The sequence below is a fragment of the Amaranthus tricolor genome, chromosome 4, assembly GCF_026212465.1.
Source record: "Amaranthus tricolor cultivar Red isolate AtriRed21 chromosome 4, ASM2621246v1, whole genome shotgun sequence".
In the NCBI taxonomy this organism is placed as follows: Eukaryota; Viridiplantae; Streptophyta; class Magnoliopsida; order Caryophyllales; family Amaranthaceae; genus Amaranthus; species Amaranthus tricolor.
The window spans coordinates 30,261,343-30,322,290 of record NC_080050.1 but is presented as its reverse complement, the minus strand read 5'-3'; the positions used below and the strand labels follow the sequence as shown (position 1 = coordinate 30,322,290).

The 60,948-nt window shown below is 30.2% G+C and overlaps 5 protein-coding genes across 6 annotated transcripts; 2 read left to right on the top strand and 3 right to left on the bottom strand.

Moving 5' to 3' along the window:
• Window positions 1–10,498: 10,498 nt before the first annotated feature.
• LOC130810166 (wall-associated receptor kinase-like 6) lies at window positions 10,499–21,839 on the bottom strand. 2 transcript variants are annotated; one of them, XM_057676125.1, is made up of 6 exons: window positions 21,730–21,839; window positions 21,583–21,628; window positions 20,660–20,822; window positions 12,848–13,520; window positions 12,067–12,102; window positions 10,499–11,959 (listed from the first exon to the last, which is right to left on the bottom strand). In XM_057676125.1, exons 3-6 carry the CDS (start codon window positions 20,816–20,818, stop codon window positions 10,722–10,724), a joined length of 2,106 nt encoding a protein of 701 aa, XP_057532108.1. In that variant the 5' UTR covers window positions 20,819–20,822; window positions 21,583–21,628; window positions 21,730–21,839; the 3' UTR covers window positions 10,499–10,721. The 2 variants fall into 2 exon arrangements, with proteins under 2 accessions (XP_057532108.1, XP_057532109.1); XM_057676126.1 differs by having other exon boundaries at window positions 12,848–13,031.
• Window positions 21,840–24,314: 2,475 nt separating this feature from the next.
• LOC130810167 (carotenoid cleavage dioxygenase 7, chloroplastic) lies at window positions 24,315–31,412 on the bottom strand. The gene is made up of 7 exons (XM_057676127.1): window positions 30,551–31,412; window positions 30,067–30,195; window positions 29,227–29,358; window positions 28,167–28,445; window positions 27,762–27,847; window positions 25,627–25,947; window positions 24,315–24,686 (listed from the first exon to the last, which is right to left on the bottom strand). Exons 1-7 carry the CDS (start codon window positions 31,350–31,352, stop codon window positions 24,525–24,527), a joined length of 1,911 nt encoding a protein of 636 aa, XP_057532110.1. The 5' UTR covers window positions 31,353–31,412; the 3' UTR covers window positions 24,315–24,524.
• Window positions 31,413–31,440: 28 nt separating this feature from the next.
• On the top strand, window positions 31,441–32,181 carry LOC130810944 (uncharacterized). The gene is made up of 2 exons (XM_057677063.1): window positions 31,441–31,511; window positions 31,797–32,181. Exons 1-2 carry the CDS (start codon window positions 31,441–31,443, stop codon window positions 32,179–32,181), a joined length of 456 nt encoding a protein of 151 aa, XP_057533046.1.
• Window positions 32,182–34,680: 2,499 nt separating this feature from the next.
• LOC130810165 (CDP-diacylglycerol--serine O-phosphatidyltransferase 1) lies at window positions 34,681–43,967 on the bottom strand. Its single transcript, XM_057676124.1, has 13 exons — window positions 43,753–43,967; window positions 41,510–41,728; window positions 41,171–41,236; window positions 41,023–41,082; window positions 39,602–39,692; window positions 38,974–39,028; window positions 37,078–37,157; window positions 36,844–36,960; window positions 36,651–36,735; window positions 36,003–36,094; window positions 35,502–35,755; window positions 35,156–35,244; window positions 34,681–35,068 (listed from the first exon to the last, which is right to left on the bottom strand). Exons 2-13 carry the CDS (start codon window positions 41,674–41,676, stop codon window positions 34,941–34,943), a joined length of 1,284 nt encoding a protein of 427 aa, XP_057532107.1. The 5' UTR covers window positions 41,677–41,728; window positions 43,753–43,967; the 3' UTR covers window positions 34,681–34,940.
• Window positions 43,968–55,516: 11,549 nt separating this feature from the next.
• Window positions 55,517–57,560, top strand: LOC130810164 (berberine bridge enzyme-like 21). Its single transcript, XM_057676123.1, has one exon. The coding sequence runs from the start codon at window positions 55,774–55,776 to the stop codon at window positions 57,370–57,372; it is 1,599 nt and encodes a 532-aa protein (XP_057532106.1). The 5' UTR covers window positions 55,517–55,773; the 3' UTR covers window positions 57,373–57,560.
• The last annotated feature ends 3,388 nt before the right edge of the window (window positions 57,561–60,948 follow it).

Genomic DNA, 60,948 nt, shown 5'->3' with positions numbered 1-60,948 from the left:
AAAACTTAATACACCCATTTATAACATTCCTAGGATTCCATCCCATAAGTCACCACATGAATGCGCCCATTAAATGCGAACTCAAGTCAGACCATTCATAACATAGATAAAAATCTTAAACACGATAAACCTTCTAGTCCCATTGTTACTTCTTTCATGGTTGGCCTCTCTTGTCTTATTGGGTTCAAACATAATTTAGCAATATTTGAAAATTTGATGATTGCCATCCTTAAACTTTCTAATCCCATTGTTAGTGTCTGTTGGAACACCCTTGTTCTTCAAGTTTTTCATTAAAGTATTTTTTTTCTCTTTTTTATTTTGAATCGCCATAGACTCCAACAACACCTAAAAGCGATCCTTCAAAAACTAAATTAATAGTTACAAATAATCATGAACATATTATTATATTTAAATTAATTAGAGTTTCATCATTGAATGTTTGTCTCTTCATGAGTAGTTTTTAGGGTTAAAAATACATTGTTTGATCCGAATTGAATTGGGATCCATGAATTATTATCTGTTATTGTGCAATACATGATTCCCTTGTAACCCTAACATCCATTTTTCTCTTCTTAAATTTAGTTTAGTAAAATGCAAATCAAAAGATCTTTAACTATCAATGATGATAAATAAAGATCTGAAAATATTTTTGAAATATAATAAATAGGAGACATTAAAGCATAGGCAAATGCTAAACCTCTTAAAATTGTTTTAATCCTTTTTTATTTAATTTATTAAGTGAGTCACTTCTTAAAACTTGCAATCGTAGTAGATAAATAGCTTACCTAAACTTGCGACAAAACCAAAGTTAGAGACATTGTCTCTCATCGTTGTATCTAAAAAAAATTAAATTAGTAAAATAAAGTAATAATATAAAGAGAGAATAAAACTCTATTAATTACTCTCTCTCCTTACTTCATGTTTATGAAGTTCACAAGAAATATTTAGGGGAATTAAAAAAAATAAAATCTTTTTTGATAGTATTATTTTATTAATAATAAATTTGACAGAGGAAAAGTGGGGATCATATACAATCATACGATACTATAAAAGAACTGCAAAATTGCACATGATGAATTTATAGAGTTTTGCCAAATGAAATATTTTTAGAGGTTAAAGTGTAATATTGTGATGTTCAAAAGATTTTATTACATTAATTATGATTTTATGTATTAAAGGTAAGTTTTCAAAAGATTTTAATTCATCAAATCATACAATCATTCATTCATACAATAATATAAAAGAACTAAAAAAATCATACAATATACTATAAAAGAAATGAAAAATTCTGAATGGCGATTATATAGAGTTTTGCTAAATGAAGCACATTTACAAGTTAAAGTGTGATCGTTGATATTCAAAAGAATTTATTACATTAATTATGATTTTAAGTATCAAAGGTAAATTTTCAAAAGATTTTATTAGATCAAATCAAATAATCATACAATAATATAAAAGATAATTTTATTAGATCAAAGCATGAAAAAATTGCAAATGATAATTTTATAGAACTTTGCCAAATGAAATATTTACAATTTAAAATGTTATTGTGGGACATTCAAAAAGATTTTATTACTTATGATTTTTTTAAGTATCATACAATACTATAAAAGAATTAGAAAATTTTAAATGACAATTTTATTGAGCTTTGCCAAATAGAGCTTTTTTATAGATTATATATTCCTATACACTAATTCTTTATTAAGACCGTCTCACCATTAGATGGCCTTAATTGGGTCAGCCCAAACTCATTAAAAAAAACTGCTCCATATCTCGTCTCTGGTGAGACGGTCTCATACAAGACTTGTTGCTAGTCTACCCATATGAAATGTGAATCGCGGTTCATTTATTTACTAATTAAATAATAATGAAAATTTCATATAAAACCTACTCCCTCCGTTCTCTAATGTTCTTTACATTTGAAATATTCCACATTAAGAACTGAGAAACTTAATTAATGTTTATTTAGATGATAAAACCTACAATTTTCATGCACACAAAGTTTTCAGAAGTGGTCAATATTTTAATACAATGTTTTTCGTTATATTATAATGATGTTAATTACAAAACAACTAATCACAAGTATAAAATTTTAGGCATTTATCGATTTCAATTTTTTTTTTCTATTTTGTAGTGCTAATCACAATTTTTGGGTTTTTGATTTAAATTTTAAGTGTAAAATTACATATTTAGATTTGTTGATTTTGAAAAATTTTTTTAATCAAAAATTAAAAACAAAACCATTGAATCAATTTGGATTAATTAAAAATAGTAGAGAGGGAAAAAAAGATTGGTATATATCTTGTGAAAACGGCTACCTTAAGGATAAGAAATTGATTGTTCTATATCCTAAAAGAAGAGGAGAATAATTAGGTTTTTCATTGGGTCTAATATGTGATGGGCTAAGTTTTGCAGAAAGTTTTGATAATGTTCGGTCCATTTCTATTTAAGAAACTATGGAACAAGTTTAGTCTTACCGATTAAATTTTTGGAAAAAACAACTAAGTCCATTTAACCCATGCTAAATAATGGTAAATGTAAACCATAAAAATGAAAGAAATTGTTTATTGAAAATAAGAAAAATTCTCAAATGTGACGGTGAGACTATCTTTATTCAAATGGTTCAATGTGCATATAGAGTCTTCAATACATTATTTATAATCTTAAAGTGATCACTTACAATCTTAAAATGACCAATTATATCCTTAAAGTGAAGTCTTAAAGTACTTACTTATAACCTTAAAGAGATCATTTTCAATCTTAAAATAACTAATTAAATAACTAAATTGATTATATGAGTCTGTATCACGGTGAGACGTTTTCAAACAAGTAAATATACTTGATGCAACGATGCGGTCTTATTAATTTTCTTTGTAGTATGATAAATTTCCATTGTTGTAATTTACTTTGGTTTTAATACTTTGTCGAAAATTATTAAGAGGGTATTGGTTATTCCAATTTCTAATTATTTTGTCGCTCATATTTATTTGTTAACTTTTATAAAATTAAAGTTTTTAATATTAATATAGCTTTTTTTAATGATTATATTTCATATTTAATATTAAAAAAAATACTTAACATAAAAATAATTATTATAATCCGTACATGGCACGGGAAAGTATCTACTACTTTACTAAGGTTATAATTTAAAATAATTAAGTCACGTTATTATTTCCTCAATAATTGAAAGGTCATCATACCTTTTGACACAATAATATATATTTTCTATCTTTTTGACTACATCTTATTTGAACAAGATTACTTTTCAGTAACACCAAAACTTGGTCGAGACTGTCTCAAATTGAGACTAAGAGTGAGCCAGTCCAATTTGCGCGTGTAATAACATTATAAATTTTTCTTTGTTTTTTTCATTTTCTGAGCATTTATTAATTTTGACCTTAAAGGTATCAATTTTGACATTAAAAGTATCAATTTCAACGTAAAGTAATACTTAAACATACCAATTAAAGTAAAAAAAATTTCAATTTGAACCCATAAATGATCAATTTTAACGTTAAACTGATCAATTCTACCTAAGTAGAAATGAGTATTGAGGAATTCCATTGATTTGGCCAATCTCAAGTCACTTGCATCGCTTGACTCTGCCTTTCCTGTCACGCTTCACTTTGATTTTAATGATAAACCAGGTTTGTTTTTATACTATACTTCATACTTCATACTTCATAGTCATACTAATACTAGTAAAAGTACCAATAGAAATTAGAATTTTAGTATTTGGTCTATTTTATAGTCTAAATGATTTGGTTTGATTTTTTTCAAAATCAATTATGATTTCCGGTCTAGTCTCAATGGTTTTATTTTTCAAGCCAAACTAGACCACAAATCGAACTATATATAACTGAAAGCTATAGTTTATTACTTAAAAATTATATATCATTACCTTGATATTTTGAGATGTAGTTATTTTTATAGTATTATATATATTTGAATGATGTTGATATAGTAAACTAATTAATTACGAATTATTATATTTGGTAATTATAGTTATCCGATCTGAATTATCTACTTTTCAAAAATCAAATAGATCATTCGATTTTTTAAATCCAATTGCAGATATTCCGATCGAATAATTCAAATCAGATTCTTTTGACACCCGTAGTTATAATACTACTTAGTAACATGAATTTCTATGAATTGGCAAGGAAAATATGAATTTGCGTTATTGATTTTGCTTCTCGTAGTGGTCCCCGGTAAGCAAGATAAAAAAATAAATGCAAATATTATTTTTTTACGTAATAAAATAAAAGCAAATTTCCTGTGAGACGGCGGCATACGTGTGGTCAGTGCGAATACTTATAGGTCCAATACATAATTTTGAAGTTCCCATTTTAAAGCTTGAATTGGACAATTTGGATCTTGAAATAGGCATTTTAAGTCTTGAATTTGACAAACTTTGAACCATGAAATAGACATTCTAAGTCTTGAAATGGATATTTTATAGTTGGAGTAGATAAGTAAAATATAACATTAAGGGTTAAAGTAGGGGTTTTAAGAGTTAAAATTGTCATTTTTAAGTGATGAAATGAGTGTTTTAAGAGTTGAAGTCGATAGCTAAAAAATTAAATTAAGCATTTGAAAAAGGAAAATTGAGGCTTGTAATGGGGGTTTTTTAAGTATTAGATTCGACTTTTTAAGTCTTGAAATGGTGTTTTAAGGCTTAAATTCGACATGTATAAAATTTTTTTGGTTGCACGAATGAGGCGACTGCATACAAGTTTTTGTTATAAATTAAATGCAAATATTGAATGGTGGTAAAAGTATCCATTAATCTATCATTTTCACAATTATTAGTAGATATATTCAAAAACAGATGCGACAATTCGATATTTACCCTATTTTATATACGAATTCGACTTTAACTCGACAATAAAACAATAAACATTATCTAAAAATCAATGCGTACATAATATCTAATTTTAAACTTAAAAGACATATTCAAAATCAAACTTAATAATTTAAATGAAAACCACAAATCACTTGTGCTGGTGTCTGTGTTCCTTCACAAAGTGCACCAGCGATTTGGCGGTTTATTGGATGGTGGGTTCATAAAGGAAATAAAAATACAAATTGTTATGAGACCGTCTCTTCGACTGCATAGACGGACCTATCTTAGACCGAGGAATTTCACATGTAACCTCATCCTCCCAAAAAAAATCATAAAAGCATTAGTAATGCGGCTTCGACCCCAGTACCTCCATGTTCCAAGTATACACATCTCTTGCAATTGAGCTACACCTCAACTGATTGAAACTAATTTTATGTTTTTAAAATTATTTTTTAATATTTTGCTTTTAATACTTACTTTAAATAACATATTACTACTCTCTCCATTCTTTAATATTCTTCTCATTTGAAATATTTCACCTTAACATGAGAGAAATTTGATTAATGTTTTTGACACACATTATGAAGATAAAATATATCCATGTGAGATCTCGTCAGATTCGTCTTAATGTATACTTTTTATTATGCATGTTTTATAATTTTTTCTTATGTGTATTTAGAGATATTGAGTTTTAACATTTTCTTTAAAAACTGTGCAAAAAGTAAATGAGACAAACAAAAAGAAACAGATGGAGTATTATCTAATAAAAGAAGTATTTAATTCTCCAAAGAAACCCACATTCTACTATTCCATTAACATTTTGTTTACACTTATGTAACCTATTTAAGGATTTTTTTTAGTTAATGTCTTTTTCTTTTATCTCTAAATATTTAAAATTGTTGTAAAGTAATGGTATATTTCTTGAAAGATTGAATTTCATAAAATAAAAATTGTTGAATTATTTTTCAAATTAAATTGGTGGAAATAATTAAAAAATTTTTGAAAAATTAAATTAGACTTCATACTATAGTTTTATGGTTTTAATTAGTTTTTGTTATAGGATTGGTTTATATTCATAATAGTTGAAGTATATTTTAAATGGAGCCAAAGATCTAATTTTTTGATTTCGGATCATAATGTTCTATAGTAAAATAACTCATTATTTCAAGTGTACTTTTTATTTGCGTAAAGTTGCACATGATGTTTGCTACCAACAACCAATCGGAAACAATCTCTTTATAAGTTTTATCACTATTACAGGTAAGATTGCGTAAATCTAGCACTGCAAACCCTACCTTAAGTGAGAGTCACTTAATGACATTGGAGCAATGGAACATTGTACTCTTATACCAATTTATGAACCAAAGAGTCATTCAAATTCTCACTCCATGTGAAAATGATACGCGATCTATTGTTATTTAGAATTTACTTTAAACATAATAAAAAATTTATTTAACGAAGTTGTGCAACCCTATCCCTCAAATTTTATGTACGCCACATCGAGAGATGCACCTTATTCATGGGTTAATATCCCATCTAAGCATGCTTGGACTGAAAAAAAATATTTTAGAGGGAAAATAAAGTCAAACTAATGAAATAAAAGCAAATAGAGATGCATTTGAAATAGTTGAGATAGTTATGAAGAACGTAAAATGAGCATGAAATAAAAATAATTAAGGAAAAAGAAGATGATTTCCCTTACTATGGAGGTAATATTTTCCCCTACCCACTCCTATAGTAAATATTTATCCCAAAAAGTTAAGAGCTCCCTTCCTTTTTCATTACTTTGCAACCATTCTCCCACCTCTACAATAATCAAATTTCTCATTTAACAACTTTGTTTTTTTATTTTGACTTTTTTTATCCTCTTAAACATTTACACTTGATCTAAGCATACTCTTACTATGAGCACATGAACTTATTGCTTGAGTTGGTTAATAGGCCTGAATATGGATTTTTGTTAGCTTCTTGGTTGGATTTGGCTTTTCGGTTATTTATTTTTATAATAGGTTAAAACTCTTTTTGTAAATGAGTTTTAAGTCTAATGAAAAATTACCTTCTAGAAAACAAAAGTATGTTCAAAAATATTTTTATTGACTATTGGTTTATTAATCTACTTTTTTTTTATCAATCATCTCCAATAACATTTTATTTATATAAAGTTAGCTAAACTGCCAACAAAAAGAACAAATGCTACCAACAACACAAATAAGTCAACAACTTAGTTGTCAAAGATTAACTTACAAAAACTTAAATTTATGGTTAAAGCTCTACGTTAAGTTATCGCGCCTCATCATATGAAAGTCATTTGGACTAGAAATGCGGATGCAATTCATATCCCTCTCATACATTATGCTAAATATTTCACATGAATTTGAAGGGTGGATGAGATTCGTACCGATGATCTTCAATTATGTTGGCTTCTGAAACCATAGGACTTTGGCAGAAGGGCTCCAATGACTAAAAAGTGTGCACATTATCTTTAATTATCGATGTGGGACTAATCATCCCAACACCCCTCACATCTGAACCCAATCAAGTTCGCTAAGGGAGTAATCAATTAGGGTCGGTGCATCATTCTTTTCGAACCTACAATTCAGTTTTTAATCGAACTTTCAATTTGTATATTATGTCAAAGAATCAACTTTTTAATTATGGTTGAAACCCATGATATATTACATACTCTATTATGAGCCATTATCTAAAACCAATTGGCAAACATTCCAATAAGATGGAGTATTTTTTTAATGTTAATTTCAAACCTATAATTTTGTCATACAGAAGTATAAAGTATACTTTTTAATAAATGTTTATTATTCACACAAATACTTTTTTTTTGAGCATTTATATCGTGATGCAACACTCAATTTTGTCATACAGAAGTTAAAATGGACTCTAGTTTTTGTAGAGACAAAGAACATTGAATTTTGCATCTACCTGTTTCTATCACAGACCGAACACAATTGATTAGGAATAAACAAGTTTTTCTAAGTAAATCACAGTTATTTGTTAATTTGATAAAACTTCTTTATGTGTCATGATTTGATAGGGGCGAGATTTTGAAATTTTGTTTTATTTTTTATATTTATTTATTTATTTTTTATCTTTTTACGATGATTTACGAATAACCATTATTAACTAGGATCTTCTAAGAATAAACATGTTTAGTACCAGGTTATTTTGAGAATAGGTTTGGTGGCTGAGAGCTTTATCTTTACAAACTATTTCTTCTGGCAGTATGACCATTTTAATGAAAAATTCCGCACAAGTAACAGACAATAGAGGGGCCTGGAGGAATTTTTCCGAGGTCGATTTCAACACTCAAGTCAATGTGAATATAAGATGAGTATCAGGAACTTAACTAAGATTTGTTTGTGGCATGAAGACTTAACAACGACACTTATTCTTATCCTCTTAGTTTTGGTTGTTTGGATGCCTTCAATGGTAATGGATGGTAATAAAATAAGGTAGTGAAATTACCAAAAAGGGTCATTTTCATTACCATCAAACAACATGGTATTAGGCGGTAATGGTAATGAAGTATTACTGTGGTAATAAAATAAGGTAATGTTGTTTCGAGCTGAAAAAAAAAATAATGAAGAAAAAAAAGGTAATGTATGTAATTATCCAAAAAAATATTATTATTAAAAAAATAATCATTAAATAGAATAATTTAGATACAATAATGCTTTTAGATACAAATATACAATAATGAAACTAAGAGTCATTACCATTTTTTATTACTAACAACCAAATGCAATCAATGGAATATTATCTTCCATTACCATTCTTTAGTCATGCACACCAAACAAAAGAATCTTCATTACCAATTCTCATATCCATTCCTTCATTACTATTGTCATTACAACATTTCATTCCCATTACTTCATTACTATCAACCAAACGGGCCGTTATAGTAATAAATGCAAGAGAAAATAACTTCACAATTGGAAAATTGTTTCATTGGATAATATGCATCTCTCTAAGAGAACCCATTCGATTTCATTCGTTACCCTAATGCTATTAATCCTAGTTGGGGTTTAAAACTCTCTAAGAGCATCTTTACAATTTACATATTTTTCTTTACTTATATAATATTTTTAATTTTTAGTTTTAATATCCTTAATTTATATTTTTTAATATTTATATTATTAATATTCTTTAATATTCTTAATTTTAATTTATATTTTTTGAATATTCTTATTTTTGAATATTTTAATATTTTAATATTTTAATATTTTAATATTTTAATATTTTTCAATATTAAAAATATTAAAAATAAGAATATTAAAAAATATAAATTAAAATTAAGAATATAAAGAATATCATTAATATAAATATTAAAAAATAAAAATTAAGGATATTAAAATTAAAAATTAAAAATAGTATATAAGTAAAGAAAAATAAAAATATTCTTCAATGATACTAATATTATTCTTAATTTTACCATAAAAATCAAAGTTTGATATAAATAGTCTTTTGGAAACTTTCATTTAGGAAATTTATTTCCATATTAAATGACATTAATAGTAATTTAATTACAAATAACTTACAGCTAGTCTCTTAAGAGACCGGTCTACTTACTGTATTCTTAATGCCTACTTATGCTTACTTATCGTATTCTTAATGCGTACTTTCAATATCATAAGTGTTTACTTACATCATTTTAAATACCTATTTACAATATTTTAAAAAATATATAATGAGCTGACCTAATTAGAGATGGTCTCTCAAAGAGACCGTCTCTCACAAGAATTTGTAAATAAGTTAAGTTGGCTTAATGGTTAGTGCATGCTTTGACTTTACATGAGACTAAGGTTTGAATCCTTGTGCAACCAAATTATTGAATTATTTTTTTTTTCAGCGTTTTTACTAGAAACTTATTTTTCCAAACAGTTTGAGGCGAAACTCATTTTCCCAAATATTAGCTTAGTTAAAAAAAAGTTTAATAATGTCCACAAATTTTATATTGCTATGTGATCTACGACCACAACTATCTTAGGGATTTTAAACCAAATAGTGTAGTCATAATCGTCACTCAGTATCACTCATAAGTCAAGATTCCAGAAGAAAGAAAGATGGTTCATTAAAATACTCTCCAAAATAGATGGGCCTAGAAAGAAGAAACATTAAGAGGAAATACTCCCCAAAAATGCGTGCATGATCATCATGATGTATGAAGCAACCGCATCTCAACTTGATTTGAGCAACTTACAAATTACAATAGTCTTGATGTAGGTTCAAAAACCTTCTAGTCCATACCAACTATTTTCATGGTTGGCCTTTCTTGTCTAATTGGATTCAAACATAATTTAGCAAGATTAGAAAATTTGATGATATCTTCTTTGTTTCCACCCTCTAAAATAATAAGATCATCAATTTTGAACAAAATAGACTCATTCATTTATAAAACAAAATACTCTACAAAACTTCTAACTTCTTCATCTTCATTCTTCTATTGTGCGAATCGATTTTTAACTTGTCAAAATTACTCTAAAACTATAAACATTGTTCTTTTCAATATATTGGCTAGAATAGAAGTATAACCAAATGTTCCTTCAACTCAAGTCAACAAATGAGATTGATTTATATCAACCATTCGACAAATTCAAAAATATGATAGTTTAACTTCGAATTTATCATCCAAAAATATGTTGTTGGATTGTATATCCATATAGTATATAGGTAAAGGAAATTCTTAATGTAAGTAATCAATTACAGTAGGGGTTAAACCTCAAACCTTCTGCTCAACATGCAGATGCTCTATCTATTAAGCCACAAACGCTTTTGGTAATGACTAGATATATTTATGACATAGAATTACAATACATTAATTATTAATACTCCATTATTACCCTTCAAGTATCCTGCATGATCAATTTGTATGAAGCAAACGCATCTCAACTTCCTTGGAACAAGAAGTGATATTGAGATCAATGTTATCAAAAGTGATTGCCCTAAAAGAAGCATTGTCAATTTCTGAAAATGTACTACTTGAACTTTTAATTCTCCAATCACTAATTTGATCATTTAGTCTTGTTGTAGCTTCTGAAATTTTGTTCATAGATAAAGATCTTAAACACCATAAACCTTCTAATCCCATTGTTACTTCTTTCATGGTTGGCCTCTCTTGTCTTATTGGGTTCAAACATGATTTAGCAATATTTGAAAAATTGATGATATCCTCTGGCTTCCCACCCTCCAAAACTATGGGATCCACAATGTTGAACAAAGTAGACTCATTCATTGATGAAATAAAATACTCTACCAAGCTTCTATCTTCTTCTTCTTCATTGTCTAATGGTCGAATAGGTTTTTGTCCGGTCAAAAGCTCTATCAAAATTACTCCAAAACTATATACATCGCTCTTCTCTGTATATTGACTTGAATAGAAATATTCAGGATCTAAATAACCAAATGTGCCCTGAACACAAGTCGACAGATGAGAATGATCTATGCCAACCACTCGAGATATTCCAAAATCAGAAAGTTTAGCTCTGAATTTATCATCCAAAAGTATGTTGCTAGATTTTATGTCTCTGTGGTAGATAGGTGTTGGAAATCCTACATGAAGATAATCAATCGCAGTTGCAGTTTCATAAGCGATTCTCAAACGGATTTCCCATGTGAATATGAAGTTAACAGTAATAGAATTATGGATAAGCTCTGATAGAGTACCATTGGATATATACTCATAAACAACAAAAGGAATGTTACCTTCCAAGCAACATCCCAAAATCTTGACCACATGTCTATGTTTAATTTGGGAAAGAAGAATTATCTCATTTATGAATGGCTTCCATTGATTTTGATCGAGAGATTTTGATCTTTTAACAGCGATAACTTTACCATCTTTTAGCATTCCTTTGTAAATCGTACCTTGTCCTCCTAGCCCAAGAACACGATTCTTATTGAAGTTGTCTGTGTATCTCTTTAGTTCTGATAACGTGAAGATTTTGATTTTTTCAGTTGATTCTCTGTTTGAAAATCCTTGTTCATCTAGTTTTTCAATGAAATATTTTTTCCGAAGTTTATGCTCTTCTCTTCTCCTTTTTGTTTTCAATCGCCACAAACCCCAACAACATCCACAAGTTGCAAGTGATGCGCCAACAACTATACATAAAAGGATTTCAATAATGAAAATATGGTCATATATGTATATTCATCATATTGAGTTTGGGATCGACCATTTCGATCACCATAGTACATAATAACCTTACCTGACGAAATTGCGACCACAATGCCGTACTTCTCAACTATATAAAAAATAAATGTGATATTACAATAGAGAAGAATAAAAGCTCTATATAAAAGTTTTGTCTAAAACTATATATATATATATATATGTCTTTACTTTTTATCTTTCATAATTTTACATTTATCATTTTTAATGTATGTTTATATTTTTGCTATTTTAGTTTTAACAATTTTATTTTTTGGAGATGGTTTTAAAATTTTTCATAATTTAATTAGTTTTTATATTGTAAATAATTTGCTAGTATATCACTATTTGCGCCCCCTAATTTAAAATCTTAGCTTTGCCTATGACTATAAATGTATATTACGCCAGTTCAATATAGAAAAGGTCTCACCCTAAGACCATTTCAAACGATAATTTGTGTGGAAAACATTAATTTTTCGTAAAGTGTGAGTAATTTAACTGGTAGCTATGTATAAATGAAAATGGGAGAAAAAGCTCTAATAATATATTGATAGGGATGCTTATTGTCAAGGTACCAACTCAACCAAAAGCTTAAGCTGGTGGTGGAGGTCTAAGATACATTTTATATACTAACATGCCCCCTCACACAAGAGCCCATTGGACTAGAAGTGTGGATGCGCATAGGCGCTGAATATTGCACTTTGAATGAGGGATGGTAAGATTCGAATCTGTGACTTTTTGTCACGTTGGCTTCTAATACCATGTCAAGAAACCAACTCAACCAAAAACTTAAGATGATGATTGAGACCCCAAAATACGTTATATAATCTAACTCTTACCTAATGATTGATCAAATGGATCGCCCCAAACAAGAACAACGGGTACAGGAATGGTTCCTGATGCTGTTAATGGTGTTCCAGCTTCCAAATATTTCTTGCTAATCAAGAAGGCTGACCTGCAACTTCCATTTGTACCTTTGTTGTTCACTTTTATACCAAACTCCCCGGGCAAATGGAAATTTGTCTGACAACAAAGATAGCCGTAGCATATGCTATTATTAGTAACTTCTTTAAAAGGTGGATTAGGCTTACAAACCGAGGTACATCCTGTTATGATTTCACGCTTAATATCATACATCAAACCATATCCATTCCCACATCCAACTGATACAAATACATTTGTGTAGTCACCATATTCTTCGTTGCTGTCAGCAAAATAGAAGATAGCTTTGGTTAAGTTGTGGCTTATCGGGATCCACATCTCTTTGCTACTATTTTTGCTTTCGCAGATACTTATTGGTGGAATTTTCACAATCAGTACACCTCCCAATGAACTCTTTGGTTTGAGCTCCACGATCTCCAGATTGAATTCCTTCAGATATGCTTTGTTTGGGGAAGACGAAGAATCACATTCCACGTTGAAGTTGGAATCCAAATAGCAGTATGAATTAGGCCCCATTCCAAATGGGTATGGGATGTTTGTATTTCCACATGTGCGTTTGCAATCTGTTTGCTTTTGCACAGATAGTTTCCAAGAACAACATATCATCATTGTTAACATAAAGAATGTGTATAAGTTTGCAATTTTCATTTTGCATACTCTTCTCATTCAAGAAATTTAAGGGAAAGGGCTATAACTTACCATTTGCTTACTTTAGAATATGAGAATGTCTCAAAATGAGACAATTCATATAATTAGTCAATTTCTCTAGCTGATCACCTTAAAATTCTAATTAATAATTTTACGTTATAAGTCAATCATTTACATAACACTATGAAATGTAATAACTTTAAAATTGCAAATAATTACTATTAAACATTTTAAGACAGTGATTCAACCTAATAAAAAGATCACCTTATCGTTAGAGCTTCTAAAACGTGTGATAAGAGTAATCCCCTTTAGTGGACAAGCAATGCCTAATTGCCTACCCAATTCGTAGAAGTAAAAAGACTTGGTCCATTATTATTTCTATTGACCCGGTCTTGGTTGATCCAAATTATTTCTGCGTAATTATTACATTTTTTTAGTCTTAATTTAAAAGTTAAAATATGATTAAGTAAAAATTTATTTAAATCCTCTTAATGTCATTTTATTGGCAAAAGCAAGATTAAAAGCTCTAAAAAATGGTAAACTCGTACTCTCTACTTGTTTCAATAGTGATTGTGTGTATGTTATGGAAACAGTGTAAGCAAGACGAAGATACAAATTGCATACATAAGTGTGGGAATGTATACATTCCATACCCATTTGGAATCGGGTCTTCCAAGTGTTACTTTAACTCCTTCTTTGAAGTTAAGTGCAAATCAAATATAGCAATTCTAAAGAAATTGAATCTGAAGATTGTGGAGGTGAAGATGGATAGCAGTATAATAATAGTAAAAATCCCATCAATAACAGCATGTAATGGTACAGAGATTAAATGGAGAAGTCCTAACTTGAAGGGGTCTCCGTTTCGGTATTCTGTAAATAAAATAATGTCGATTGGATGTGATGGTTACGCCCTTTTGTATGATAGTGATGATAACATCATAAAAGGATGCACCTCAACTTGTGCTCCTGACGGTCTGCCATTGGAACCCAGGAAACAACTGTGTTATGGCTTCGATAAGTGTTGCCAATTAGATATCCCAGATTCATATGACTACAACAAAGGAATTAGTATTGGCGTTGTAAGCATTGATAGTGGATCAAAGAATTGCAGGTCCGTAGTCTTCACCGATTCACAATCATTTGTGTCGCCTACCACTGCCTTTGATGTGACGCTTCTGGAGTACATCTCATTATTCCAGTTACACGGTCAAAGGTTTGAATTATTGTATACTCTTCAAACTAAGGACAAAGAAAAAGATAGGAAAATTTCATTTCATAATTCTGAATTTTCGACTTTTTCATGTAATAGACAAATGTTTTTATAATCCACATGGTGATCTTGACTTTCTAACTTTTACAAGTGGTGGTCAATAGGCAAGTTATTTGTTAATTTTACGTTATTTTTACCCAATGTAATTAATTTTTTGTAAGAAACAAAGTTCGTGATCAATTAACCATATATTTCGCAAGTCGAAATAAGTACTTAATTTAACCAAAAACTTAATATTTTATCTATCATATGAAAAAGTTAGAAATTCAAGGTCACTATGCGGTTTTAAAACATTTGTGAAAAAGTCAAAAACTCGAGGTCACCACTAGGGATGGACATGGGTCGTATCTGGGCAGGATTCAGCTAAACCCAGATTCAGACTCTAATTTTTTTATTGGACCAGACCCAAACCCAGATCCATTGGGTTTGAAAATTTTGGACCCAAACCCAAACCCTTTCCAACATTCAAGTTCTTATAATGAAATATTTATCAAGTCTTTTAATTTTAAAGTATGGATACAACGACCATAGTTCTAATTAAATGAACCGACAAAGTTCAAAATCACGTAATGTTAAGAAATATAATAAAAATTCAAATCAAACAATTAAATACATGATAGCTAATATAAAAGCATTTTTTTTTAAAAAAAATGTAATGGGTCAATGAGTCGGATCTGGGTATCAAATGTGTAAACCCAAGCGCAAACCCTAAGGTCATGAACCTAGATCCGACCCAAATTCATAGGGCCCAAAAATAAGTGGATCCAGACCCTTAAATTAGGGTCGGGTCAGGTATATACCCTTAGGATCCAAGACCCATGCCATCCCTAGACACCACAAGCAAAATATTATATATATATATATATATATATATATATATATATATATATATATATATATATATATATATATATATATATATATATATATATGTGTGTGTGTGTGTGTGTGGAAGTTCAAGTGTAAATTGTGCTTTTATATATATATATATATATATATATATTTTGCACAATCAGATTTGGTTTTGCAAAAAATTCAATCCGATATCCAACTTAAAAATCGAATATTCGATCTTAGCTAAACTTTTTCAAATATAAGTATGTTATTGGTTTCTTAAACCAGATTGGATAATTTGAATCGTTTGAAATACCATGGTGACAACTGCCCTCATTCATTAGAGTAATCTAGTACAGATTTCAAGGGAGGTGCTGAGCATGATCGACAATACGGGACCTCAACAATTTGGAGGCCTCAATAGTGAACAAAGTTGTTATAAAAATATCATAAAGTTGGACACGGCTCCAACGAATTCGTCAATTTTATTCCGCCTCCAACAGATGTTAACTGAGCTTTTTTAACTTCTTGAATTTTCTAATTACTATTTAGTACACTCTACGGTTTAGTCTATGGAATGTGAAGTAACACGAATTTCTTTTTGAATTGACAGATTTGGGAGATGTTGGGTTAGCAAGTCTGTTTCTCATTGTAGTGTCGGGTAAGTTATATGCTTGCATCTTTACTATGATAAATGCAAAATCATATACTCCAATAATTAGAATGATTGAATGATGATAAAAGTAGTCATTTAACATGCTAAGACCTACTTCTCCCTATGAATACTCTTGTTCTAGGCTTTAGTTAAGATGCCCCAAAGTCTCATTTGTAAAGGCCTTATCTCTTGCTTAATTTCTCCCTAAATTAGCTTCTCCATTCTTACATTAATCCTCCACTTGTAATTCCTATTAAATTTATATTTCTTCTATAAACACATAATATTAATCCTAGATTAGAATGGTAGATGTAGCTCTTTGATTAGTAACCACCTTAAATCTTGTGTTGTTTATTTCTTTATTATTGTCCTTCACATTAACTTCCATTATTTGTTTCCTACATTAAGATACAATATAAACACCCTACATAACTATATATTGTGATCCTTGAGTGAAGGTAATGAAAATTTGATGATTATGAAGTTTTATTTCTGAAAATTACAGTTCTATATCTTGTTCTTATTACAGGGAATGTATGTTTAATATATATACATGAGAATAACTGACAAATGATAACTGCTCAACAGAGGATAACTGCCTAATAGTGATAACTGCCTAATAGTGTGATGAAACTGCAACTGCATAACTGCTTTCCAATAGGTAACGCCTTTCAGAGAGATTAGATAATTTTCAATGTCCGTTTTCATAGTTACTTTCCTTACATAACTCTTCGTTTCTTTTTCCTTTCCTTCCTATTTTTCTCTTTAAAATTATTATCCAAACATTGGCCGAGTTCCATGTTAGAAAGTAAAACCCATCATGCACCACTGAAGATTAAAAATTTGAACCAACCAGAATATGACTGAAACAATTGTGCATAACAAAGAATGAAGTGTTGCGTCCACTTCAAAGACAGAGTTAGATACGGACTTTGGCGTTGATGATCGTCCTTATTTCTTTCATCACGAGTTCGTCACTAGTATGGACGACATTTGGCGACGCACCACGTCATCTCACCTGATTGAATAATTGATCTCTTTGTGATTCCTATAGATATGAATTACGAGCAGTGGGATTTATGAAGCACTAATATGATTTGATTCTCAAGGTATTTTGTGACAAGATAAATACCATAAACAAATAAATCAAGAAAAGTGGTCTTGATTGATATATTGATTTTCTTGTGAGTATTACAATATTATCTTATTATTATCTATAGACAATATGTCAAGTAATCTTTATTATTGTCATCTTTAATTATTTGGTGTATCTTTTATATTATTATTCACATGTATCTTCTACAATATTGGTATTTTAAATAGGATGTAAATTCTATTCAATTAATCATCAATCATTTTTAAACTTTTCTAAACTTTCTATATGGTATCAAGAGCTTTGATTTTTTTTTTTCATGCTTCTCGTAATGGCGAGTAATAATTTTAGCACTCCCAACATTACATTTCTTCTCAAACACTCCAAAATGATTTTTCAAACCTTTACCTTACCCATCGATGATGATAGTGTAATCTCACTTCTAAACTAATCATCATTCTTTTTGGCTTCAGCTAACCTCTATGGCAATATCATCAAAAAAACCCTTGTCAACATTGACAAATGATGGTGTCCAAACAATTTTTTTCTTTATCTAAATTGATTATTCGATAACTCAATCTCTCTTCTTGATGGAGGTAGTATAAATTATACTTCAAAACCAACCACTCCAAAATCGCACTTATTACTTTGTTTTTTATAACCACACGAGATCGATAAACTTATTTCTCATTATAAACCTTTTTTAATATTCCGAATCAAATCTTCAAAGACTACAATGTAGCTAATTAACCTTCAACATCACCATCGTTTATAGCACCTTATCGCTAGTCGACCAACTGTTGCACCCTCTATAAGAGTTCATTTCATGAAAAACTTTCACCTCCAACTACACCCATGCTTGTCGTTGATACTTATGATTCTCCATGATTGGACTTTTCCGTCCATCTTGAAGAGGGAATGATAAAGATAAATAAGATCAACAAAAAATCAAGATATGTCTTGGTTGATATAATAAGTGTCTTGTGAATATTACGATATTATCTTATAATTATTTAAAGATAATATGTCATGTAATTTTAATAATTGTCAGTCTTCAATTATTTTGTGTAACTTTTATATTATTATTCTCATTTATCTTTTAGAATAATTTGGTATGATAAATAGGATGCATTTTCTATTCAATTAATCATCAATCATTTTAACTTTTTCTAAACTCTATATTTTGGAATGGAATTTAACATTTATAAAATTTGATAATTGCAGGAGTGTTAACATCTTGTTTGGCATGCTGCTTTATTGGACAATGCTGGTGGTGGAAAACTAGAAAAGGAAGGAGGGAAATCAGGCTTAGAAAGAAATACTTCAATGGAAGATTACAAGAACATAAGTTTAACCAAAAAGAAGCTGACAAAACAAAGCTATTTACAGAAAAAGAAGTAAAAAAATCAACTGAAAATTTCAATGAAGATCGTATAATTGGTAAAGGAGGCCAAGGTACAGTCTACAAAGGAATGTTAAGTGATGGGAAACTTATTGCAGTTAAAAAGTCAATCTTATTGAGTGAAACCCAATGGAAAGAGCTCATCAATGAGGTACTTATCCTCTCAAATGTCAACCATAGAAATGTAGTCAAATTGTTGGGATGTTGCTTAGAGACACAATCTCTACTTTTAGTCTATGAGTTTATTCCCAATGGAACTTTATCAGAACTCATTCATAATCCTAATGAAGAGTTCCAACTAACATGGGATACTCGCTTAAGAATAGCATCTGAAGTTGCTGGGGCCATTGCTTATCTACATTCTTCTTGTTCATCTCCTATCTACCATAGAGACATAAAGACAAGTAACATACTTTTGGATCACGAGTATAGAGCAAAAGTTTGTGATTTTGGGATTTCGAGATCAACTAGTACAGACCAGACTCACATAACAACTTTTGTTCGAGGAACGTTTGGTTATCTCGATCCTGAGTACTTTCGATCAAGTCAATTTACTGAAAAGAGCGATGTTTATAGTTTTGGAGTTGTTCTGGTTGAAATGATTACTGGACGGAAGCCAATTATCGTCACTTCTGAATATGCAACTAGTTTAGTGACAGAATTTATGTCATTGACAGATGATTCTGCAACATTCGAGATGTTGGATCCTGTTATTTTAAGAGGGAGTGATAATATTATTGACGATATAATGGTGGTTGTAAATCTTGCTAAATGTTGTTTAAATCCTATTGGAGTGGAAAGGCCAACAATGATGCAAGTCGCCATCAAATTAGCTTGTTTGAATCAAAAGGAAGTTGCTAAAATTGGCTTCATCAAATGAGATATCAAGTACAAGTTAACAAGCCTAAATTAGTATTTATGCTTAGTTAGTACTTTGAGTCTCAGTTAATTTGTGAAATTTACGTTTTTTCTCTATTATTTCTAACTTTTGGTGTTACTATTTATGCTTGTCATCACTAGATGATTTAGATGGTATTTAGTTGTGGATTTTCATTTATTAAAATAATATCACAAATTTTCAAATGAGATGAACCGACTCAATTTACACTTATTGTCTTAAAGTGATCCTTATAATCGTTAAGTGATCACTTGTAGCTTTTTAGTGATCACTTTTTATAGTTTTAGAATTATCATTTATAACTCTTAAGTGATTATTTACAATCTTAAAGTGATTAATTAAAGAAATAGACTAATTATATGGACATGATTTTCAGGGTCAAGGTCATGTGCCATGTGTTGTTTGGGAGTTATGTAGAGCATTGGGACTGAACCTAAGACATGCGGCAATCACGTCAAGAACTGAAGAAGCATTGCTCAAACTATTGCTCGAACGAGCACCTAAAGAGCTCAAACTATCAACCTCAAAAACACAGATTGCTCGAAGGAAAATACACTTGCTCGAACGAGCAGCCTTATAAGCATCTAAGCTCTATCATTTAACACAAATCAATACCAAACACTAGCCTTTCAGGATCATATAACCGATTGGTAAACATTGTGAAACATTGGTGTTATTGTTTGTTTTTAATGCATTTTGCCTTGTTCATTAGTTGAACCTTGAACCATAATATTCAACTTGATCCTCCTTGCCTCGTCGCTTCCACTACTCTCCACCAATTATAACATTTGGCAATTAATTTTTCAATACATAAAGTAATGTATCACTAAATAAGGATTTTATAATAAAAAAGACGAGTATTTAGAAAGTGAACAAAGTACTGATTGAAAGAGGTGAAAAAGGACTTACAAAGTTCAAACTGCTACTTGAGATGAATGACAATAAGAGGAGGCTTAATATGTTATCCAGAAGTTGAACAAGGCCGATATGTGACAATATAGAGGTAAAGAACCTCCATCCTTGATGATGATGTGCAACCACTGAGCAAGTTATAGCGCCCAACTTCATTAACCTTTATGCACAAATTTTAGGTTATTAATTACAAACCAACAAAATAAATAATAGAACTACTTGGATTCTAAAATGGAAAGAAGGGAAAGATTCTCTGTATGCTATCAGTTAACATGAAAATACAAGCTTTTACGATTGAGTATCTTCAAACTTGGTGAATACCATTTAGCATTTACAATATTGTTCAAATAAAATGCTATACATCATACTATCTATTTGGGTAACTTGGTAGCTAATACATTGCCAACCACATAAAAAATAACTCTTAACTACTCAATACTTGTACATGCAACTAAGTTTTATATAAGACCATTATAGAGATGTCCAATTATGACCGGATAATCAAATTCAAGTATGAATCGCAAGATTCAAAAATACCGCATATAAAAATCAAATAATCAAATCAGATTGATAAGATATTCTTGTATTCACAAGACCTTAAATTGGCCCGACTCAGAACATCAAACCCCAAAACTTGCAAAAACTCAAATGTACACCCCCAGAATAGGATTGGAATACTGAAATCAAGAAAGGCTTTGGAATCTTTAGACACATAATGTCATAGATTATAATACATTCCACCGAAATTAAAATTTGGTATAAACAAATAAACACTTCCTAAAAATTAACTCAAAAAATTTGATTCTATGATCAAATATTTAATGCTTTTCATATATACAATAAAATTGACAGAAAATTCATTTTATGATCAATAAGGAAAGGCATAAATTGATTTGTTTTTAGGGGAGTGATGATCATACCGAGAAAGATCTGGACACAGTGATCATATGCTTCAACGCCGCAATACTAAAGACAAATTAAGAGAAAATAAGTTAAAAGTATAAAATAGTGAAGATTACAAAATGAGTATCAAATAAGGGAAGATAAAAAAAAAATTGAAAGCTCACCAATGGAAGCAATTGCAAAATGGCGGTTGTTCTTGGTATCGGAGAATTTCACTTTAATAGAAAATTTTAATTTTTTTATTTGTTTGAACATGTCACATGTTTTTGTTCGTAAAAATACATCATATTATAAGAGATTGTATCTTTTGATATTATTTGAAACCTAAAAACTATAAATCTTTAACCACATAAAAATAACAAACAGTATATAAACTAAATAAAAAAATTTGAAAAGAAATAGTAGTTTTCTAAGATGGAAATTATTTTTAAAAAATTATTTAATTGCATTATTTTTATTTATAATTAATTACAATATATTTAATAATAACTTAAAATAAAAAAACAAAAAATAAATAAAAAAAAATAACTAAAGAGATACTTCCTCCGTTCCATAATATTTGCTACATTTTCTATTTTTGGCAATTTTATATTACTTGCTACATTTCCTTTTTAGTAATAAAACAATCATTTAAAGTTCTACCTACTCCTATTTTTATCCTACTCTATACTCTATACTCTATACTCTATACTCTATAATAAAAAACTATATTATACTCTATTAAGTAACCTAACAACCTATTTTTTCTTTTTCTTTTTCAATTAACAATAATAAAATACTATACTCTATAAAGTAAACAATCAGCTACAGTGTAAATCAATCACTTTTCTTAATATCCATGTCCATGCAAATGTAGCGACTAAAATGAAACGGAGAAAGTACTAGCTAGTCGGTTTCGGTCCATCCCTCAACTCTCATAGATCTAATGGCATGCCGCATGCGTTACCATTTGCCACTGAGCCACAATTATTAATATTTTACTTTGCTAACTAAACATTTATCATCAACATCACTTGAAGGCCCCTATTTTCGACAATTATGCTTGGGGCTCCGTGTAATGGCCCAGATTGCACAACTTGATAGTCGGGCCTGAATGGGATCTTGTTTGATTCATCTTAATATAAAAATTATTTATATTAACTTTTCATAATTTTTAATTATGCACAATTAGAGATTTTAATAATTGAATAAGTGCATTGGATAGAATGTATAAAGTAAATGGAACATTAATAGTGAATTAGAGAGCGTATTTTTGTTATCAGTTTATGTTTTAATTATTCTTTTTTTATATTACATATTTAAATTATTTTTTTATTTTATTCATGTTTATATGACTTTCCTATATAAAGTATAATAATACTCTTGTGTTTCCATGAATTTACAAGAGCAGCTAAAAGAGAATTTGCCACAAAAATTGAAAAAAGGTGGAGAATTTTATATTACTTGGATGATTACAGGGAAACAGCAAGTGTTGTATGGGACTTCTCATCGTAAGACGAGTCCATATAAACAGTCTATTAGTAAAAACATAAAAACAGATTACAATGAAATCTGAATGCACCCTTATACATAAAACAGTTTTCTTTTTAAATAGTTTTGACCTACCCAATTAAGATCGTTTAACGGTGAGTTAGCCTTAATAAAGAATTAGTGAACGAGAAAATAGTTATGTGGATTAGGATAAAAAAGAGCTGGTGACATTTCTATAAATTATTACAAAGTAAGACAAACATAAATAGAGATTATAGCAAATTTATAGGAACAAGAGACTACACTTTTTATTTTCTTTTCTTCCTTATCTTGGTTTAAACTAGTTGTAAAACCCATCGAGAGCATAACAAACTATTGTTTCTAGAATCTTTTTTTAGGATTTGTTGGAAGTTAACAAGACTTTATTGCACATTGGTTTAGCTAGTTCTAATTCCTTAGTCTATTTATTTGTTTGTGACAAGTTGAGAAGACAGTCTTTTAAAATCTGGTTTAAACCTTAATTGATTCTTATTTTCTACTAATTTATTCTAAGATTGAGTTATGCATTGAAATTTTTGTTGTAGGCATGGGAAAGGTTTTACTTCTGTCTGTATTTGAACTAACGGCCAAGTAAATGGCGTAATTGGCGTAAATGGAGTAACTTTGGTGGGAATAACTTCTTGACAAATTCAATGTTTATGTTTGTCCTACTTCAATCATCTTATTTTTTTTTTTTACAATTAAAAGCAGCATAAATTAGTGAATCTAATTTATTCATTATCGCTATTTGTGACAATTTATTTTCGTGTTGCCAGTTTGTCATCCGTATTTTATTTTTTGAAGACCATTTAATTTTTCATCATAGTGTCATTGCTACCATCTAAACCATCACAACCCCAAGATTTTTTATGGTGAGACATCTCACAAATTTTGAACTAAGAGGAATAGTTTTAGTAAATAAATATTTCACCCGTTCCTTTTTGTTTGTCCATTTTACTTTTTGCACGCATTTTAAAGCAAATTTTAAACCTCGATATCTTTTAAAGCGCAGTATAAAAAATTGTAAAAACTATATATTAAAATTCTTTGCATCAAGACAAATTTAACAAAATCCCACATGAATATATTTTGTCTATAATATATGCTTCAAAAATCAAATTTAAATTTCTATCTTCTAAAGTGAAAAAATTTAAAGTAAACAAACAAAAAGGAACGGAAAGAATAAATGATTTCCATACATAACACTTTTGTTCAATGAAAATAGGATTGACCCTTAAGCTAGATATAAATTGATCCAACGTAATTGCTTATTAGTTACATAAATATATATGTACTTCCATAATTTATTATTATATTGCTTATATTTTACAATTTAGCTATTTTTATTGCAAATTTTTATACATATATTAAAAAAAAATAGATACATATAGATCATATACTTGAATGAATTATGATTATAAAATGTACTTCATATTATCTAAATATGATATTAAGTCCAAATTTGATCTTGTTTGGAAGTCCAAGTGCCATGAAAACCTAAAGGGAAAGTAGAGGATTTTGGGACTTCAAATCTTGCAACAACTGCTCTTACTTCACCAACACGTTTTGCATCCAAGATCACCAAATTGCACTTTCGACGTGAAGCAACGTACTGCAAATCAGCAATCTAAGGTGAGTTCATCGCCCCATAATTACCCTTTCTTCTATAATAGAAAACAGAAAACTACGTGAAAATTAAATTTAATATTATTTTTATTAAAGTTATACCTCGATATTTTGTTAAACAATTTTTTTTACTTTATGTTCCTGAGAGGGGAGGGAAGAGGATGGAAATGAAGGAAAGCGAAAATTAATATGTTTCTTTTAAATATTTTCAATGCTAGTAAGATTTATTTTGTCAAAAAAATTAAAATAGAAAGAAACTGCTCTTATCAATTTTTTTCTCTTCATTTCCTTCCTTTCTTTAATTGGTATCTAAATAAGGGAAATACAATCTCTCAATTTCCTTTTATTTTCTTTTCCTTTATTTCCTTTTATCCAAACATAATAATTTTTTTTAACAAAATAATCTTCAACTTAATTCAACATTTTTCAGAAGATTCAATATAGGTATATATTCATGAGTTCGAGATCATATTGAACTTTCCTTGAAACTAACCCTAATTTGAGAGTTTGGATCTAATTTTTTAGACCCAATTCTGAATCTAAATCCAATCAAAATTAGTTTTGTTAGAATATGTTTTCATCAACTTACTTTTAATTCATTATATGAATTTAATTTTAGTAAACTCAATTTAAATCAACACAATTCATCTAACATAATTTTAAATCACATTATAGGTTATGATTTTTCTAACCTATACACCAGGTATATATAGATTTAGACAATATTCTCTAACATATAATTACATTCACCTCTTTCAAAAGATATTTTCTACTAAATTCAAAACAATTACTAAATTTATTGTTTAAACCTATACATTAATTAGCCGCATACGTTAGAAAAATCGATTTGCTTAATCCAATCAACAAAAGATTCAAACCTTCCACCAAAACAATTAAAGAAAAAAAAAAAAAAAAAAAGAACTTACCTCAACCACAAGAAGATATCCATCGTCTTCATCATTAAATGATTGTTTGGAGATAAACATTGGTTCCCCAACAAACCTACGACTTCCAGGAGACCAAGTACTTACTTTTTTAGTTAAATTGTCAAATTTTAAAATTGTATCAAATGGAAAATGTGATAATATTTGATGAGAACCAGAAGAAGCAGCTGCATAAACATATCTATGTTTATAACCACAATAACTAGGATTTATAATTGGAAAATCTGATGATCTTGTTCTTTTGTTTAAGCATGTCACCTTGCATTTGGGATGCTTTCCACTCTTGTCTAACTTGATTGTCACCTATAATAATGTTTAAGGAAACAAGTTAGTGATCACTATTTAATTTTGAAATTAATAATTATAATTATTGATTCGTCCGTTTGAATTTGCTACAATATAAATATAAAAGTTAATATTAATAATATTTGTATCAAGATGAATCAAATAAGCTAAGATCCTACAGACTATTATGCTATTAGCTTATATATTAAGAATAAATTACAACATTAAAGTGATTGATGAATAATGTCAACATTAAAATGGGACATTTTAACCCTTATACTGAGTAGGTGTAGTATTATGTAATATGGGTATTTTGGGTGTCTAGGAAAAGTATGGATTATTATTAAAAGAATGGAGAAAAGAGTTTTTTAAATGTAAAATTAATGAATAGTGTCAGATGTACAATAGATCTTTTATTAAATGATTAGTAAATAAGTTACCATATAATGTTTACAATTAAATTTAACACAAAAACTTCTTCCTTTGGAAAATGGTAATATTATGTAAATCTGAACCTATATTTCTCACTTAAGAAAAAATTTAAGCGAGGGTTAATTAATGACATTAGAGTAAACGAGTAATGGAATGAATTTAATGTATGATATTAGAATATGTTTTCGTGCAATGTACGGATGTATAAGCTTGTTAATTTATATGAATTTTTTTTATTGATTATTCATAACAAAATTTTACTAACTTAAAAGATTATTAGTAAAATTAATCTATTTTTACTGATAAAAAGTAATTTTTACTAATGAATGTTTTTCTTTACTAATTAGTAAACTGATTTCTAAGTAAACATATCAATTTATAATTTACTAAACAAAGGCTAAATTAGTGTTCAAACATTACATCTAACTCCTCCTATGAAATGAACATGTTGTATAACCATGCATACACAAACACTTTATTCATGACATGCTACAAATACAATATCCTTAATCATAATTATCATCATAAAATTATTTTAGATAAGATTTTGGTTATCATTTTGTAAATATTGAAATTAGCAGAATAATTAAGTCGATGAGTATTTTAATGTTATTTTAAAATAGTAATTAATACATTATTTAGGAGTTTCCAAGCATAAGGTTATTTTTAATTGACACTCATTTTTAATTCTAGCTTTTTTTTATCGTAAGTAAGGTATAATTAATATTTTAGACATTTAAATCAACTAAAGTCAAAGTTACCAAAATTAACCTTTTCTTTAATGAAAAGTATGATTTAAAAATCAAAATTTCTAAAATTAACTTTTTTCTTACTATATTATTATTTCATATTATCTAAGAAATTAAATTTAATTAAAAATTAAAATTTTCCATATTCAATTATCTGAATATATTGTTGTTGATAATATAATTGTGTAATTGACATTTCAATTGTTAGCCATATTGATTGTCTTTGTCTATATTATTTTTCTAAATAGATATACTGATATAAATGCACAATGAAATAATTTTTTACCCCATATATGATTAACATATTTTACATATTAGAAAAGTCAATATTAAATTCAATTAAAAAGTTAACATAATTTACATTTGATAAAATTTTTATTTTGGAAAGTTTTCTTAGGCGGGAAAAACTCTCTTGTAGCATTGACACGTGTCATATTCTTTTATTGTATTAGTAGAAATATAATATTGTATTAGTAGATAATATGATATGATTGCTTCTCACACCTAGGACTGATATATAATTTGTCCATGTTGGTAGTGTAAATTATATTAAACCAATATAATAATCTATTCTAACAATTGATTCAAACAAAGATGTATAATGATACAAAATCTGCTTATATTTGAATGAATTAAAGGTTAGAAGGAAACCTCAAAAAGATGGGGCAATAGTAGCTCTTTTCCTTCTTTACTATTCATGATAGAAGGGTCTAATATGTCACTTTGCCAATTATATCCTGCCAAAATAAATGCATTAGTTATTTTTTTGAATAATATATCTCCCTCATGGCAATAATTATCTTCTTAACCAAACTTGTAATTTGATGTTTGAAATTAATTTATAAATATTTTTTAATATATTATATTATTTTTCAATATTAACACACTTCTATGTGACAAAATTCTCCTTCATGTCTAATATAATAATAAATTTTTAATATATATCTGAGATTAACGTAGACCTATTAATTTTTTCTCGATAAGTGTAAAAAAGTAAATGTGACAAGTAAAATAAATAGAAGGGACTATAAAAAAAAAAAAAAAAAAAAAACGTACCAAACATGTTTTGAAAGTTAAACCATTGATAAGCACAAGCAGTGACATGAATTTGAAAGGTAAGGTTTCCATGATCATCAATTTTTTCAAATGCGTTAGCAACATGGAGTAACCATAATTGTGGACTTTCTATTGCTTTTTTCCAGTATTCATTCTTATTATTAAAGTTTTTGGTGTTCGGAAATCGAGGAAGAAGGTAAATAGATGATGTTGGCTTCTTCTTGTTCACTGAAAGTGCTGATATCATTGGTGCTTGTCCACTTATGGCAGCCATTGATCCTGCAATTCATTCCTATAAATCAACAATATATCCTTACTAAATACAATGCTTCTACCTACTCTTATTTCGATTTTAATTATTTTAACAATAATTTATTATTGAGGTCATCTGATACGACTTCAATTGTATCAGCCTAAACAAATAAAAAACTAATTGCTTCCTGTAAAAGTGGAAATTCAGCTTTCATTGTTTATTATTTTTTGTGCTTCTTACTAACAGGCTGTTTGTATGGGCTCGTCTCACGATGAGACGGTCTCATACAAGACATGTTTTTTTTAATTCATCTTCATTTAGAGTTACCGATAAGACTGAAGAAAGGGGAACACTATGTGGGAAATGAGAATCAAATTCGAAATCTTACATGAGAAAAATAATATCAATTGAGATAAGCCCCAATTCTCAAATATTTTATCTTATTATTTTGAAATCAAATATCAAATTGAAAAGGTTTATTTTTAGCAAATTTAACTCATCAAGTTTTTTATATCATTTCAATACGAGACAAGTTCATATAATTATTTATTTTTCTAATTAATTAATTTAAAATTATAAGTGATCGCTTTAAGGTTATAAGTGATTACTCTAAGATTATAAAAAGTGATCACTTTAAAACTAAAAGTAATTACTTTAAGACCGTAAAAGTATATTGGGCCAGCCCAATAAAAATTATCTTACTGTGAAAGTGAAACTATCTCATTTACAAATTAGTATTTAGAAAGACCGTTTTTCAATGAAACAAGCAACCCATATACGAGTAACATGTTAATTGTATTTGGTTACCTAAAACATCCAATTTGACATGATTAGTGAACAATATGTAATGTGTGTCAGTAAAGGCCCAATCATGAATCATTGAATGATCTGGAATGGTGAATTCTCTCACTTGCAACAATTTGAAATTTTGATCCAATTCTGTAAAATTAGGAAAAAAAAAAAGGCAACATGTCACAAAACAAAAATAACAAAATTCTTAACCAATGCATAGTGAATGCCCTCAAGTAAAATATGGGACGAGAATTAAACGCTTAATTTCTTAAGACTTAAAAGTTACTAACTTAATTCTCATTCAATATAAAACTCAAAAAAAATTAACATTTTCTTTTTCCAAAAAACAAGTTATTGAAGTATTTATGCGTAAATCAATTACAAAATCTATAACTATTATTAAAACAAAAAACTGTTGATGTCATCACTTTTTAAGGCTTATATGTCACTTTTCTCAATAAAAATTTTCTCTCTAAAACTCAATGATAATGTCATTGTATTTATTACTAATATTTATATCTTTGACTTTTTTATTTTCTAATTATGACTATAATTTATAAATGTTGATTAATTTTTTACTTTTTAAGTCATATCAATATATCAGAAAATTATATATTTTATTTTATTTTCTTTCAATTATTTATAAAATCTTTATAATATTATTTATTAAATAAGTATAGGATATTTTAAGATGATTAAAACATAAAACTATAAATATTTAATTTTTTTGTTCAACCAAATATATCAAAAAATTTAATAAAACTGATGGCACGGACATTATCTAGTTGTGTTACTACAACTCAAATTCTACTCATATGCAAGTGAAAAATGAATTAATAGTAGAATAATGTATACCATAGAAAGTGTAATGACTTGTAGGAAGTACCATATCCTCTGCATTACATGCCATTGTTATAAGCCTTCCTCTTTTAGAATCAATCTTGTAATGGGACAATAATCGTTTTGGAGGCATCTTGAAAATTCCTTCAACAACATAATAACAAAGATAATTTTATTAAAAAAATTGTAAAGTATAAACTAAGTTTTAAATGATATACTCTATCGCAACCCCTGCACGAGTTTGTTGACAAGAAGTCTAGATGCAACATGGACTTCATTTATATTTAACGGTATATATTTCATTTTCAAAGAATTTGTTGTTAGAGGGCATAACGTGGAACTTAACTGATACCTTTTTTTATAAAGTGATCACTTACAAATTTAAAGAGATCAATTAGAGAAATAGATTAATTATATAGGCATGTCTAGTCATCTCATCATGAGACTATATCATATAAGACGAGTTGAAAAAAGAGTTATAGGGTAGTATGGTACACACCATGGAGTATAGGCTTCAACATATGGGCAACAACATCCCAAGCATGAGATTGACTAATACTAACTTCATCATCATCATGATGATCATCATGATCATCATCATTATGGATGAAATTGAAATTCCCAATTGTGTTCAATGTTATAGGATCAATTTCATACGGAGTTCCACCTTCCCACAAGCAAAACAAACGTTCACCCCATTTTAAGATACTAGTGTTAGCCACATTCTTCATCACCTTAGTATTTGCCATCTTTTTACCTCTTTTCAATACAGAAAATGGGCCTCTATGGGTAAACTTCCAAGATCCTGTTATTGGATCGCATTCCTCCCTATGGGCCTCAGTTTTCACATATTTGGCCCAAAACTTTACTTCTCCATTAGGCCCATCAATTTCAAAGGCCCTTAAGTACCCATGACCATCAAGTGGGTGGATTGTTGATCCATAATCATCAATAAATAGGCCCGGCCCAATAAGATAGTATGTACCCGAAGGAAAATATTTAGGAAGTGCACCTTCAATGAGCTTAAGTTTAATAGGGTTTGATACTTCCAACCTTTGTGACATGAACAAAAATTGGTAATCCCAAAATGCCACTACCTCATCATCAAATTCTTTGGTATGGATCCAATTATCGGGCATCGAAATTTCTTTTGTAGAAACCTGATGATTATCCGGCATCGAAATCGTTACAAGTTGGGTTGTAGCAGTTTTAGGCTGAAATCGAATTGTACGTTTTAATGAAATATTTTTCCATGGCCAAAAAATATTAGGTGTGATTGTATGGTAATGTTTAACTAGCATGTCTAATGTTTATAATGTGAAGATGTAGAAGGGTTGAGGCATAAACAAGAATTTGGTATTGCTATATATAGATGATCTTTGCAAGCAAATGGTTCTTTTTTTTATACCCAATGAAAGGCTTTCCAATGGTATTGGGATTAATTTTGAAAAATTAGGTTGGTAGGTCCAAGTATAGGTGGATGCACAAGAAATAGTTTATGTAATAATATACAAGTATTACATAGTTTATGTTTGTTAGAATTTAGCCCATCATGGACAATGGCAGACAATATACTAGTGATTTCATTTGCAATAACTAGCTTATTTTTAAGTGGGGCTTAATGGTATAGGATATTTTGTACAACTATAACTATTAATGTATAATTGGAATGCCAATTTAATTCAAATTTGATTTTGTTTCGACTTAATTTGAAAAAAATAATATTGATTTATTTTGGATTATAGGCGCGATAGTGGTTGCAATTGCAGTGGGGTAGAACCGATAGATGAATCAGAGGTGATCATAGGGGGAGAAGTTGTTGCATTTACGTCTAAGTTCAAATACTTGGGATCAGTAATTCAAAGTAATGGGGAGATTGACGGAGATGTTACTCATCGTACACAAGCGGGTTGGCTTAAGTGGCGAGTAGCAACTGGGATGTTTTGTGATAAAAAGTTTCCGAGCAAATTAAAAGGTAAATTTTACTGCGTTGCAATTAGGCCGGCTTTGTTGTATGGGATAGAATGTTGGCCCGTAAAGAAGGTTTTCGAACAGAGGATGAATGTTACAGAAATATGTATGTTGAAGTGGATGTGTGAGCGCACAATGGTAGATAGAATTAGAAACTAGGAGTTTACAGAGAAGTTAGGGGTTGCACCTCTCTCTACAAAGATGCGTGAGAACAGGCTGAGATGTTATGGACATGTGCAGAGAAAAACATATGACGCCTCAGTGAGAAGGATCGAAAGCATCATTGTGGAGGATAAGAGAAGTCAATAAAGACCTAGGAGAACGTGGGAGGAACAGATTAAAAGTGACTTGCATGACCAACACCTCTCGAAGGACCTGACCAGGAATAGGGTAGTTGGCGACGCTTTATTTACGTCTTAGATTTCTGAGTCTGAACCAGTTACATTTGTTGCCTTTGTTCCTAGCCATTTACATATCGCTCTTTTTCTCGTTTTTATTTTTATACCTTTCTATTTTTATTTTATTTTTATACCTTTTTTTATTTATTTTATTTTTTTTCCATTAATTATTAGTATTGATCATAGTGTGTATAAGGTGCAGGCTTTGCGAGTAGTTGCTCGTTCTCACACCCTTTGAAGATCTTTCTTAAGCCGAGGGACTCTTTGACCACACTCTTCTTTATGGGTATGAGTTGCTGTAACACCCCGATTTTCCGAGATGTTACAGTTGCTGTTTTCCTTCCCTTCACAAACCCTGATTATAGTTTTCCTATAAACGGAATACACTAAGTATGATGACGATGAGACGCGATAGTGGTGTTTGTAATAAAGCGTGGCTTGATAGTAGTTCATCTTAAAATATAGACATAATTTTAGATTCATCTCTGTAATAATATTTGCCCGCCTTTCATTTTTAGAAAAATATTAATTTATTATTAATAATTTAGTTGAACATATTCATAAATTAAGTAATTAATGAAACTATTATTTCAGTTTTAATAATTTTAGTGGAACTATTGTTTTTTTAATCGGGATAAACTAAATAATCCCTATAGCCAAGGAAAGAGAAAATTAATTTTTTCTGTAAACAATGAGAATTAAATTCATAATTTTTCAGTTGATAACTATATAAAAATAAACAGGGAAAGTTACCTATAATAATTTAACTTTTTTATGATTTTTCTACAATAATCCCATCTATTGATTAACTAAAAATAATCCCAACTTTAAGGGGTATTTTCCTAGAGTAAACTTGGGTAACCCGATGACCTGCTATAGTAGGTAATTCACCAAAAAAATAAATTGAAAATTAATTTAAAATTAGAGAAAAATTTTGAGAAGTTACATAAAAATTTCTAAACATGAAAAAAATTATAAATTTTTTTAAACATTTTTTTAACATTTTTTTCGACATTTTATTTTAATTTATCTTTTTTTGAAAAAATAAAACTCGCTATAGCAAGTCATTCGGTCATCTAGTTTACTTTAGGAAAATACCCCTCAAAATTAGAATTATTAATGATTAATCAATAGGTGAGATTATTGTACGAAAATCATAAATAGATTGGATTATTCTAGATAATTTTTCCATATAAATAATATAAGGAAACTTTAGTATGGTAATACTCCATATTTACATGAATATGATGAGAGAAACTTAAGATTTTTGGACACAAAAGCATGAATTAATTTTTTAGTAGAATTAGACTACTAGCTAGACTCATCATAGTTGCTACCTATTATTCCATAAGAAGTTAACAAGTAATGATCATTGTTAAGCTTTTTTCATTAACATAATGTTCTTAAATTAACATAATAATGGAATTGATGTGATTTACAATGATTAGATGCTTGATCCTACAAGAATGTTGCCTCCCAATATAAATAGAGCCTTGGCCCCTAGGAATGACAAGAAAAGGGCTATATAACATAGCCTACAATATTAACCGTTCAATTGGCACCCATTTGCCAATTTGGTTCAATCATGTATTTATTTAAATAAATAAATATAAATATTATAGTAGTGCATTCCAATTTGACAAAATAAGTTTGATGATATCACTTTGCAAAATTAGCAATTGCTCAAGATTAAAAAATATTAATTTCAACAATATTAATAACGAACTAGCAGGTGTATATTTAGTGTAATAAAGTGATCATTTGTAATTTTTAAGTGATCAATTTGAGATATAAACTATTTATATGGGCACATCTCATGATAAAATAGTCATAAATGAGACAAACGGAAGATCCTTAAAAGTGATTTGAGTTGTAAGAGCGGAGTAAGATGCTTCATGTAAACAAATTTTGTCTTACATTTTAATAATTTGTAAAAAAATGTAAGTAATGTCCACAAGTTTTAGATTGGTGTGTGATCCACAACAATCTTAGGCGTTTTGAACCAACTAAGTTTGTATCAAATAAGGCGAACACAAAGATTATGTCGCAAATCATAGGAAAACGTTTAGTCAAAGAAAAGTGCAACAAAAGGTTTTAAAATGTGTAAAAAGAAGTGCGATTGCTTATATTCATTTCTTCGTCATCCCAACCCCGCAACAATATGGACTACGAAAACTTCATCGTACCATGATCGATCTTCAAAAATACTCGGGCTTGGGCTCGTAATTTCTTATGAAAATGTACACAAATACAACTCCGATCAAGAATGAAAGAATACAATAATCAACCTTAATGTAATGATACAAACATTACCAAAATGCAAGGAATAATAAATACAAACATGACAAATAATCCCTAAAAGAAAATTTTATGATTCTAATATTTGAAAAAAAATGAGCATTTACAATTGTAGGGAAAAAAAAAAAAAGAAGGCATTTACATTGGCAACTGCATATATATAAATTTAAGTCCAGAAGGGGCAAAGATTTGAAGCATCACACCAATTTTGGGTGATCCAAATTATTGCCTCTTCCTCTTTGAATAATTATGCAACTTCCAAGTCCACATCAACAAAAATGTGACGAGGCCTAACCAAAATGACGTCCAAAAAATAACCAGCCACATAGGCATCGGGGTCGGGTATAAACCTGGCAGACGAGACAACATCAATAACAATTGTAAAATACGAAATCATCGAACGTAATGAGGCAAACGATAAAATAGTGAACACGAACCTTCTCCAAACTTGATACAAATTAGTAGCTCAACGATGCATATAGCCAATGCAAGCCAGCATAACGCGCCCACTTTTTTTATTGGTTTCCTGTGGAAAGAAAAAGCACGGAAAAGTGTGGTTTATACAATTAAGTATTAGCGATTAAGGAATTAGAAATTCTAGTATGAGACGGTCTCACCATGAGACATGCCTCATACTTGGGTTAAATAGCCTGAAATAGAAACTTTTAGTTTGTGGGCTTTTTGTTGAGGTCATCTCACCGTGAGACAGTTTTATACAAGACGCTGTTAAGGAATTGAACGGAATTTGCTAAGGCCAGGGAGAGAAGGAAAGGCTTGCGGTACCTGTCTTGTAGATAGGAGTTGTATTCTCGAATAGTTGGAATAGCAATAAGCCACCATAATATCAACCTATAGATTATAATAGGGTTGCGGGGAGGAATCCAAAGACAAAACTTGAGAAAAAATGTGTTCAACTCTACTATCAAAAACACAATGCAAAGAAAAAGAATTTGAACAAAACGCCAAGGACCCTGCAGCGGATGCCACTCATCTTTATCCCATCGCGCGGGTGTAAATTGCCCCAAAGTACGTTTAACCTACAGAAACATTCATAAATTGGTTCGTTAACTACATATTTTAACAAAATTATGACAAGTTTTCTGAACAAATATCACGAGATGAATTTTCCATAAAAAAGAGTGATGAAATATGCTAGTTTGATTTAATTGAACTCAATTCCAGTACACGATTAAGGCGAATCCTAATTCTAAAAACACCAAATAAACTACGACTAGCAATCATTAGTAACATATTCACACTACACTAAGGCAATCTTAAACATACCTTGCCGATAATATTTGGCTGACGACTTATTCCTACCCAGTCATATGTTTTCCCATCAAAGTATCTTACAGTTCGCATACCAGTCCAAATACCTGCAAAAAGAACATAATGATAAATGATCAAGACTATATTATACACTAAAGTGACAAATACCAGAAAAAGCTATGATGAATTCGTTTAAAATACGATATCTTTTAGACTAAATTTTTAGGAACACAATTTGATAGTCCATCACCTACAAACTTTAAAAATCATGTAATTATGCAGACTTTAATACGTCTCCGAGTGTCATTTCCATATAATGCAATAAAGGTTTTGGTATTGTTGTTATTAAGCTTCCCAATATTCCCTTTTTTACCCAACAACAAGAAACCGTGAACATTAGTGGAGGATGGCGGATAGAAAAAGGTAAGTTTGAGGTAGTCATCACATCCCATCAGTAAATGTTCATAACCCAAAACCAGAAAATGACCGTAACCCAAATCCAATCATCTTAGCGAATGACTATCAGAGAATAATATACATGTCTACCCACATATCCGTTGAATAAAGGATGGGTTTAAAACAAAACAATTCTTTCTATCCATGAATGTTTCAGTCATATACTTGCAAGTTTAAACTGGGGAAAAAAATCTCTATATAACTAACCAAACCAATTGCAGAGCAATATGTCCAGAATGATACTGTCCCACCAACACTCGTTGAAGTTTGGTAGCATATGACGGAAGGTGAGCTGAAAAAATAGCAAGAGTCAAAATCGTGAAAAACCTAACTTGACCTGAACTTTTTTGGCGCCAAACAAATCACTGAGGAAAATGTTGTTATGCATCAGAATTACTACCTCCATCAATTCAAAACCAACGGACAAGACCCAGAGCAAGGGCTGATTCCGAATCATTATTGCCTTGCCCCACCACCCAAGAATGTGCGCTAGGAAAAATTCATCAAATATTGTTTCCTACAAAAGATCATGAATACAAAACTCAGAAAGAAATGGTGCATGCTCAATGAAGAAACATATAATAAGAGAAGAAACAATTACGCCAAACGATAGATGTGAAAGAAGATGTCATACATAAAGGTTCCTAAACCTGTTGTGGGGATCTTCTGGGACGTAGATTCGGCAATCTGCACCATATGATTTTTCAGGAAGTTCTGCACCCAAGATCAGAAAGAGACAAAATTGAAACAGGTTCCAAAAAATCACAGGGACCAAAAAAGTTTTTTCCGCATTTCAGAAAGATTAACACAATTCTTGCACGGGCCAACCTAATAAAGAAAAACAAATAGATGCTTGTAGCAAGCTTTTGAAAACCTGCATGATAACAGATACTATTTTAATATAATGACAGGTATTGTAAACTGTTATAGGACAAACAAGAAAGCTCACCCAAAAGACTAGCCTATTAGGAGAGAGAGCCCATATGCCTATAAACCCCACCCCAATTGCACTTTACAACCGATGTGGGATGAGTCCCATACCTTGCCATGGACCATAACATAAACTAAAATAACAGTTTCATGAATAAAGTACTACGGACAACGCAGCAAATTTTCTGTGGACAACTCAAAGACTAGAAACTAGAAGTGTTCATTCAGCTCTTAGATCGCATTTCGGGTATGATATTTCCAGTTAGGCCATCGTTAATTCTTCCCTTCGAAACAAAACTCTAACGGTACTCAAAACGTAAAAGCTCTCTAAATCCATGAAACCTGTAAACCGAACAAACCGGGAGAAGGGGGTGAGAGAAAACTAAATGTGTGTGTATACATTATAGATCCACTGAAGATAGTTTTGATATTCAGGGAAATTATAGATTGATTGATTTAATTTCAAGATCTTAAAGTGTACCAACAATTATCTTACGACAAAACCAGTGTATAAAAAACTAGAGCTAGGCTTACCGAAAAGAAAAGGCAGCTAGAGATCAAATGAGTTCAAAACAATAAGGTAAACAAGATTCCTACTTCAATATTTAACAAACTAACTGCCTACTACAGTGAGAAGAGGAGGAGACGAACTAAGATACAAATCACACAAGTACATAGCACATAGAAGTCTCAGAGACAAAATAATGACAAAAGGGTAGCAGCAAGACAAAAAATGAGCATGGATTTTGATGCAAAAATCCTCATTGACACAAGGCAATGCTTATCCAACAACTAATACCCAGGCTGATTAACACTACACCAGCGACTACAAATAAAAATATCTTCATCAAAAACACAAAGAAGCAAATTTATTTCATCTTTTGCTTTTACAATCAGCAAATACATTAAAGTTTCTATATACTGGACAGATTTGCAACACCAACTCCAAGTATACTAGAAGATAAAATGGATGACCTAGCTTGAGGGCCTCAATAAATTACAATCAGGAAAAGTGTTTCTAGTTTAAACCACACAAAAGCCACTTGCAAAACTCCATAAAACCAAATGGACAATCAAGAATTCATACAAAGACATGTTCAGATAATTCTTCCGAGGCGCATTAGATTCAAATCTTATGGGCATGTGCAACTACAGGATACCCAACATCCCTGATTTTATGCTTTTCATGTATGAGCAGGAAAAAAATACCAACTGAACAAAAAACAAAGGGAAATTCCGTACAGTAATCCTGCACTTTCAGCTTTTCCATGTGGTAGACAAATATTTTTTTAATCTACGTGGTGACCTTAACCTTCTAACTTTTCCACATGGTAGACAAAATAGAAGTTTTTTTGTTAACTTTACGCTATTTTTACCCAACGTAATGACATTTTTTTCTAAAAACAAATGTCGTGATCTTGACCACATATTTCGAAATATAGTAGAAATAAATAATTAATTTAACCCAAAACATAACAATTTGTCTACCACATGAAAAACATGGAAGCTCAAGGTCAGCACGTGGATTTAAAAAAAATTTGTGGAAAAGCCAAAAACTTAGGGTCACCACGTGGAATTTCCCAAAAATAAATAAACTTACCAACACCAAGATCTGGATGAAGATATTTCATGAACTGGCGAGCATCATCACGATTCTGAAACAAGTATTTCATCAAAATTATTAGAAGATTAGAGGGCCTCCATAACCTGCACAATGAGTTATTTATGACGAGTAGATTAAATAGCCGCGGACAATCATGAGGGACGAGGTGTTGAGACTTGGAACGCATGGGAGGGCAAGGAAGAGTTTGACACTCTTCAAATCTCCATGCACGAAATTAGAAAGAAAATATACGGGGCATGACAAATTGTATAACTCCTCTATATCCAATTATCTAAGCCTCTAAGCAGGTGAGATGGAGTACCTAGCCTTCCTTACCATTTGTCTCTCTCCAAACTACCACATAAAGTCTTAGCATATCAACATAGTGGAAAAATAAATAAAAAATATTCATCTAGCATATATAGCAAACGACATTAAAAATATTATCTTTTCAAAAATATTAAATGGCAATTATAAAGTATACAACTACAAAATTGTTGATCAAACCACAAGTTCCAACTGGCATCATTATAGAGGGAGAACCACAGGTTGAATGACATGCAAATGTACCAAATAATAAAGGTACTATTAGAAAAAAAGTATTATGTTAAGGAGTAATATCCACCTGAAACAGCAAGAACGTCAGCGCAACAAGGTAGACAACAGCCATCCCATGAACTAGACGCCAAATTGCTGGATGTGGTCGTATAAGGACTCTGCATTTGGCTAAATTCTAATCAGAACACACAACCAGGCAGAGATAGGAAGAAAGTGCTAAAAACAGAAATAACTAAAGCAATTCAACTTATGGAGAAAAACACATTGAAAATATATACCCATAAAGCAACTATACAAGCAAGTTATTGATCTCTAAAAGCCAATACCAATTTTAGAACTTATCGCATGGAATTATTTCGTTACCATCTTACATAACTAATGAACAAAATAACCAGCAAATTACTACATATTGCAAAACAAAAACCTCACATGGATGTCACTTTTCATTGCTAGGTTCTAGGGAGTACTATAGCCATGCCATGACATAATCAGATTATGATTTACACAGTAGAGAACCAACAAACATGTAACCACATAAAAAGATAAAAAAAAAAAATTCATGGTAGCTTCTACTGTGTCAGCCACAGGAACCAGAAGTGTCCAGGTAGAAAAGATAGAATATGTAACCACATAAAAAGCCAAAATGGAAAATCTATAAGCTAATAAAAGTTTCTTTGAACTTCATTTGTCAAAGAATTCATGGTCTTTTAGTAGTTCAAACAAACAATAGGGAATGCTTCTCTTCTGTTTTTGTCGGTCATCACAAACACAAACATAAAACATGCATATCTTGCATTTAAAGAAGTCTTTTAGGGAAAAATTAACACAAACTTGACTTTCTTGCATCAATAGACATGATCACACAACACAAACGACAATGATATAATGTTCTATGGAAAAAAAAGGTATATGATAATGTAGTCTCAACTCTCAATATTAATGCCCTAATTATTAGTCTATTTTAAAATAAACATCTAAATTAAAAGGCAGCAGCATAATAATGTGAAAATTTTCCACAGGATAGCACCAAAATAGAGTAGCATACACTAAATAAATGTTATAATAATAAATGAAAACAATTTCTCCCTCCGTCCATATAATTAGCATCCAATTATCATTTAGGGTTGTTCCACTTTTTTGGACCATTTTATCTTTTCTTAATGGTCTCAAAATTCTCTTTTTAATCTCATCCACAAATCCATTCTCATTTTTATCATCCACCTATTTCTTCCACTTTGTTATTACTTATTTGTCTAATTCATCAAGTACAACTTGATTTTTACACATTCATCAAGAGGTGCAAATTATAATGGGCGAAAGGAGTAATTGGCAAAAGGGAAATATACAAAGTAGAGATTTGATTCTACATGCAACAGCAAATGACATTTCACATTCAAAGCTATGTGGAACAAAGTTCCAGCTTCATATCTGAAATAAATTATTGCAGACAAAATAAATTAAACAAAAATAAGCAACACTAGGACTCACGTTGAAGGTGCTTGTAACAAACAGTAAGTAAGAAACACTGCAATCATTGCCCAAACACCCCTGAGAAAAAAAAGTCAACTAACTCAATTAATGTTCAAGGGAGGAGTGAGAAATGCGGAAAAAATTGAATGCATACACAGATAAATACCTTTTGACCGATGTAACAACATCATCAGATTTGCTGCTCTCGGGATCAAGAGCTCCACTAGCCCATCTGTGAAACACAAGATGAATGCACGAAAGAAAGAGTATATCAATAATATGCATATGTGGTACTAAAGGAAAAGCCATCTCTCTTCTGATATAACTACACTCAGATACTAAGCTAGGACTTGACCATAATTAATTACAAAATTAAGACTATTTGAATATTGCAATTTTGCATCATTCAAATCAAACACAGGACAACTATAATCTTAAAAAAACTAAAACTATGTGACGAAGAAAAAATAGAGTAATTGAAGGGCCAAAAAATAAAGACACTCACATAAGGAAACAAGCACCAATAAATAACAAAGTTATTGTGCGAGGCTTGTATGCCCAAGCAGTCCACGGATCAAGTTCATCATCAGCATATGAATAACTTGCATTGCCATTTATGTGATTAATGTCTTGGCGGTTGATCCTCCTACGGCCATCAGGCTCCATCACCATGAATCTGCGATGCTTAAAATTTGCAGTTTCCCTTCTTGTGGAACTAGAAAGCCTAAATTTTAAAGAGAAGTTCATATTCAAGTAACACAGGAGAGAAAGTTAAGTACACTGAAAAATTGGCCACAGTATGTCAACTAAAACTATTTGTCCATGATGATGATAGGAAGGGTAAAAGGAATTCCACGCTGATGAATTCACAATAGCAGAGGCTGCGTCACAGCGCAGAGCTAATTGACAACATTCATACAATAGTCAATATAACACCATTTGCAAGCCAAAAAAACACTATATGCACTAAACTCCCTTTCAAAGAAAATTTTTTTTTCCCATGTTTAGCTCTTTGTCTCATCCCCAATCTCCATGGGATCATTCCCAACCCTAGCTAATTATCCCTACCCGCATTAAATCACTAAATCATGACAATAATTGTGTTACTCTCAAATAGGCTGTGTCAAAGATAGTCATTTGTTGGGAAAGTTTAACCACCAAGGGCTCTAATTGGAAGGCTTGTGAACTGGTGTTAATACCTACCACAATTAGGTCGAAAACACCTTTCAACTCTTCTATTGATGAAGGGTAAATTGCATACTGTTACACAATAGTGAGGCCTCCAAATTTCAATTAATCTTTCTTCCATTTGATTTAAGGTCGTGTGGCTTTGGCCTATTGGGCAACAAAATAAGAAGAAGCGAACAATTTTATAGGAGCAGTGATGATAGGGTCATGCATTCGGGCAGGGCATGGTGGTGTTGGGACAGCATGAGGTCGTTGTGTCAACAGATTTGGCTGGTGATGATATACAGAGATCATTAAACAATAAGATTCTAGAGGTTATTGGTACATTAAGCTACGGTTAAGGTGGTGTATTGGCAATGGCAATGGCAATCATAAATTGATAAGGATGTTCAGACTGTGACTTTGGCTATGTAGTAGTCTCCATACTGTTGGTCTCAAGGGAGACGATGCTGAAGAATCTTTTGTTTCTCATTACATATAAGCTTAAGAAATTCAATTGTAACAACTCCCTCCGTCCTTTGATAATGTACAATATTTGAACTTTAGATTGTACCTAAAGAAACATTCATAATCTAAACCATCCCAGATTGAAAACCCACCATCCAAATTAGGCAGGTATAACTTCAACTAATCCATAATACCCTAACTAATTGCATTAATTAAATTTTATCACAGGCCAAAACAATAGGGTACTTAGTAATCAATAAATGAACCATTTTCATCAAATAGCTTCTACTCCATTACAGTAAATACTTTCAGACAGCGACCCATAACAAGTCAAATAACATGAAACAGAAGACTACAGCTTACCAACCTCCTTAATTCATCATATTCAATTCCATCTAACTAAAATTAAAATAAGTACTCCATCAAAGTACTATGTTGCATGCTATGGTCAGAACAACAATAGTATGGATATTACTCCTAATTGATATCCTAAAACAATAAAAAATTGTCAAATCAAATGTAAACCAATTAGTCCAACTATTAATTAACCCATCACCAAAACTCCATTTTTCTAACTTCTCTCTCTTCCAACAATCTTTTCCTTCACCAAAGCATAAAACCCAGTTTTCAATAACCCAATAACCCAAAAACCCATCACAAATCAATGTCTTAAACCTAATTAAAAAAACAAGATTAACTAAATTAAAATGCTATAACAAATTAATCTAATAATTATCAATTCACCCACAGCCAAAAAAAATCTTTCTCACTACTATCTCTTTCAAATTTCTTTCTCCTAACATGAAACTTAGTTGTTAAAAACCCAAAACCAAATAACCCATCACAAACCAATGTCTATATAACTCTAACCCTAATCAAAAAAGAAGAGTAATTAAATTAATTTACTCAAAACAAATTAACCCAATCATTAATCACTCAAGTCGTATCCCTTCTTTCTCTTCCAACTTTCATTCCCCTTCACCGAAACATAAACCCAGTTCTCAAAAACCCAAAACCCAAGAACCCATCACAAATCAATGTCTTAAACCTAATTAAAAAAAGATTAATCAAATTAATCAATTAAAACAACGGATTTAAGAAAAAAAAACTAACCTTTGACTTTAAATGAGAAAAGAAGAGGACGTATTTGACTGGAAGTGATAGGAGCAGTTGTTGAAGAAGAAAAAATGTCGGAAATGGCAGCGGCGACAGAGTAGACGGGGTTGGCAGCGGCGACAGGGACAGGGGATTTGGGTAATGGGTTTGTCTTTCAAGCATCTGTCTTTTTGCCTTCCCACTTTTTTTAAGATTCTTCATTTTTTAAATTGCTACGCATCTTAATCCACATCCGTTATTATGGGCTTTTTCTTTTTTATTATTCTTATCTTATTCTTTATTTAATCACTAATTTTTATCTTATCTTATTTTATTCTCACCATAAGACAACTTTAATTGGATCTGCGTAAATTATTTTTAAAAAATTATATTCTTCCCAAGTGTAAATTCAAATTTCATTATTTCTTTTACTAATGGATCTTTTGTATAGACGCTTTTTAACGATGATAATGTCTTATACAAGACTTGCTGAAATTTAATTTTTATTAATTTGACATTTAGTCCTAAAAGACAAAACTTCTTTTTATAAAGGGACTTTAAATTGTAACTTTAATTTGAACTTTTAACATAACATTAAAAAAATAATTTATGATAGTTCAAAATATTTTATTTTTGAAGATTAAAATCATTATAAGTATATTCACATTTTAAAGAAAGAAAAATAGTTTAAGCAACTGACATGTCATCTATTGAGGCCCTATGAACTTCGTTTCTTTTTTTTTTAATAGTTCGTCCTGTTTTATGACCAATCAAGTTGTAATAACGATTTAAATAGACTTTTAATTACGTGTGGTTTTTTAAAAGCTTGGTGATATTCACTCTATAAATAGAGCATTTGTCACAAGATTAAAATTAATTATCTTATTTACATCCACTTTAAAAATTAACATGAGATCACTCAACTTAAAACTACTGCACATTAAGAATTCTTATAACAATGGAGTTTTTTCGAATTGATTTTCTTGAAAGAAGCACATTGTTAGTATAGGTCAAACTTTCAATCCTCTAAAGCTCGTACACCTTAACTCATCTCAACTGAGGGTATCATAATCAATCGTTTTAGGAATGTAATACGAGTTTAATCCTGAGATGAGAAACACGAAACAAATATTAATTACAGATTTATAATTATTGAATTTACTATTATCGTAACTAATACCTATTAAAGTTTCCAATATTTTTGTAGGGGCCAAGCTAGGCACAGCCGCACATACCCTTCTTAATGCACTCTATAGGGTCGACCCTGATGCACCAATAATCGAATTCTAAACATGCTCCATGATCATACCCCTACTAGGAGAACCAATCCTTATTATCTCCCACAGTTACAAGCTTGACCTTATTCGTTTGCAATACCTTAACCTTACACAATCAGTTGTGAACTTGTGACTACAAATTAATATTATTTTTAGACTGGCCCCACATATTAATTTAAGTCATTTTAGGTGAATTTCTCTTTATCAATGTGCAACTTCATAGCTACTCATAAGGTCACTGATTTCGCCAATTGTGCTATTTGATTCTCTAACATCTTATAATACATATTGATTATAAATGGTCTACATTAGTATGAAATTTATACAAAGGTTTGTTTTGATGTTGGTTGTTTTGAATGATTTTATATGAAGTTAATTTTTAAGTTTTGGGTTCTCAATTTTCATTTCATCGGTTCTAAAATGAATTGTGACAAGAGTTTTTGGAATAATCACCCTAATCTTCACTCCCCATGTCATATTTGTTTGATACCTTGTTTGATACCTTAACCATAGAGTTGATCAAAAATATTGCTTGAAATATGTCCTTAGCTTCACATGTAAAGTTAGTTGGGTGATGACTTTGGTTTTGAGGTTAACATTGATTTTTCTAATTGATCTTTAATAGTATGGGATTGATATATAGGTTAGTTTTATTGGTTGTTTTGAGCCACTTCCATTTTAATTTAGATGGTCCTCAAAGCCTATTTTCTTAGTATTAAAATAATTGTGATAGAAAGTTATTGGAACAACCACCTTGATCTTGATTAACCTCCCTAATCTTATTTATATCATAGGGTTGACCATAAGATTGGTTGAAATGTGGACCTTGGTTTAAGTTTAAGAAGTATGGTTAGTTGGGGTATTGGCCTGTGTGATGAGGCTAACCTTTATTCCTCTAACTAAAAGTTTTTATTTGTCTTCACTATGGGTTAAAAGTATAGATATATACTCTTCTGTCATCTTAATTTTGCACCATGAAGAATGATACAAAGTTTAAGAAATTAGCTTTGACTTGTTTGTTTCTTTGTCAATTGCAAAAAAAAAAAGGCGACAAAAAATAAATACTAAAAATGTGTTAATATGGTGGGGACCGTGGGGTTATATTCCAAGATAGTAATTGAAGTAAAATCATTGAAATAAACAAAAATATAAATTCAAGCAAATTGGAAAAGATAGAGGGAGTAGTTTAAACTAGGAATGGGCATGAGTTGGATATGGGTCGGGTCCAATTGAATTCAGATTCAGACCCTATTTTTTAATTGGATCCAGATCCATAGGGTCTGAAAAATTTGGACTCGATCCCAGACCCTTACAGTCTAGCGAGTTTAAGGTCTGGATCTGGGTCCAATCTAATATTTGATTTTTTCCTGAAATTTTTTTTAAAATATATTACATAATTTTCGTCCATTTGTATAAAATTATTTAAACATTTTCAATTACGAAGAATCTTGTAATATTTTATACTAATTGAACGAACAAATATATAAAGTTTTACAAATAAAAAAGTTCTTAAAACATTCTTCAAAACAAAAAAAAGTTCTTAAAACAAAATATTCATCAAGTCTTTTGATTTTTAAAGTATAGATACAACCACCATATTTCAAATTACATGAACCGACAAAGTTTCAAATCACGTAATAATGTTCCAAAATATAACAAAGTTTTAAATTAAATAGTTGAATATACATGATAATTATATATTAATTTTGAAAAAAAGTTGTAAATGGATCTATGGGTTGAATTTGGGTTTGAAAAGTATGGACCTAGATCCAGATCCAGACCCAAATGTTAAGGTTATGGACCCGAATTCAATCGAACTCGTAGAATCTGAAATTAAGTAGATTCAAACCTTTAAATTAAGGTGATCAGATTGAGTTTAAACTCATTAGATTTAAAAGCCGTGTCCATCCCTAATTTGAACCTTTGGTTTTCGTTGTGACCACTTTCGCTGTTATTAAAGCATTCACTTGTTCAACATTTGATGAAGGCTGCACATTAAAAGTCCAACATGCATGGGTATGACAATCGTACGTACCATGTTGAATAACATTGTACATGGATAAAGTGTTGTTTTATACTTTAATTGTTTATACATACTCTTTTTTCTCAACTCTTTTATCTCATTTAAATTCTACCTAATTTCTATCTTGCATGGTTGGTTTTTAATCTATTCCAATCAATCGAACTCTCAAAAATAAAAGGCCTTAAATATTAATAAATATTGCTACTCGGGTCTGGTTATATTTGAAGTAATTTTAAAATATAATACTATAATATATTTTATCTTAACTTATTTTTGAAAAAAATTTATCTTTTGATATAATCAAAAGCCCCGATTTTGAAATATATCGCAAAAATAAATAAGGCATCCAAAATCTTTACACCGTCCATGCTATATTGGATTGTCTAATTTATTTATTGTTTTCTCATTTAGTAATAGTCTCCCCAACTTTCTTGTGATATCTACTTACAAATATGTTCAGTCATTTAATCTCATCTACTTATTAATTAACCAAGTACAAATCAAATGAGACATAGCAAATATTGTTCATTAAAGGTGGGATTTGAGGTTGAGACATAAGGGAAGGAGAGGGTTAACAAAAATTATAGTGTGAACTTTGGGGTGTTTGGCTAAAGAGAATGGAAGTTTTGAGATTTTTAGTCTAAACATAAATTGAGACATATGGGCTTAATAAATCTTATCTCTTATTTATGAGTGATTTGTCTAATTGCAGTTGAAAAATAAAAAATATTTCAATTTTGATGTTCCCTAAAACTTAATTTCCTAAATAATGTTCGTTTAGTTAAATAGTTTTACTAAGCTACATGTTTTTGGTTTGGTAATTCCAAACCTGCAAGAGGATAATGTTGTTTTGTCAAGCAAATATATGCGTTAAACAAATTTTAAAAAATCCCATAAGTCTTATAGAAAGAGCCGAATGTCTAAAAAATACTTCTACATATAACCCAAAAATCTCAATCAAGTTCAAAAGTCAAAATCAATAAAAATGTTTGTCAAAACTACTATCCTTGGTTTGCAAATCGGTTGAGGCTACCATAGAACTTGTGTGACTTTACCATGACTAAAACCAAAAAAACATGTCAAACCAAGGAAAAACCCACATTTACCATTGTCAAATTCAACAAAGATTCTCTAAAAAGAATATAACAGTTTAACAAATATGCAATGTGCAAGGCTATCCCTAAATGAAGATAGCATTATCCTTGTGATCTTTTGTTTAAAAAAAAATGCAAACTTTGATAAAAAAAAAAAGAAAAGAAAGTAGCAATTTGACGTGAATAATAAGCTTTGATAAAGTGCAGTAGCAATTTGATATGAATGCTACCATCTTCTTCGTTTACTGTCAATCACAATAAAATGTGAGTGCATTAACAATGGATAATAAAGTGTAGTCCGTTTTCTGACAATTGATGAATTGCTTAACAAAGTCAATTGATAAATTAACTAACAAAGTAAACATCAATATAACATAGTTATATTCTTATTGACGGATTGAGTAACAAATTAAACATCAAATAACATATTTTAATATTCTTATTGAAATAGCATAGTAACATCAACCATTTACCATAGAGTCGATTGACTGATTTGTGATTATACAAGTCACTTAATAACATTCTTATTCATAGAGATCCAAAAATATAAGACAATAAATACAAGATAAATAACACATGACTATAATTTGTTAGGATATAATTTCCTAACCAAATATTTTAGCTTAGTAAAACTACTTACCTAAAAGAACACTATTTTGGGAATTAAGTTTTAGAGAACACCAAAGTTATAATTTTTTTATTTTCCAACACCCCTTAGGCAAATCATTCCTTATTTATTGCATTATACTTTTAATTAAAACTTTGGGATTAAATTCTCATCATCATCATCATATTCAGTGTATCCCGCTCATAAAAAATTATGATCTGGATCTGAAAAGGGGTGAGTGAGCTCATAGAAAATTGGAATTAAATTCTCAATTTAAATATTTGTTTCTTAAGAATGTTTTTAGAAAATTTAATCAAATACAATTAATTAAAATAATACTTTAAATTTTAACAATTACTTTTACGGGACAATAATATTTTACATTAATAATAAGACAAACTAATAGCTAGCAATTACATTTATAACTACTTATAACTATTTAGACGATCAACAATGATTTCACGTTTACCTCGGCCTAAATAGACCCTAAATCGTAGCTAGTACTCTTCGCAGCCAAGATGCTGTTTGTTTTAAGGAAAATTTGCAAAGAAACACCTTATAAAATCAGATTTTTGTAAAAAAATACTTTTTAAAATTTTTCTTTGTAAAAAAAAACCTTTTAAGAGACTTTTTATTTAAAAAAAACACCTTAAATCAGTTTTCGGTGACTTTTGTCAACTTTCCGGCGTCTACTATGCCATTTGAGCTCAAAAGTCAACGCCTGAAAGTTGACAAAAGTCACCGGAAACTGATTTAAGATTTTTTTTAATAAAAAGTCTCTTAAAAGGTGTTTTTTTTTAAAAAAAATTTTAAGTGTTTTTTTATAAAAAACTGGTTTTATAAGGTGTTTCTTTGCAAATTTTCCTTTTATTAATTTACTATATTAATCTAATAAAAAATTGCATACAATATCCAATCATTATCGTTATCATTATGTTTTAAAAATAGCGTTAATTAATTGTGATTGAAGATTTTAAGTATTTAAAAAAAAATATTATATTTGCAAGTAGGAAAAGTTTAGAAATTATTTTTCGCAATCCTTATCTAATCTATTATTTAAACTAATATTTAAATATTCAAATATTCTTTAAATACAAATTTTCAAATGAAACGGTCTCATAATGAAAAATTCTCTTTTGATCTAGCTTATTATACATTTATTTTTTGTCTTAAAAAGTAATCACTTATAACCTTAAAGTGATTATTTATAATCTTAAAATGATCATTTATAATATTAAAGTGATCGATTAGAAAAATAGTTAATTATATAACACGTTTCGTAGTGAAACATCTGTAGCACGGACGTTACCGGACGTTACCGTGTAAATTCACCCTATCAGGGCCTCAGGGGCGGATCCAGGTGAAATAGTGATGTTAATTGATGGTTTGAATTAAAAAACTACATTCAATAACGTTTAATGTAGTACTTAGCCACCATTATACCGGCCATTCACCATTATACCGGCCATTAACTCTAATTCCGCAATATTTAGAACCTCACAAATTATTGTGAAAGAAGATTTCTTTGAAAGACGATCTCTCCTAGCGACGTATTAGATGTATGAGCTAATTAACCTAATTAATACAAATTAAGGAGAAAACAAAATATGACTTCTTTTTTAAGGTCGTCTTTCTGAAAGACGATCTCTAAAATCGAAATTCTTCAACATTCTCTTACACGAGAATTCTCTATTATAAATAATATAAATAAAAAAAGCGGAAAGAAAGAAAAAAATTCCAAATTGAATTATGATTTTTGTTATAACCCACCTAAAATATTAAAAAAGAATCAATTATCTTAATTGCTAGTAGTACATTATATTATTTAATCAGAAACTTATCATATAAATGCAAATGAAGACTTACAAATTGGGTCATCGTAGGCGCAGCAGGTGCGTAATGTGCTGCTGCGAAGATGGTACGTGGTGTCATCCATCGGCGCATGATGGAGAGCAACCACTGCATGTAGTCTGATGTCGTAGGTGCACCATGAACATCAATCGGCGCACCTTGTGCCAGCAGCTCCAATCTACCATTCCAACGAGCGATGTGACGCCAGTTGATGTTCATCCAATTTGCCGCACCCTGATTTTTGCACAAAATCTGGTGCAACTGGGGTTTAGTGTCACAAGGCGGTGGAATGCCCTGTACCAACCCATATTGGCGCATTACGCGCTTTGGTAGATGTACTTCGACAATGTCGAAGCATGTGAGTGGCACAGAAGCCCTCCATGCACCTGAATGAATCCCCGAGTGTTCGGGTACAGCTGCGTAGGCTTCCGCAGGGTATGGGTCCCACAAAAACTAAAATACATGTTATGAAAATGTAAGTGATATGTTAATTAAATTGTACTAATGTTAATGAGTATTGAAATATTTACCTGGTTGGGTCGTAGCATGTCTAACTGATCTCGGTAGAATCCGAGACCGGTGCCGGTGTGCTTGCGCGTCTGGCGTGCAAAATTCCACCTTGAACCGTACGCAACATCTGGTGGGGGTTGTGCTGGAGGAGCAGTATCACCACGACCAACGGTTCTGTAAGGTTGGTCGATAAGAATATGCTCCCACGCCCACAACTGAACATTGGAAATGTAATTAGTATGTAATTCAACTACACCGGATTAAAGTTAAATGTTAATTTTATTACCTGTAATATGACTATTGGCCCCGCAATCTCCTTGACGTTCCTTTGGGCAGCAACACATAGCCTCCTATACAGGTATCCAAGGGCTGCGGAGCCCCAACTATACTTGGCGATGCGCTCCCACGAGTCGTCAAGTAAAGGAGCTGTATTTGGTTGTTTGTTTTATCGGCAAACAACACAGCTCCTATCAAGTATTAGAGGTACGCCTTGGCGTACCTTGAAATGGTGCCTTCATCAGCATCTTCGGGGAGATGCGAGAAAATCTGAACTAACCGCGTGCAGCGCAAACCGCTCCCCCTGATCACTTCCGGTGGAGGGCGCTTTCCCAATATGCGATGGCAGTCAATAAGGTATGACGATATTTACCATATAAGTGTGTGCCGTCAATGTTGATAAGAGGTTTACAATAATTGAAGCCTTCAATGCAAGGTTTAATGGCCCAAAAGACACGTTGGAAGGTCCTAATATTAGGTCCACATATACATCCGTGTCATTGTCCTCCTTAAAATACAACTCAAGTACTAACCTCGGGTTGGAATGTTGCAAAGTTTCTAAAAAGCGTGGAAGGAGTGAGTAAGAACCTTCCCAGGTCCCGTAAATGGACAACAAGGCTTGTTGCTTTGCACACCATGCTCGCTTATAATTCACATCCACATCAAAATGATCTTTAACCATCTGCCTTACGACATATACCTTAATGGATGGGTCTTTAGCAACGCAATTTCTAATGACATTGTTAATGACAGAAGATGTCAGGTGAAGCGTCCAGCCGAAACAGTGTCACTACCCAATACACAAGAACCATGCTTACTCTTATAGGTAACAATACGCCATGAAGATAAATAAGAATCAAACGTAGCCCTAAGTCTCCATGAACAACCCCGCTTACACTTCAAGGTAAGGACAGTTTGGTTCAAGGTCTTCGTTCTGTACTCCACATTTCTGCGAATATGATACACTCTGATAGCTTCCAACAACGCTTACTTGCTATCAAACATCATACCCTTCTCAAACTATCCGTCTTCGGTGTATGTGGTATCACAAGCCTAAGTCCTCCATGAGTTGTCCTCCTCATACTCGTTTAAAGGTGGACGGAGGGCATAAGATGTAGGAGGAATGATTATAGGAATGTTGCCTAGAGTCATGTCATTTGCTAGCGCATCCTCATCGACATCCATATTGTCCTCAGAAGGATCATCAATGAGCTCATTACTCTCATTTCCATCATCCCAAGGTCCCATCTTAGCAGTTTCTCCTAAGTTAACCATTAAATCAATTGGAACTTGATTCGTAGGGGGTTGAGAAAAAGTACAAGATGCGGAAGGAACGAAAGGATTAGGGGTTTCCTGATTTAATATAGGCATAGGGGTAGGAGTAGGATTAGAAGCAACTACATTCCCTAATGGTACTTCTTCTACGTATAACTCCAAAGAGGGAATTTGGGTGGACTTTGAATGCTCCCACATAGCATCTATTGCCTCATCATCCTCAACAAGAAAGGCAAGCAATTCTCTACTCATGTCATATTTAAAGCTTATATTTACGGTACTTCTAGTAGGGTTCAATCCAATCTTAGAACATATAAAACGTCTAAAGTGGTTCAAATCCATGTTCGAATTGCAAGAAGACAACTTACATTTTCCCCCAACATAATGAACTTTGTCACTACTTTCTCGAATACAACCATTCCAAAAACATACTATAGTCACGCGAAATGATGCCATTTTCTACCATTTTCTATATTAATACAAAGAAAATCAACATCATCATCAACTTCATGCCCATAAAAGTACATTATATTCATTTGATTATAATCTTTTTTGGTCTAAAAATTATTACTAATAATATTACTTCATTTCTAATAATATTATCAACATTAAATTCAACTAATTCAACAACATTACTTCAAAAAACAACATAAAGCTATAAAAATAATTAAAAATTAATACTTATGGATGATTAAGAATAGTCTTGATTTAAAAACTAGTAACCTACATTTGGAAAAATAAGCAAATTTGATTACAACCCTGAAAAACTACATATACACAAAAAAAAACACAAACAAGTTTACCTTTGAGCAAGCTAGAGTATCCCACACTAATTTTGAAGTGCCAAATTGAAAGAGGAATGCAAAAATTGATGGATTGAATCAATGGTTTTAGAGGGAGAATGTCGAGTGTAAAGGTAGGGTTTTGAGAATTGGGGAAAAATGGGAAAAAAAGAAATTGATCTATGTATTTGTGCAGCAGGTCTGTTCGCAGTTAGTAACTGCGAACAGCTCCAAACCACAGGGTTGAGATTTTCACGCTTACTTTTGGAATTTTTTTGAAACTTAGTTTATTTTCTTAATTTTTTTTTGGCTTAAGGGTTTCAAATTTTCATATTTTAAAAACTATATAATGGGCCGACTCAATTAGAGATGGTCTTTCACAAGAATTTGTGATATTGTAAACAACGGGTCTCCTGAGAGATCGTCTCTTTGAGAGACGTCTTTCAGGCCTAACCCATTAAGTCTTAATGTTCACTTAATGTATTCTTAATGCCTACTTTCATTATCATTAATGCCTACTTACAATATACTTAATGCCCACCGAAAAAGTACTTAAAATGCCTACTTACAATATTCTTAATGCCTACCGAGAAACTAAGCCGACTAGCCTACTTACCACATCCTTAATGCCTACTTGCAATTTCTTTAATGCCTACTTGCAATATACTTAATGCCCATCGAGTAAGTATTTAAGTATTTATAATATTCTAAATGCCTACTTACAATATTTTTAACCTACTAAAAAATTTACTTTATATTTTCATTTTTGGGCCAGCCCAATTAGAGATGGTCTCTCAAAAAAAACGTCTTCACAAGAATTTGTGTATTGTAAATGTACATTGTCCAGACCAATAGAAATAAAGAAAATAGATTAAAGTGATCACTTATAAAGTTTTAAAGTGATCACTTTTATCTTAAAGTGATCAGCTAGAGAAATATATACTTATTATATGAGCTTGTGAGACGGTATCATACAAGATTTGTGATATTTATTTGCCCACGATTCCTTCAACTAAAGAAAGCGAAACTTTCTTTTAAAAAGTTTAAAAGTAATTGAAGAAACAGATATATCTCAATTGGAGAGTAAGTACTACTTTTTTACGTAAGATCTTTAAAATTGATTTTTACTTAACTTTCTCATTATCTCGACCAACCCAATAATCATAATAAATTTTAAATGCAAGTGGTGGTATTATAAAAACCAAGAACTCAAATAAAAACATTAACAATACTAATTAATCATATCTTAACAGATAATACCCTTCAAATGACACACTAATTGGATAATTAGTGATTCCATTATCAAATCATGATCTGTTCACATGCAATTAAACTTTTTTTCTATGTGCTTAATTTTCTATGGCTCCGCCTCCCGTGACCTACCTAATGACAGGCCAAAACAAATCATAGTGTGTTTCATTACCTATGTTCTATGAATTTGCTGAAGTTTATAATTTTCTTATTTGGTTATAAACTTATAATCTCATAGAGTATTATCATATTATTATTATTATTGTCTTTTCCTATTACAAGTAAAAATAAGTAAAAATTGGAGTAATATTTTTGAATTTAAGACATATTTTATGTGGAGCTTTATAAAAATGAATTTAAAAATAATATTATATTAATAACTATATCTGAATGAAAATATTAGAACAAAATAAAGATAAACACATGATTGGATTATTAATTAAAATTAATATTTTTTATATTAATTAATATTTAAAAAAATTTATGCAAAGAAAACTAGCTATTATAGTGTTTTGACCTCCTTAAACCACATATAATTACTTTTTAAAATATTGAGCTTCAGGTTTTGCTTCAATTGAAGCATGTATTTTATCAGGTTAAATGAGTTTGATTCTCACTACTTTTTGAGAATGATGTGTTAACCTATTCTTTCACTCTTATAATAGATTTTCACTAACGAACTATAAGAATAATTAATTTCCTTTACCTTTTAACCGTAAAAGTTTTCTAGCTTATTCTAAAAAAAAATATTTAAACTACTGCTCTGAACACACTTATGATCATATAAGCAAACCCAATAAAAATGTGAATATTTCCATCACTATCCTCCTCAACATAAAGACTCTCACTCAATTATACAACCTTCCTTCCATATTCCAAACCCAACTTTTTTTCCACACTCGTTTTCAACTTTCCCCACAACCAAATAAAAATCTAAATGACTTTTCAAAGTTTTATAAATCTCACATGGTTCTACACTTCTACATAAAAATCTTAGTACTTCTATAAATATTAACCACCAAAATAATCATATATTCAAACAAAAAAACAAATTCCAACCCTCACATTCATAAAAAAAAATCCACCCAAAAAAATGAATTCTTCTTTTTCTATTTTAAATCCATCATTTCTTTTTTTTCAAATATTTTCATTATTTTCATACACATTATCACAATCTAATTTAGCTACTTACAATAATTTTCTTCAATGTTTACAAACCCAAACAACCCAAACAAACATTTCCGACATAATTTATTCCAAAGAAAACACAAATTATAATTCAATTCTACAATTTTATCTTAGAAATTTAAGATTTTCATACCCAACAATACCAAAACCTCAACTTATAATCACACCTTTTAATCCATCTCAAGTTTCATCCACCATAATTTGTGCTAAAAAACTTAACCTTCTCATAAAAATCCGAAGTGGGGGCCACGATTTCGAGGGTTTATCCTACGTGTCAAATGATGAACCATTCATTATCCTTGATATGAATAACTTCCAACGGATCAAAGTCGACCCGATAACCCAAACTGCTTACGTGGAAGCGGGTTGTTCATTGGGTCAATTATATTATCGGATCCAAGAAAAATCCAATAGTCTTGGGTATCCTGCGGGTGTGTGTCCTACCGTTGGAGTAGGTGGCCATATTAGTGGGGGTGGTTATGGTAATATGATAAGGAAATACGGATTATCCGTGGATCATATAATTGATGCTACGGTAGTTGATTCTTCGGGTCGGATATTAAACCGACAATCCATGGGTGAAGATTTGTTTTGGGCTATACGAGGGGGTGGTGGGGCAAGTTTTGCTGTGGTTATTTCTTTTACGGTTGAACTTGTACCCGTACCCGAGACCGTAACCGTTTTTAATATAAAACGGTTTGATAATATAACCGAATTGGTTTATAAATGGCAAATTTTGATGAAAGATATTGATCATAATTTGTTCATAAGATTATTATTACAACCTGTTAGTGACCCTAAAGTTAAGGGCAAAAAAACTGCTAGGGTTACATTTATAGCTATGTTTTTAGGTGATTCTAGAAGTTTGGTTTCTATTTTAGACGATAAATTTCCTGAACTCGGGTTAAAGAAAGAAGATTGTTTAGAAATGAGTTGGGGGGAGTCAGTTTTAAATTGGGCTAATTACGATAATAAAACATCAATTAATGTTTTATTAGATAGGACTTACACGGCTGAATATATAAAGAGAAAATCAGATTATGTACAAAACCCTATTCCAAAATCAGGGTTAGATTTATTATGGAAAAAGTTAGTTGAAATAGGTAAAGTAGGGTTAGTTTTTAATGCTTATGGAGGAAGAATGAATGAAATTCCGGCGTCAGAAACGCCATTTCCTCACCGAAATGGGAATTTATTCAAGATTCAATACTCAATAAGTTGGAAGGATGGAGGGAAAGTTGAAGATGATAAGAATATAGGTATGTCAAGGGAACTATATAAGTTTATGACACCTTATGTGAGCCAAAATCCTAGGGGTGCTTACCTTAACTATAGGGATCTTGATATTGGAGTTAATGTTAATGGGACTTATAATGAAGGGGAAGTTTATGGGAGGAAATATTTTGGTGAGAATTTTGATAGGTTAGTTAAGGTGAAGACTATGGTTGATCCTCATAACTTTTTTAGATATGAACAAAGTATTCCTATTATGAATTCATCATAAAGTCAAAAGAAAATAATAGTGTTTTCGTTTTATTATTGTATTGTGATTTCATTTTACTTTATTCTATAATAAAGTTTTAAAGTAAAAGGAAATCCTTTGTTATTGCTTTTACATGATTTTTAATTGCATCTTGTATTATATTAAATTTGCATCTCATAAGATAATTGATCTATTAGTGGATTTATACATTTTTTGGGTTATTTTTTTATTTTGCTATATTTTCTTATCTTGACTTTAATGTTATATAGAAATATATTTTTGCCTCTAATTTATTTCATTCACATATTTTTTATCTATATGTTTCTGTCATTTATTTACCTTTTATCATCTTATTAAGGGAGGTTCTAGCCATTATAAATGCTTACCGCACGAGATCCTAAAAATAAAGATTCCTAAATATTATACATATTACATATATGCTGAAGTTGATATGTAACAAGAGAGCGAGGAATACATGCATAAATCATTAGATTGCACAAAAGATCTTAAAATTAATTATTTATCGGTTTTTGCTCTGCTTTTACGTCTTATTATTCATTTTAAATTATTTATAAAATCATGAAGTGTAAAGAAAAATATGCTTTTATATTAATATTGTATTGATTTTTTTACTTTATTCTCGAGTAAAGTTTTTTTTTTTATAACTTTTACTTACAATTCCTTTTGAAAAAAATTGTAATTCTTGAGTGTTTTCAAAAAAGAAGGAAAAGGGCAATTAATGAGTTATTGTTAAAGAGACAAAGGCTTATCTCAAATTAATATCTTTGCCAATCCAAAATGAATTTGCTTCTATTCATTGAAAATCTCCCTTGAACAGTTGAAAATTGATTTCTTTACCTGTAAAATTGTTATACTTTCCATTTTCATTTATCCCTTTAACTTTATAATATTTTTAATTTTAGTAATATTATCACTGCATTTTTTAATACTTATTCACATATTTTATGTAATTTTCTCTTTATTTTAAAATAATCCAGTAATCCACACAGTTTAACAATTCTAACAATTTTTTTTTATTAATTGTTTATAATGCAATCTCTCAAAAACAAAAAACAAAAAAGAGTATAAATTATTTGTCTAAGATAAATAAAAAACAAGTTTGAATATGAATGGTAAACGAAGTATAAACAAATTATAGAACATTGTACTGGCGGCTTTCTAGTCACCATCACATGGTAAAGTTGCCAAATAGGTTGCCTTCTAGTAATATTCCATCCAATAAATATTCTTTTTATTTTGGGCTGCTTTTATAAGTGATTATTTTTCAAAGAAGCGACCTCAAAATAAGAAGTTTATATTTTTATTTTCTCTTTAATTTGTATTAATTAGGCTATTTAGTCTATATATCTAATGCGTCTTTCAAAAAGACCGTCTCTCACAATAATTTGTATTTTATTTTTACAACGATTTTAAAAGAATGACATATTTATGGAAATGAAAGGAATACAACATTTAAAAAAAATAAAGAGGACGTAAAATTAGGTTAAAAAACATAATAGATTGGCATTTTATTAAGTCTTTCTGATATAAATTTTATTAACAATAATTTTTAATAACTTTTATATAGAAATATTAAGTATTTAATTAATGATTGACAAGTATACACAAACAAATAGTAAAATATTTCAATTAATAGAATGGAATATAAGTAAAGCTTTATAAAATTTTTCAATCATTTAGATTCATCCAAGCATTGAATTTTGAACTAGTATTCTTAAATAATCTAAATTGAAAAGTTAACAAATCAAAATTAGGCCAAACTCAAAAATATTTAAACTCAGTCAACAGATTTGACTAGTTTATTTATATATTATTTTGATTATTCGATAGAATGAACGAAGGGTTATATGAAAATCGAATCTACGACTTAATTTAAAAAAAATAATATGGTTATATGACAATCGAATCTACAACTTAATTTAAAAAAAAATAATATTTGGATTAATTAAGATAAGATCCAATTTTCAATTCAACAAATTAAAGAGGTCTTCTATTTAGACTTTGCAAAAGCATCATTGAAACTATATTGTATTATTGGATTCACAAATTTTTGTGATAGACAGTCTCTTTGAGAGATCATTTTTAATTGGGTCGGTCCATTATATATTTTTAAAAATATTGTTAGTAGGCATTAAGAATGATTTAATAGACATTTAGATATTATAAGTAAACATTAAGGATACGGTAATAAGCATTAAGTATAATGTAAGTAGCCATTAAGAATACGATAAGTAGACATTAATCTTTAATGGGCTGGATCTAATAGACACATCTCTTAAAGAGACGGTCACTCAAGAGACTAGGTGTATTGGATTTATGTCTTTTTACATTTGAATTGTTTTGATGAATGCCTTTGTATTTCAGATTTTGTAAAGACTGGGTCATTTGGACCACAAACCACAGTTCACGGTTAAATGCTTCCTAGCGGGCCGAAAATGGCTTACCAGCGAATGATGCACCTTTTTTGTCTCTCTATAAAATGAAATTAAAAGAATGAATTTATATGTAATAATTTATAAACAAATTCTTCTATAAGACGCTTTCATTGTAAAATATGCATTATATTTGAGTTAAATAGCTCAATAATATAATTTTTTCGCTTATGAACTTCTTATTTTAAGGTCGTCTCACCGTAAAACAGTCTCATATAAGACGGGTTGTAATTTATATTAATTGGGCTATTAAATTTATATATGAGACTGTTTGCATATAAAATATACATTCTCATAATAAGACCGTCTGATACGTAAATTTGCCTTTTGATCCATGTTTATACTTTCTCTCATTCATCATATTATTATATGTGGAAGTGCTTTCTCATGAAAATTTGAAGTCTTTTTCAATACTTTTATGTCTCTTTAAATTTGTAATGGAAAAGACATAAAAATTAAGAAATAATAAAAAATAATGGGTAAAATTTAAAAATAAGGATAGAGATACTTCAATAAAAGAAAATGTTGCAAATTCATTAATAAAAAAAATAAAAATATTGTAAATTCAAAAGAAAAGAGTGACTAATTATTTATAAATTGATCCACACTTCACACATGTTAGCTTTTCAATTTAGTTTAGCTCATCCGTTTCATTTATATATTTTAAACTCTTGTATTCTCACAATTCGTTCTATTCATACACTCATACATTTAAAAAGGCAAGATAAAAGACAATATTATTTAATAAACATAAACCATTTTGTTTCACTTAATTTGCATCATCTGTATTTTAATTTGTCTCACCGATCATTTTGTACGTTTTTCTTTTTTTACTAATAGTCTCACTCTTTTTATTTTAATCTCATCTACAGTTCTATTATTATCTCTACATATTAAGTACTTATTTTTATCACTCACTTGCTTTATTTCTTATTTTTTAATCTAATTTTCCTTTTTACTAAATTTCAACAAAAACATAAATGAGATACAACAATTATAAATAACCAAAGGTAAAGATGGGAGGAAACATATTTATGACAATATTCTTTCTTTTCACTTTTTGTTTACTATCTTAATTCATTTTTCGAGTCTTAAATGAATTAAATACAAATTGAGTCAAAGTAGTGGTAGATATTTAGAAATT

What these genes read in the sequence shown, in the direction of transcription:
- LOC130810166 (XM_057676125.1), bottom strand. Translation starts at nt 20,818, where the DNA reads ATGAAGTTGGGCGCTATAACTTGCTCAGTGGTTGCACATCATCATCAA. An exon ending in TCCATTTGATCAATCATTAG is followed by an intron (nt 12,103 to 12,847) that starts GTAAGAGTTAGA and finishes TTTTTTATATAG; the next exon opens with TTGAGAAGTACGGCATTGTG. An exon ending in TGTGGTCGCAATTTCGTCAG is followed by an intron (nt 11,960 to 12,066) that starts GTAAGGTTATTA and finishes TTTTATGTATAG; the next exon opens with TTGTTGGCGCATCACTTGCA.
- LOC130810167 (XM_057676127.1), bottom strand. Translation starts at nt 31,352, where the DNA reads ATGCTAGTTAAACATTACCATACAATCACACCTAATATTTTTTGGCCA. An exon ending in AAGTCATTACACTTTCTATG is followed by an intron (nt 29,359 to 30,066) that starts GTATACATTATT and finishes CTAATTTTACAG; the next exon opens with AATTGGATCAAAATTTCAAA. An exon ending in TATTGCCCCATCTTTTTGAG is followed by an intron (nt 25,948 to 27,761) that starts GTTTCCTTCTAA and finishes ACATTATTATAG; the next exon opens with GTGACAATCAAGTTAGACAA.
- LOC130810944 (XM_057677063.1), top strand. Translation starts at nt 31,441, where the DNA reads ATGGTTCTTTTTTTTATACCCAATGAAAGGCTTTCCAATGGTATTGGG. An exon ending in AATTTTGAAAAATTAGGTTG is followed by an intron (nt 31,512 to 31,796) that starts GTAGGTCCAAGT and finishes TTTGGATTATAG; the next exon opens with GCGCGATAGTGGTTGCAATT.
- LOC130810165 (XM_057676124.1), bottom strand. Translation starts at nt 41,676, where the DNA reads ATGGTGATGGAGCCTGATGGCCGTAGGAGGATCAACCGCCAAGACATT. An exon ending in TTGGTTTTGAATTGATGGAG is followed by an intron (nt 36,736 to 36,843) that starts GTAGTAATTCTG and finishes CTATTTTTTCAG; the next exon opens with CTCACCTTCCGTCATATGCT. An exon ending in AACTCCTATCTACAAGACAG is followed by an intron (nt 35,245 to 35,501) that starts GTACCGCAAGCC and finishes TTCTTTCCACAG; the next exon opens with GAAACCAATAAAAAAAGTGG.
- LOC130810164 (XM_057676123.1), top strand. Translation starts at nt 55,774, where the DNA reads ATGAATTCTTCTTTTTCTATTTTAAATCCATCATTTCTTTTTTTTCAA.